This window comes from Nicotiana tabacum, chromosome 6, assembly GCF_000715075.1.
Source record: "Nicotiana tabacum cultivar K326 chromosome 6, ASM71507v2, whole genome shotgun sequence".
Classification (NCBI taxonomy): domain Eukaryota; kingdom Viridiplantae; phylum Streptophyta; class Magnoliopsida; order Solanales; family Solanaceae; genus Nicotiana; species Nicotiana tabacum.
In genome coordinates this window covers 11,604,744-11,676,832 of record NC_134085.1, presented here as the reverse complement: position 1 = coordinate 11,676,832, position 72,089 = coordinate 11,604,744, and the positions used below count along the sequence as shown (strand labels likewise).

General features: G+C 39.1%; 3 protein-coding genes across 3 annotated transcripts; 1 reads left to right on the top strand and 2 right to left on the bottom strand.

The window, feature by feature from the left end:
* Positions 1-20,156: 20,156 nt before the first annotated feature.
* Positions 20,157-23,139, top strand: LOC107798131 (L-ascorbate oxidase homolog). The gene is made up of 2 exons (XM_016621094.2): positions 20,157-21,624; positions 22,480-23,139. Exons 1-2 carry the CDS (start codon positions 20,252-20,254, stop codon positions 22,778-22,780), a joined length of 1,674 nt encoding a protein of 557 aa, XP_016476580.1. The 5' UTR covers positions 20,157-20,251; the 3' UTR covers positions 22,781-23,139.
* A 370-nt stretch (positions 23,140-23,509) lies between these two features.
* On the bottom strand, positions 23,510-26,703 carry LOC107798133 (CRIB domain-containing protein RIC4-like). The gene is made up of 3 exons (XM_016621096.2): positions 26,431-26,703; positions 25,801-25,956; positions 23,510-24,015 (listed from the first exon to the last, which is right to left on the bottom strand). Exons 1-3 carry the CDS (start codon positions 26,558-26,560, stop codon positions 23,849-23,851), a joined length of 453 nt encoding a protein of 150 aa, XP_016476582.1. The 5' UTR covers positions 26,561-26,703; the 3' UTR covers positions 23,510-23,848.
* A 2,868-nt stretch (positions 26,704-29,571) lies between these two features.
* Positions 29,572-32,539, bottom strand: LOC107798132 (pentatricopeptide repeat-containing protein At5g27110-like). Its single transcript, XM_016621095.2, has 2 exons — positions 30,010-32,539; positions 29,572-29,820 (listed from the first exon to the last, which is right to left on the bottom strand). Exon 1 carries the CDS (start codon positions 32,397-32,399, stop codon positions 30,507-30,509), a length of 1,893 nt encoding a protein of 630 aa, XP_016476581.1. The 5' UTR covers positions 32,400-32,539; the 3' UTR covers positions 29,572-29,820; positions 30,010-30,506.
* Between the last annotated feature and the right edge of the window lie 39,550 nt (positions 32,540-72,089).

The following is a 72,089-nucleotide window of genomic DNA, read 5'->3' as shown; positions in this document are numbered from 1 at the left end:
ATGCTGACTACATGGAAAAAGTTCAGTTTAGGGTTTAAAACCCTAATGCTGACTAAATGGAAAAGTTCAGTTTAGGGTTTAAAACACTAATGCTGACTGAATGGAAATAGTTCAGTTTAGGGTTTAAAACCCTAATGCTGACTACATGGAAAAAGTTCAGTTTAGGGTTTAAAACCCTAATGCTGACTACATGGAAAAAGTTCAGTTTAGGGTTTAAAACCCTAATGCTGACTGAATGGAAAAGTTCAGTTTAGGGTTTAAAACCCTAATGCTGACTGAATGGAAAAGTTTAGTTTAGGGTTTAAAACCCTAATGCTGACTGAATGGAAAAAGTTCAGTTTAGGGTTTAAAACCCTAATGCTGACTAAAGGAAAAAGTTCAGTTTACGGTTTAAAACCCTAATGCTGACCAAAGGAAAAGTTCAAGTTAGGGTTTAAAACCCTAATGCTGACTGAATGGAAAAAGTTCAGTTTAGGGTTTAAAACCCTAATGCTGACTGAAGGAAAGAAGTTCAGTTTAGGGTTTAAAACCCTAATGCTGATTAAAGGGAAAGTTCAGTTTAGGGTTTAAAACCCTAATACTGACTGGCTGGAAAGAGTTCAGTTTAGGGTTTAAAACCCTAATGCTGACTAAATGGAAAAAGTTCAGTTTAGGGTTTAAAACCCTAATGCTGACTGAATGGAAAAGTTCAGTTTAGGGTTTAAAACCCTAATGCTGACTAAATGGAAAAAGTTCAGTTTAGGGTTTAAAACCCTAATGCTGACTAAATGGAAAAAGTTCAGTTTAGGGTTTAAAACCCTAATGCTGACTGAATGGAAAAGTTCAGTTTAGGGTTTAAAACCCTAATGCTGACTAAATGGAAAAGTTCAGTTTAGGGTTTAAAACCCTAATGCTGACTAAAGGAAAGAGTTCAGTTTAGGGTTTAAAACCCTAATGCTAACTGAATGGAAAAGTTCAGTTTAGGGTTTAAAACCCTAATGCTGACTAAAGGAAAAAGTTCAGTTTAGGGTTTAAAACCCTAATGCTGACTGAATGGAAAAAGTTCAGTTTAGGGTTTAAAACTCTAATGCTGACTACATAGAAAAAGTTCAGTTTAGGGTTTAAAACCCTAATGCTGACTACATGGAAAAAGTTCAGTTTAGGGTTTAAAACCCTAATGCTGATTAAATGGAAGAAGTTCAGTTTAGGGTTTAAAACCCTAATGCTGACTGAAGGAAAAAGTTCAGTTTAGGGTTTAAAACCCTAGTGCTGACTAAAGGAAAGAGTTCAGTTTAGGGTTTAAAACCCTAATGCTGACTGAAGGAAATAGTTCAGTTTAAGGTTTAAAACCCTAATGCTGACTAAATGGAAAAGTTCAGTTTAGAGTTTAAAACCCTAATGCTGACTAAAGGAAAAGTTCAGTTTAGGGTTTAAAACCCTAATGCTGACTAAAGAAAAAAGTTCAGTTTAAGGTTTAAAACCCTAATGCTGACTACATGGAAAAAGTTCAGTTTAGGGTTTAAAACCCTAATGCTGACTGAATGGAAAAAGTTCAGTTTAGGGTTTAAAACCCTAATGCTGACTAAAGGAAAAAGTTTAGTTTAGGGTTTAAAACCCTAATGCTGACTAAAGGAAAGAGTTCAGTTTTGGGTTTAAAACCCTAATGCTGACTACATGGAAAAAGTTCAGTTTAGGGTTTAAAACCCTAATGCTGACTGAATGGAAAAAGTTCTGTTTAGGGTTTAAAACCCTAATGTCGACTGAAGGGAAAAGTTTAGTTTAGGGTTTAAAACCCTAATGCTGACTGAAGGAGAAAGTTCAGTTTTGGGTTTAAAACCCTAGTGCTGACTAAAGGAAAAAGTTCAGTTTAGGGTTTAAAACCCTAATGCTGACTGAATGGAAAAGTTCAGTTTAGGGTTTAAAACCCTAATGCTGACTACATGGAAAAAGTTCAGTTTAGGGTTTAAAACCCTAATGCTGACTACATGGAAAAAGTTCAGTTTAGGGTTTAAAACCCTGATGCTGACTAAAGGAAAAGTTCAGTTTGGGGTTTAAAACCCTAATGCTGACTGAATGGAAAAAGTTCAATTTAAGGTTTAAAACCCTAATGCTGACTACATGGAAAAAGTTCAGTTTAGGTTTTAATACCTTAATGCTGACTGAATGGAAAATGTTCAGTTTAGGGTTTAAAACCCTAATGCTGACTACATGGAAAAAGTTCAGTTTAGGGTTTAACACCCTAATGCTGACTAAATGGAAAAAGTTCAGTTTAGGGTTTAAAACCCTAATGTAGACTACATGGAAAAAGATCAGTTTAGGGTTTAAAACCCTAATGCTGACTAAATGGAAAAGTTCAGTTTAGGGTTTAAAACCCTAATGCTGACTAAAGGAAAAAGTTTTGTTTAGGGTTTAAAACCCTAATGCTGACTGAATGGAAAAAGTTCAGTTTATGGTTTAAAACTCTAATGCTGACTAAAGGAAAAAGTTCAGTTTAAGGTTTAAAACCCTAATGCTAACTGAATGGAAAAAGTTCAGTTTAGGGTTTAAAACTCTAATGCTGACTACATAGAAAAAGTTCAGTTTAGGGTTTAAAACCCTAATGCTGACTACATGGAAAAAGTTCAGTTTAGGGTTTAAAACCCTAATGCTGATTAAATGGAAGAAGTTCAGTTTAGGGTTTAAAACCCTAATGCTGACTGAAGGAGAAAGTTCAGTTTTGGGTTTAAAACCCTAGTGCTGACTAAAGGAAAGAGTTCAGTTTAGGGTTTAAAACCCTAATGCTGACTGAAGGAAATAGTTCAGTTTAGGGTTTAAAACCCTAATGCTGACTAAATGGAAAAGTTCAGTTTAGAGTTTAAAACCCTAATGCTGACTAAAGGAAAAGTTCAGTTTAGGGTTTAAAACCCTAATGCTGACTAAAGAAAAAAGTTCAGTTTAAGGTTTAAAACCCTAATGCTGACTACATGGAAAAAGTTCAGTTTAGGGTTTAAAACCCTAATGCTGACTGAATGGAAAAAGTTCAGTTTAGGGTTTAAAACCCTAATGCTGACTAAAGGAAAGAGTTCAGTTTAGGGTTTAAAACCCTAATGCTGTCTAAAGGAAAGAGTTCAGTTTAGGGTTTAAAACCCTAATGCTGACTGAAGGAAAGAGTTCAGTTTAGGGTTTAAAACCCTAATGCTGATTAAATGGAAGAAGTTCAGTTTAGGGTTTAAAACCCTAATGCTGACTGGTTGGGGACAAAGTTCGAGGATACTAACTGACCTTTTTTTTTTGAATTTTCTTGTTTTAGTAGAATATAAAAGGGAATCTCGTGGAAACTTACCTTTCGAGTGAATTCTTTATTGCCAAACTGTTTCTTGTACTCACGTACCTTCTTCTTTGGGTGACACCTGCTTCTTGCACGGTTGTCTTGGATTATTCCTGTTTCAACTTCTCAAACAAAGAACAATTGTTAGTTCGGAAATGGCGGTTGGTTCGGTGACCTTGATTGTTCCCATTGCTTTGTTGCGTCCTTATTTCCGTTGAGAAATCCTGTCATTGATTGGATTCAAATGGTGAAACCCTTTTGGACTGCTCAGGCTTGTATTTCCAAATTCTGTGATGATTTGCCTTGTAAGGCTCTCTTTTTTGTGTCCCGTTTTGCTTGGGGATTCTCAACGGGGATTTTATTGGGGATACTCTGTGGGGATTTGTACAAGGCGGTCTTGCCGGGGATTTGTTGCAAAGCGGACTTGCTGGGATTTGTTGGGAAAGCTCGCTGGGGAATTTTACGAAGGGATGGCGCTGTGGGGGGATTTGTACAAAGGGAAGTCCTGTGGGGATTTGTACAAGGGAAGTTCTATGGGGATTTGTACAAGGAAGACTTGCTGGGGAAATTTCTCTCTCTTTTTTTTTATTTAAGAAAAACGCAGTCAAACATCATGATTCATCAGGTTTGGACAAACGTACCAACGAAACGGGGCATTTCCTTTACGAAACGGAATTCCGTGAAACCAAACCTGCCACCTGTCCTTTCCGGTATATCTGGAAACTTAGGGTTAAAAATGAAAGGGATTTGAAGAAAAGCAAAGAAAGGAGAAAGCAACCTTCAGAAAAGAAGTGTCCCTTTCGGGACGAAAAAGACTTATCTGAGGAAAACAATGCTGACTTTAAATGGACATGACATGCTCTTTGGACTGGACGCCTGACCTTCAATGAACTTGCATTTCCTCCCGAACCGTAATGGGTTTGTGTTTCAAACCGGTGGAACTTTGCCGATACTTCCTGGGGTGGAGTCATCTTTTCGGCCAACAGTGCCCTTTGCGGGTTTTCGCTAGTTGACCTCTCTCGTTTCCCTCCTTGCTGTCGCTTGATAGCACTCTTTACGAGTTTTTACTACACAAGCTCTCTCTTTTTGATTTCTCTACTCCCGTCGCCTCACGGTGCCCGAAGGTTTTCACCGACGAGACTCTCTCATTTTATTTCTCTCACTTTACAGTACCGGTCTCCATTCGTGACGCTTTTTGGCTTCCCGTTACCTTTGGTAATTGATCTGAAAGGCTTGTGTTTGGCAAAGAAAAGTAGATGATACTAACTTCTAAACCGCTTGACGTGCCCCGGTTTCAATTTCAGGGTAAATGGGATTTTATTGTTGGTGTGACTGAACCTCAGGGAGAGGCTGCCTACGTATCCTTTCGGAATCAAGTCAAACGTAGTTCAGGCCTCGATCAATGTTTTTTTTTTTTTTGTAACCGGCTCAAAGGCTTGTAGAGAGAGTTGATGGGAATAAAACCTTCAGCATTTCAAATGTGTCAGGACCGCTGGGGTGTCATTCAGACGTAGTATCTCTTGACTGCATCTGCATTTACTGCTGTTTCGGGGTCATTTCCTTCGATATCACCTAGATACAATGCTCCTCTCGGCAATATCTTCCTTATGATGTATGGGCCTTTCCAGTTTGGAGCAAATTTCCCTTTTGCTTCCTGGTGATGTGGCAGAATACGCTTCAAAACCGGCTGACCTACTTCGAAATTCCTGGGTCGGACTTTTCTTGTTGTAAGCACGGGCCATTCTTCGTTGGTACAACTGTCCGTGACACCCTTTTGCTTCCTGGTGAGGTGGCAGAATACGCTTCAAAACCGGCTGACCTACTTCGAAATTCCTGGGTCGGACTTTCTTGTTGTAAGCACGGGCCATTCTTCGTTGGTACAACTGTCCGTGACAAACCACGACCATTCGCTTCTCATTGATCAAAGTCAATTGCTCTAATCGAGTCTTGACCCACTCGCTGTCTTCGATTTCAGCTTCGACAATGGTTCGAAGCGAAGGGATTTCTACTTCCGCTGGTATCACAGCCTCGGTCCCATAAACCAAAAGATAAGGAGTCACTCCTACTGACGTGCGTACCGTAGTGCGATACCCCAATAATGCAAATGGTAACTGCTCATGCCACTATCGGGAACTCTGGATCGTTTCCCTCAAAATCTTCTTGATGTTTTTGTTTGCCGCTTCTACAGCGCCATTGGCCTTTGGCCGATAAGGAGTAGAATTCCTATGCGTTATATTGAATTGCTCGCATACATCTCCCATCAAGTGACTGTTCAAGTTTGCTGCGTTATCTGTAATGATAGTCGCAGGAATACCGAAACGACAGATAAGATTTGAGTGTACAAAATCCACTACAGCTTTTTTAGTGACTGACTTGAGAGTGACAGCCTCTACCCATTTTGTGAAGTAGTCGATGGCAACCAGTATAAATCTGTGTCCATTTGAAGCCTTTGGCTCGATTGGTCCAATGACGTCCATGCCCCATGCAACAAATGGCCAAGGTGCAGACATGGGATGCAATTCCGTAGGAGGTGCATGAATCAAATCACCGTGCACCTGACACTGGTGACACTTCCGAACAAAACTAAAGCAGTCTTTTTCCATGGTTATCCAGTAATAACCTGCTCAAAGGATTTTCTTTGCCAAGACGTACCCGTTCATGTGGGGTCCGCACACTCCTGCGTGTACTTCGTGCATGATCTTTCTTGCCTCCTCGGCGTCAACACATCTTAGTAGATTGAGGTCCGGGGTCCTTTTATACAACAATTCACCGCTCAGAAAGAAACCACTTGCATGCCGCCTAATGGTTCTCTTTTGATCTCCCGTAGCATGCTCGGGGTATTCTTGTGTCTTCAAGAACCTCCTGATATCATGGTACCAAGGCTGCGTATCTGATCCTGCCTCGATTACGTTGCAGTAACCGTGTCTTTCCCTGATTTGGATTTCCAAAGGATCGACGTGGGCGTTGCCCGGGTAGGGTAGCATTGAAGCCAGAGTAGCAAGTGCATCCGCTAGTTCATTGTGACACCTCGGGATACACCTGAACTCTATTGATTTAAAATGCTTTCCGAGGTCCTCCACGTGCTGTCGGTAAGGGATAAGCTTGACATCCCGAGTTTCCCATTCACCTTGGGCTTGCCGGATAATCAGGTCAGAATCTCCCATAATCAGTAAGTCTTCGACATCCTGATCGATCGCCATATGCATGCCCATGATGCAGGCTTCATACTTAGCTGTATTGTTTGTGCAAAAGAAACGCAGTCTAGCTGTGGCTGGATAATGCTGACCAGAGGACGAGATCAAAATTGCCCCAATCCCTACACCTTTGGCGTTTACGGCTCCATCAAAGAACATCTTCCAAACATGAGCGTTCTCCGAGACCATTTCTACAGTGTTTATTTCTTCATCTGGAAAGTAGGTACTCAATGGCTGGTATTCCTCATCGATTGGATTTTCGGCCAAATGATCTGCTAGCGCCTGGGCTTTCATTGCCGTGCGAGTGACATAGACTATGTCGAATTCAGTAAGCAAGATTTGCCACTTGGCCAGTTTTCCAGTAGGCGTCGGTTTCTGAAATATATACTTCAAAGGATCCAGCCTGCTTATTAGGAAAGTAGTGTGGGCTTGGAGGTAATGTCTCAGCTTTTGAGCAACCTACGTCAGAGCGCAACATGTTCTTTCCAGCAGAGTGTACTTGGCCTCGTAGCCGGTGAATTTCTTGCTCAAGTAGTAGATTGCTTGTTCTTTCTTTCCGGTTATGTCATGTTACCCGAGGACACAACCGAAAGAGTTTTCCAAGACTGTCAGATACAAGAACAACGGTCTCCCTGGCTCTGGCGGGACCAAAACTGGGGGGTTTGAAAGATATTCTTTGACTTTGTCAAAAGCTTCCTGACATTCAGCCATCCATTTGATCGCCACATCTTTCCTCAACAGCTTAAATATGGGCTCACACGTGCTTGTCAGCTGGGTAATAAATCGACTGATATAGTTTAATCTGCCCAACAAACTCATCACGTCTTTCTTCGTTCTTGGGGGAGGTAGATCCCTGATAGATTTTATCTTTGTTGGATCTAATTTGATACCTCTCCTTCTCACTATGAAGCCCAAAAGCTTGCCCGATGGAACTCCGAAAGCACATTTGGCTGGGTTCAGCTTCAAGTCATACTTCCTCAGTCTCTCAAAGAACTTTCTCAAGTCTTGGATGTGATTATCCTGCGTCTTGGACTTGACTATCACGTCGTCCACGTACACCTCTATTTCTTGATGCATCATGTCATGAAAAATGGCAGTCATGGCCCTCATGTAAGTAGCCCCAGCATTCTTCAGACCAAATGGCATGACCCGATAATAGTAGGTGCCCCAAGGCGTGGTGAATGCAGTTTTCTCGGCGTCTTCTTCATCCATCAATACCTGATGATATACAGCGTAACAATCTACGAAAGACTGTATCTCGTGTTTGGCGCAATTATCAACGAGGATGTGGATGTTGGGCAGTGGGAAATTATCTTTGAGACTTGCTCTATTCAGATTTCGGTAATCTACACATACCCGAGTTTTCCCGTCTTTTTTCGGTACTGGAACCACATTTGCCAACCATGTTGTATACTGGACTACCCGAATCACTCCCGTTTTCAGTTGTTTGGTGATCTCCTCTTTAATCTTGTCACTGATCTCAGTTTTGAACTTTCGTTGCTTTTGTTGAACTGGAGGACAATCAGGGTGAATTGGCAATTTATGAACCACTAGATCGACACCTAATCCCGGCATGTCATCGTATGACCAAGCAAACACATCTTTAAATTCAAAAAGAAGTTGAATTATCGCGTCTCGCATTTTCTTGTCCGTGTGAATGCTTATTTTGGTCTCCCGGATTTCTTCAGGAGTTCCTAAATTAACCGGTTCGGTGTCATTCAGATTTGGCTTAGGTTTATTCTCAAAATGTTCCAACTCTCGGTTTATTTCCCTAAAATCCTCTTCTTCATCATATTCTGGTTCTGGGTTCATTATTTCACAATTAAATAGCTCATTGTGATCTGGGCGTGAAGTCCGCAAGCATGTCATGTTTAAAGCCACGTTATTATAACTGAAAGAAAAAGATAAAAGAAAAACAACAAAATCAGAACAAAGGAGAAAAATGGGAAAACAATGACGATTTTTTTTCATTTTTTTATTTTCTTGAAATTTTGGAAGACAACAATGTTTACAACTCAGGAATGCAAAACAACAACTGAAGGAAAGAAAAACATCCAAGTTATATCCTGGAGATAACTTGGGATGCAGAAAAGGTGGCAGGACAGGTCTACCCGGACTTCCGCCTAGTCGGGAATGGCGTGGCCTCCCAGTTTCGGAGTTTGGCATTTTGCCCCATATATAGTATTTCGGCGGTGCTGGTGCCTTCTCCTGGTTGAACCATATGAACCTCGTAAAGCATTTCTCTCATTGCCCCACATATCTCCTCGATTTCCTCAGCCGTGAAAACCTCGTCGTCTTCTTCTTCAGTGTATCTTGGTTCGACGAAGGTTTCATATAAATCTGGCAGTGGCCTAGGCAATTTCCAACCCTTATTCTTCCTTTTCTTCGCCCATTCTTCATCTTCTGGAGTGGGTTGAAAACCTATCCCAAAAAGTTTTTTGGCGGAAGGCAGGGTGATGGGTTCCGTTATTCCCTGCAATGTTCATCCGAGCCCTTTTCCTGGCCTGAATCCGTGCCGGATCATCTCTTTAGCCACCATAATTGAGGCGTTAGACAAGAAAGGTTGGGGGCAAGGTCTTCCCTCTTCATGCTGCTCTGCTAACACAATCTCGAAAGCTTGATAGACCGTGTGTTCGCTCCCTTCTCTTGGTTCGAGATATGGGATGGACGGGTCCCGATAAATAGCATGCTCGTCTTCCCCATGGACCACGATCTCTCGGTCTTCGTACTCAAACTTCACCATCTGATGAAGAGTGGAAGGCACAGCTCCTGCCGCATGAATCCAAGGTCTGCCAAGGAGGAAATTGTAGGACGTATCCATGTCAAGCACTTGGAAAGTTACCTCAAACTCTACTGGCCCTATGGTCAAAATCAAATCTATTTCCCCAAGGGTGTCTCTTTTGATGCCGTCAAAAGCCCTCACGCAGACATTATTGGGGTGGATTCTTCCGGTCCCAATTTCCATTCTCTGTAGCGTGGAGAGCGGACAAATGTTAACACCTGAACCCCCATCCAACATTACCCGCTTGACGTAGTAGCCTTCGCATTTGACTGTTAGATGCAGGGCTTTGTTGTGTGCCGCTCCCACTAGGGGTAGATCGTTCTTGCTGAAAGAGACTTGGTTGATGGCAAAGAACCTCTTTGTCATCCGTTCCAATTGTTCAACTGAGGTTTCTACTGGTACGTATGCTTCATTCAAGGTCTTGAGTAAGATCTTTTGATGCTCGGTTGACCTCATTAGCAGAGATAGCATGGACACTTGCTCAGGGCACTTGCGCAGTTGATCTACTAATTCGTAGTCTGGCATTTTCATTTGTTGGAAGAAAAATTCCGCTTCTTCAATGCTTACGGGCTTCTTTGGTGGGAAGCGTCTCCGTGTGGTGTTGTTCAGCTCTTGGGTGTTTGAATACCTTCCAATGAAAGTACTTTCCAGAAGTTCCCCTGTGACTTCTTTACCTTTGTACGTTACCAACGTCCTTTGATAATTCCACGGCACTGTGGACGGGTTGGTCATCGGCTTTTGTGGCACGCGTCCGATAACCACTGGCTCATTCAGCCGAGGTGGTTGAATCGTCCCCCGGACCACATAGGCCCCCTTTGGTACGTACATAGGCTTTGCCCTTTTGACTTCAAAGCTCTGCGTCTTTTCTGCTTGTCCTCGTGGGATGTAAAGAACTCCCTTCTTCACAGGCACCGCCTTCTTCTCCACCTTTTTTTCGGGCTCGCACTTTACAGTATTGGCCTTTTCCCCTTTTTCTGGTTTCTGGGCTGTTTCAGGCTTTTTCCCTGCGTCAACAATGGCGATTATAGCTTTCAAAGCAGGGTCAAATTCTTTGTCTTTGCAAATCATTCCGATCAGCGGCCCATTATTGTGAGCAGGTAATGGATTGTTAGTCATATTTGGGACCTCCTCGTACCTTAGCACTATTTTCCCTTACTCTATTAAATTCTCGACCACTCTTCTCAATGACCAGCAGTCATTTGTATTGTGCCTCTCGGCCCCTGAATGATAGGCGCATCTGACACCGGCTTTGTAAGAAGGTGATGCCGGGTTGTGCCTTGTCTGAGAGACTAGCTGCAGGAAACCCAACTGGACTAGCTTCGGGAACAAAGTAGAGTATGGCTCACCGATTGGCGTGAAAGTTCGCCTTCTAGGTGGTTCCTAAGGACGGAAATTATTTTGCGGAGGTTGTGGGTTATAGTGGTTGCGGTATGGAGGCTGATTTCTTGGAGGTGGAGCTTGGCCTCGGTTGGCTTGTTGTGGCGGATGGACATAAGGCTGGGTGTTCATAACCATGTATGGTTGAGGAGCATATGCCATGTTTTGGTGGGGGTAGTAGTGTTGTGGAGTCCTTTCTGGAAAACGGGGCCTGGGATTACGATATTCCCTTGTTTCTGATGTCGCCATAGCCGTTTCCTCCTTTTTCTTCCCTCTTGCCATTCCTCCAGACCCGCTTTGGACGGCTTGGGAGGTTGCCCTTATGGCTGCTTGACTCAAAATCCTACCCGTTTTTAGCCCATTCTCCACCATCTCTCCAATCTTAATCGCTTCTGCGAACGACTTTCCCATGGCTGACATCATGTTTTGGAAATAGTCAGACTCTTGAGCCTGGAGAAAAGTAGTGACCATTTCCACTTCATCCATGGGAGGCTTCACCCTCGAAGCTTGCTTGCGCCACTTAATAGCATACTCTCTGAAGCTTTCTGAAGGTTTCTTCTTCAAGTTCGACAGAGAATTTCGGTCTGGTGCGATGTTGATGTTATACTGGAATTGTCTCACAAAATCCCTAGCGAGATCATCCCAGACATGCCATCGGGACATGTCCTGGTCCATGTACCATTCCAAGGCTATTCCTACCAAACTTTCCCCGAAATATGTCATTAGCAATTCCTCTTTTTCGCCGGCTCCCCTTAATTGGTTGCAATATTTCTTGAGGTGAGCAATGAGGTCACCGTGCCCATCGTACTTCTCAAACTTTGGGGTCTTGAAACCCACTGGTAGGTGCACGTGAGGGAACATGCATAGGTCGGCGTAAGAGACGCTTTTCTGTCCGCTCAAACCTTGCATGTTCTTCAAACTTTGTTCAAGGCTTCTCTTTCCTTTGGCCATCTCATTTTGTTCAGCAATTTTGGGGTTTTGATCCTGCCCAGGTGCAAGCTCGCACTGAGGCTGTGGAGGGTTAGTGCTGGTGGCGAACCTAGTTGGTTCCATTAAGAAAGATGGGGCTTGGAATGTAAACGAGGACGAGTCAAAAGTCGGCTTGTATGCAGCAGGTTGTGCCGTGATCGGGCAAGGTGGTGCAGTAAAGATATTTGTGTTTATATCCGTCGTTGACACTCGAGGATGAGACTCAGAGGGCGATCCAGTAGAGAAGGCTGAAACGGCTGGGTATCCGAATGGGGTAGCAGGATAACTTATGGGGACATTAGAAGTCCCGCTTGTCCTGGAGAATAACTCAGGGAATCCAGGGACGATGCTTGGTGGCTCTTTTCCATTATTCTAATCATCAAGCATTTCCAGCATGCGAAGCCGCAAGATTCTATTTTCCTCCGCAGTTGCGGATTCGGGCGTGAGGACGGCCGAGATAGAACTTTCCTCGGAAACAGGGATTGTTGGCAACGGAATCTCTGAAGACATTTCTACACTTCCTTTTGACCTTGTGAAGTAAGTGTGAGCACTGCCTCCTGTCTTAACAATAGGTAATTGAACACTCCCTTTCGATCTCGTGAAATACGGGTGCGAGGCCAGACTTTCACCAAACCAACCACCTTTTCCAAAAACCTGGAAGGAACTCAACGACAAACGAACGGATAATTCGAATCAAATAACAGATAGGCAATCTCACATTGGGGCATGACGCACCTATACAGTTAAATGGATCCCTACATGTTTGCGACGAAAGCATGTGTCATTCCAGCATTCTTTTAGGCTTTCCTTTTATTATTTCCCTTTTTTTTCAATTTTTCTCTTTGGTTAAACCGCGACCGGATCCGATGAGGAATGCCTACGTATCACGATGCCAAGTGAATCTGATCATTACGTAGTTCAAAAACACAAATGAGCGTAAAAGAAGCACACCTTTTTATTGTTGAAACGGTCTATTACACACTACATTTTGCAAAAGAAAGAGCAAACTTTGAAAATAAACCTAGACTCAAATAGACTAAAACAAACTGATGGAAAAAACAGGCAGAAGATGCTCGACTTATGAGTACATTATGGTTTTGAACATTGGTGCCCGCGGGGCATCATTCGGCCTCGCCGCGGTCCTAGGTGTGAGATCCCTCTCAAGCTGCTCCAGCTCATGCATGGTCTGCTTGACACAACCCATCACTGCCGAGAGGACGGTAACGCTGGTCATGTTCTCACATCGTAGACATCGTCTGGTGATGGCATGGGCAATGACCTTGATCCTATCTCTGGTTTGCTTCTTCTCTATGAGTAGGCGTTTTATCTGATCGCTACACATCTTGAATACCTGAGAATCCTGTATATGCTGATTCTTCAATCGCCGTACTTCTAACTTCATCTGGGCTAACAAGTCGTACCAGTATCTGCTCTCAATTTGGAAGTCCTTGGCCTGATTAACTGCCTTGATCTCAAGTATAGCCATCTCTCTCTTCATTTTGGCAACAGTTTTCTCGTGGTCGCATTTCAATTGGTTCAAGTATCGGCGATGCTTATCTGCTCTTGTATCCCACTGTGCTCTAAGCTCTGCCATGATGTTTTCGGACTTCTCTAAGCCATCTCGCCATTCCCTGACCTCACTTTTCAACCTTTTTATCAATTGCTCGTCCGATCGACTCCTTGGCTGTTTATCAGTATCCGTCCTCATCTATTTGATCTGGACCCTAAGTATCTCGTTTTCCTGAGTCAACCTGTTCTGCTCTCCCATATCGGTAGCAACTTGCACGTTGTGCTCATATTTCAGGCTTTCCACTTGTTGCTTCAACCGGCTGATTTCGGTACAATAGCCTCTTTCTTTTGCCAACCAATCCCACTGCTTTCGCGACGACTCGGCGAAATTCAGGATGTGGGGTCTTTTAGCCGACCTTTCGAGTTCTCTTCTGTACCATTCCAGGTAGCCTGGTGCTGTCTCACTTTTGGTCTGATCTCGTACATAAGTATCTGCTTTCAAATATTGACATTCATTCCAGATCAGGCGGATTTTTGCTTCCGGAAATTATCCGTTAGGACTTATCTCAATCGCTTGAGCGCTAAGATCCTCCTCGTATGGTATCATCTGGTATCTTCCGAACTGTCTCAATACTCGGCAGGGCGCGTAAGGTTGAATGCTCTTAAGTCCCATCAGCAGGAAATGAGTTTTAGTTGCTGGCATATATATGACCTCATCAATAGGCAGCCACCCAGTGTCCACTATATTTGGCTGGCAGTAAGAGCTTGAAAGAATGAGGTCCATGCCATAACTCCTTTGGGCAGACTGAATCTCTTTGGTTCTTGTGTAAAATTCTTCTATGCAAGTTTTCTCTGAAGAACCATGGCTCAAGAGCTCGGAGCGATGGCAGAGATGTTCAGTCATCCACATTTGTAGCAGCAAGTTACAACCTTCGAAGAAATTCCCCCCGGCTTTGCAAGCTGTGAGAGCTCGAAAAATATCAGATACTACCATAGGCGCGAGAGTGCTATCGTTTTGAGTGAGCAAAGTGCTGACTACCCCGGATATTTTCAGATCAATATTCCCATCTTTCCTTGGAAATACTAGGAGGCCTAAGAATGTTATCATGAAAGCCACCCGTCTGTGCTTGTCCCACTTCTGACGACTACCTTTGCTGCATAGCTTGTTAATCGGATTGTTGAATCCTCCTATATGACCATACCTGTCGTATATAAAGCATGGATTACAAAAACCGGCGGCCAAATCTGAATTGCGGACCGTCCTGGGTATTTTCAGTGAGTCCAGGAATCGATGTACCGTGACAGCTCTTTTGGCAACCAGGTATTTTTGCCTTAAAGGAAGTTCAACATTTCCGATGTACCCAGCCATTTCTTCTAGAGTCGGGGTGAGTTCAAAATCGGAGAAGTGGAAAACATTGTGTGTCGGGTCCCAGTAGGTAACCAAAGCTCTTATGATATCTCCCCGAGGCTGGATTTCCAATAAACCCACGAGACCTTTCAGATATTTCTTGACTTCATCTTGTCCTTCAACACCTAGATCATTCCACCATAGCCGCAACTTGACAGGGATTTTAGTCATTATCGAAAAGTGTTCATTTTGCATTGTGCTCATCCTGCACATTTATTTAAGGTGATTATTAAAAAAAACCTTTATTAGACTCAAAAATTAAAAATTATCTAGATCTTTTTTTTTAAGAGATTTCATTTTTTTTTTTTTGCAAAATGGGAGGTTGGACCCGATGAGAGTTGCCTACGTATCTCACACCGTGTGAGAATCAAACCGGCGTAGTTCGGTCGATCAGGCGTAGAGGTAATAAACTAACCCCTTTTTTTCTGAATAAACTACTTACAAAGAAAAGGAGAAAATATATTTTTTTTTATTTAGATTTTTTTTATATATGTTTTTTATTATTTTGAAAAGAGACGATGACTAAAAAAAATATTTTTCTTTGAATTTTAACTTCTTTTCATTTTTTTGAAATTTTGAAAATCTTTTAAGGAAGTACCTGGACTATTAGTCTGAACTTATAAAAGAGATATTACAAAGGAAACAACACATTGTGAATTTTCCATTTTTTTCTTTTTACTCTTAAATAAATTCTTTTTTTTTTGATTTTGAAAGTGATTAAAAAAATTTTATTATATTTTTTTTATATGTTTTTTTTATAAATCAAACTAGAAGACAAATTTTGTTTTTATTCTTTTGTTTTTTTTTTTTAGAAAAAATTCCGGCGAGGTTTTGACACTACTTGGATATTGGTTTTATTTTTCCAAAATAAGTAATTATCTCCCTACGCTGCTATTTTTCCCTTTTTAGAAACCGGTCAACATGCAGGTCCGAAGCAAATAAATGCGCAAAACAAACGGGATGCAGCAGGATGGTCTTTTTATTTCAGGTTGCCTGTCCTAGACGGACCCAACCCCTGTGTTGAGTCCCCTATGTCAAATGCAACATGATGCAAATAAACGTTCCTACTAGGGATCCGGCATGAGGTTTCGTCATACTAGGTTTATAACCTGGGTATATGTTCTAGACTGTGTACCCGAGCGGACAACTCGAGTCGAGGATGGGGCTATGTACCAGGGACCCGCGAGATCGTCCGGCTTTGTAACTTGTCCGACCTCTTTCTTATTTCAGGTATGGACACTAACAGAATAGGGAGTCTCGACCAGCGAGCTTCTCCCCGGAGGTAAGAAGAGAAAGGTTTCGGCACAGTTTATATACAGCTCAGATAATATCAAAGCAGTAAAAAACAAACATTTAGCACGTTATGTCAAAACATGTAATAAATATCAGATAATAAAGCCAAATATAACAATATTCTAAGTTCGAATTCTTGAACCCTGAACTGGAGGTTCTGGGTTAAAAAAAAAATTCCCCAGCAGAGTCGCCAGAGATTTCACACCTCCTTTTTGCGCGCCCGCCCCGAAGGGTTAAATGCGCGAGGGAGTTTTACCAATTTAAGTGACAATATTCGAAATGGGATTATTTATTTAATTCAGAGTCGCCACTTGGGAAAGGTTTGGCTTTTGGTGTCCCAAGTCACCGGTTTATCTTGAATCCCAAATCGAGGTAATTTTCGACTTTTTCAAATGAAGTCTACGAACCAGAAATTCTAAGTAAGGAATTCTGTTGACCCGAGGGAAGGTGTTAGGCACCCTCGAATCCCGTGGTTCTAGCACGGTCGCTTAAATTGTTATAATGGCTAAATATCTGATTTAAATACATGTTATGACTTACGTGCTTTTATTAAGTTTAAACCGCTTTTATGATTATCATTTATTTTTTATAGAATTGCAACGTCGTGAAAATGCATCTCGAACCACGTCACAATCAATGCACCCCTGGTCGTCGACACATTTTGACTCCGTTGAGATTTGGATTTGGGTCACATCAATGTTCACCCGAATTTAAGAATGTAATTTAATTAAACCGTGCCTAAAGAGTCTAACGTGTTATTGTCTTTGGAGAAGGCGGGGAAATTCACTAGACAGCCCATCCCAAATTCTAAATATTTATTATGATTAATTATTGAGGGCCCCGCAATGTATATCTTTATTTGAACGAGGCTCATCTCATTATTTTAAAAGGGATATCCTAAAGTGGCTACATTTCTATTATGTTTGTCTCTAAAAATAGAAAGGAAAAAGGTACGTGCTAATTCAATTGCATGCTTTTAGCCAAATCCGGATTTCCTGTTAATCATCTGATTAGTTGTTTACAAGATGAAGAATGCCATACCTCGTGGAACCTACTTTTAATTTGATAAAAATTACGTACAAGCTGGTGAAACGCTACACTTACATCCAAACATTTCTTGAATTGAATTTAACTAAACTTATTTAGGCTAGATTAAGGGAATTAAACTACTAGGCATTGTTACTAATGGGGATTCGAACGTGATCCTATATACTGCTTAACGGGACCCGATAAAAGAACTAAAATAAAACAGAACAGCATTGTGTAAAGTTGAAGTATTCTATCCTATGCATATCATTATAGCTAAAAAGGAATCTGGTCAATCACTATGTCAATTATCCGTGCATTCTGTGTACTGTACAATTACATACCTCGTACCAACAAACAACTATAAACTAAAACACAAGAGACTAAAACTCAGTTAAGTATCAATTAACTATCCTTTCATGCTATTGAATTACAAACTAATCAATTATACGAGCCCATCAATATACCATGAGTATTACATCACATACTTAAACTTCTTCAACATCTTTCATTTCATGCTTTCAAACTGTTTCAGTTACACCAATATGGGATTCGAAATGTGTACCTGGAATGTTGAAAATGCAGAGGAGAAGAAGAAAGAGATAGGAAAGTCAGCAGCAACAGGAAACAAAGTAACATCAGCAGACAAAGTAGAAGCGGCAAACAAAACAACACAGCAGAACAGGCTTGAGTGCAAGAATGCAACTATAGCCGATAGAAAAGGTAGCCAAATGACAGCAGCCCACAATGGAGTAGAATCAGAACTCCAGGAAGACCAGAACCAGCAATAAACCAATGAAAACACTCAACCAGTAGACTCGATTGGAACTTCAGAGAATCAGAATTGTTTGAAAAGGTTGAAAACAAATGAAGCCCAAACCACAATAGGAAGAAACAGTTCCTGATTGTTCTGACTGTTTTTCTTTCTTGTTCCCCCTTTTCTGTATCTATGCTCTCTAAAATCAGTCTGTATATGCCTATTCTGTGGTCTCTCTCTAAATCTCTCTTCTCTTTAAAATTCAGTCTCAATTTTCAGTCCCAAAAAATCTGTCTGTGTTTTTCTTTTCAAAATTCAGTCCCCTCACTAATGGAAGTTCTTCTCCCTTTTATATCCTAACATCAGGCTATTCACAGCCTGTTTAAACAACTCAGAACCTATTCCTTTTCAGTTATTTTTCCACTCAAACATTTAAAATTAGGAACCCCCCATCATATTCCCTGACAGTCCCCCTTATCCTCTTATTAAACTAAAAGTAGACATGGGCAGCAGGAATATAACCTGACAGCATATCTGTCAAACTATTTTAAACTTTAAAAAGGCCTTAATGCACATGTTGTGCACAAATGCACATGGCCCCATTTCAGACTGCAACTAAACAAAACAAATCCTCAAATTTCTGATTCAAATACATCAATTATAAGTAGCTAAACTCAATTCCTAATTGATTCAGACAATGCTTAACAGAAACATATCAAATTGTTATTATTCAAACAGCTGAAGCTATTCGACGATACGTATCGAATCGACTATACTAATTATAACATGTACAATCGAAAACCATTATCAGACATCTAACAGTATCAAACACATGATTCAAATTGTACTGATTAAGCCAAAACTGTACTGGGGAATCAATTAATCAGTCAAATTTAAAGTTCAATTGATTGCACAGCTCATACACATATACACATTATCAGTGAATAGAAGAAAAACTCGATCAAACACAGAGGTTCAGGTAAGGCGGACAGGACACAGTCGACAAACAATTCAAAAATAAAATCAACTAAACATTTTGGGGCAATAAACAAACGTTTAACTACAGCAAAACTCATGAACTGATAAAAAGGAAAACACAAATACCTGAAATCTTGAAAAATCAGCAAACCCTGGTTCGGATTTGAATCGATCTTTCTTGGGGCTGAATGGACTTTAATCGAAGTGTTCTCTACTGAGAACACTTCGATTAAGGTCCATTAGACCCTAATCAATTAGTTCAAACGGCCATAGACCAGGCATCAGGACTTCTAGGGTTCCTAAGGGTAGATTTGGGATCTAAGTTTCCCTGGTTAGATTCGGACCAAACCAAGCATGGTTTGGTCACGAGGGAGGTCCGGGGACTATCTGGTGTGAAACTGGGGTAGATCGGGGTAAGTCAAGGTCCGACTCGAACCTTCAAATGAAGATTCAAGAAGGTGGGAGGGGATTCGAGACCAAAGGACAACAGATCTATGTTCGGGGTGGTGAGGCGGTCCTAGGGTGTTAAGGTGGGGGTCACCGGCGTCCATTCCGCCGGGATTAATGGTGAGGGGAAAGGGGGCGGCTAGGGTTCTAAAGGGTCTGTGGTGAGGACGATGAAAGGTAGGGGGTGTTTGGATGGGGCGTGGGGTATGGTTATAGGCTTATATAGTTAGTGGGTGAATAGATCCTGGCCGTCGGATGAGGCGAGGTGAAGGGCCAGGATCTTTCAGCTAGTGGGAAACCGTGTCATTTCAAGTGCAAGGGGTTGGGTTGGTCCGGGGTTGAACGGGTCGGGTTTGTTCGTGGGTATGGGGAGTGTGATCTTGGCCGTTGATCATTCTGAGATCAACGGCCCAGATCAGACCAGATCAAAACTACGTCGTTTGGACGCTCCTGAGGTCAGCTGGTCTGGACCTGGGCAAGCACACGTTTTGGGCTCGATTTGGGCCTCAGATTTTAAATGGGAACAGGCCCAAACTTGATTTCAAGCCAATTTTGCACTCTTTTTCTTTTATTTTTTATTTTAAAACAAAACCTAATTAAACAAAATTAAACTCCATTAATTAAACACTTAATACAATTATTTACACACACATCAAAAAATATATAAAAAATAGGTAAAATCACCAAGGCGACAAATAGGACAAAACATGCATATTTCGTGATTTTTCTTTTGATAACCGGACTATGGTTCAACTACACATGACACACACATTTTTTGTATTTTGTTTGATAAAAATAGAAATGAACAGAATCACAAATAATTAACGAAATGCCACGTAAAAATCCAAAAATTGTACAGCAAGACCAATTGCTATTATTTTTGTTTCTTTTGGAGTGAATGTCGCGAAAACAAAAATCACGTGCTCACAGGGGTTAAAAGAAAAGACGACAAAGGAAAACCGCAAGAAGGAAGCAATAGCAAAGACCATGAGCAAACGACGCTTGCGGACAATTCATGAAATTTTCACGCCTAATTTTTGTCTGGCCATCAATCACCAATCCAAAACAACCTCTACATACCACAACTTACATAAATAAAAGGGCAGTCCCTCTCAACATAATGCACAATCATTTCTTTGATTGTCCTTTTTGTCAATAGAAAACTCTTCTATTGTTTCTATTAAAACCAAACAAAGAAAAAAAAAGAAAAAAACGAAAATAGAATATGGAAAAGTTGAGATTTGTTCTTGTGTTGCTAGCATTGTGTCTTTCAACATCACTAGTAAAAGGAGGAGATCCTTTTTTGTTTTTTGAATGGAAAGTCACTTATGGCACTATCTCTCCCCTTGGTGTACCCCAACAAGTTATTTTGGTCAATGGCCAATTTCCAGGACCTATAATTAATGGTACCTCCAACAATAATATTGTTGTCAATGTGTTCAATCAGTTGGACGAGCCGTTCCTCTTTACATGGAACGGCGTCCAACAGAGGAAGAATTCGTGGCAAGAAGGTACCCTTGGCACCAATTGTCCCATTCCTCCCGGGAGCAATTTTACGTACCAATTCCAGGTCAAGGATCAAATTGGAAGCTTTTACTATTACCCCACCACAGCTTTGCATCGTGCAGCGGGTGGGTATGGTGGGATAAGTGTACATAGTCGCGCATTGATTCCCGTCCCCTTTGACGTTAACCCTGCAGACGAATTCTTTGTCCTTGTAAGTGATTGGTACACCAAAAGTCATTCCCAAATGAGGAAGCTTTTGGACAGTGGGCGCGCCCTGGGAAGGCCCAACGGAGTCATTATCAATGGCAAAAGTGGCAAAGGTGATAACAAGGACGAGCCAATGTTCACTATGACCCCTGGAAAGACGTATAGATACAGGTTCTGTAACGTTGGCATGAAGGATGCTATCAACGTTAGAATCCAAGGACATGTCATGAAATTAGTTGAGATCGAAGGATCTCACACCGTACAAAACATGTACGATTCACTTGACGTTCACCTCGGACAATGTATGTCTGTTCTGGTAACTGCTGATAAAGACCCTAAGGATTACTTCCTCGTGGCCTCCACACGATTCACAAAGGAACCACATACTGCTACCGCCACTATCCGTTATGCCAATGGCAAAGGCGCCCCGGCCTCATTAGAATTGCCAAAGGCTCCAATTGGTTGGGCTTGGTCACTTAACCAGTTCCGCTCATTCCGTTGGAATTTGACAGCAAGTGCAGCTAGGCCGAATCCACAAGGATCCTACCACTACGGCCAGATCAACATCACGCGTACCATAAAACTAGTGAACGCGGCGGGCTCAGTGGACGGGAAACTTCGATATGCAATCAACGGTGTTTCACATGTGAATCCTGAGACTCCAATTAAGTTGGCTGAGTACTATGGTGTTGCTAATAAGGTTTTCAAGTATGATCTTATTAAGGATGATTATGAAGCTCCAACTGCTAAAACAGAAGAGAAGATTACACTTGCACCAAATGTAGTAAATGGAACTTACCGCAACTTTGTGGAGATCATCTTTGAGAACCATGAGAAGAGTGTTCAATCTTTTCACTTGGCTGGATACTCTTTCTTTGCTGTTGCGTAAGTATCTTTTGTCCAAACCTCTACTCTCTATTTTAATTTAGAATATTTTAATCCTACTCAAGAATGCTATATTGGCCCCTCTACACTACTAACTTTACTAGAGGCAAATTCAAATTTGATTTAAATAGGTTCAAGCTAAGGTTTTGAATTCTTTGGAAATATGAGATTAGAACATAGCAATTCAATTTTTATAGTTTTCACGAATATATTTATGGCTAAATAAAAAAAAAATTATGGGTTCAAATTAATAGAGACGGATCTAAGATCGGAACATTATAGGCTCGAGCCCAATATTCAACTAGAGCCCACAGAATTCTGATTTGTACTCATTTAGTGAACTTTTTAACTTATATAGAGCGTTTCAGTCAAAGTTATTGAGTTCGAATGAACCTATAACTTATGACTACATCTGCCTCTCATCCCTAAAGCTGTACATTCGTTACTATTAGTTAGTGATGGATGCAGTTTACAGTATTTTGACGCGTATGTATGTGTGTGTGTGTTCCCGTGTGTGTGAATATACACTAAAATTTTAACAAATATTAGACCTGAATTGATAATTTTAATACTGTCAAACATCTCCATAACATCCTCGTTTGTTCCGATATTTTTTGGCTGCTATAATGAGGTGTTGTTATAAAGGACATATGTTATAACATAACATAAAAACCGGTTCCCAAAAAAATTGGCTTTTATAGTGAATGTTTGTTATATAGAGATGCTGTTATAGAGAGGTCTGACTGTAGTACAATAATTTTAGTATAAAAACGTTAAATTAACGTTGAATCCATCACGTTTAAATCCTCGATCTGTCTTTGGATTTTAATGAAATGACATGGTGTATATATGTAGGATTGAACCAGGGAAATGGACACCAGAGAAGAGGAAGAACTACAACTTGCTTGATGCAGTGTCAAGGAATACCATCCAAGTTTACCCTAATTCATGGGCAGCAATCATGACAACTATTGACAATGCTGGCCTTTGGAACTTAAGGTCAAACTCTCTTGAAAGGCAATACTTAGGACAACAGCTTTACTTCAGTGTCCTCTCTCCAAAAAGAGATTTGAAAGATGAATACAATATGCCTGACAATGATATCTTGTGCGGCATAATTAAGGACATGCCTCTACCAAAACCTTATTCCGTATAAACATTGATATACTTATGTATGATTTCAGAATAACTCTTTTTGCTCCTAACTCATGTAGGCCTTAATATTCTGAGTTAGAGAGAAGATAGCACAAACCAAAGAAAAAAAGGGAAAAAAAATTGACAAGAAATCCATGTTTGTATAAGGGGATTGAAGAGTTTTGGGTGACAAAAATCTCAAATTCTTGGTCTGCTATTCCCCAACACATTGGCCAGCCTTTTGTGCATGCAGAATGAAATTCCTTCTATTTGCATTTTTTTTTTTAAATAGTGTAGTCAAGAAATAATTTTGTTATTTGTTTCTGAATGCATTGAGCAAATCATCACTTATCAATAAGAGGACAATGAATGTTTATTTTCCATCCTCCTTGGTACCTTTTAGATTTGTTATTTCTCTTCATTGCACTGTTTCATTTTCTTACTATTTACTTTCAAAGAATGATACTCCCTTCGTTTCAATTTATGCGACACTTTTCGTTTATTGAGATTCAAACTTTTTAATTTGACCATGAATTTGAACATAAAAATCTTTATTTCAAGATAAAATTAACATATTAAGAAACTATGTAAAAAATACTATAAGTCATAATAATTAATAATAAGAGTACTCAAAGAAGGGTACTCCCTCCGGCCCAATTTATGTCACTTTTCGTTTATCGAGATTCAAACTTTTAAATTTTCACCGTAAATTTAAGCATAGAATTTGAGATAAAATTAACATATTAAGAAATTAAGAAAAAAATAATATAAGCTACAATAATTAATAATTCAAAATACTCAAAAGGTACATGAGAGAACCGCGGTCATATACGGATTCGTTCGACTCTCGAAATCGAAATACCTTCACATAAATTGGCACGGAGAGAGCGCATATCTGATCAATACCTTTACATTTGGATTTTTTTCCACACCTCACAAACAAGTAGGCAATTAAGAAGCCATCACTGTACAAAAAACAAACTTTTGGCAATAATCCCAAAGCCTTAATACACATATATGTTGGCACTAAAGACACTTAACATTTCCTTCTTGCAAATTTGAAAAATCAGAATATATAATAATGTTTTAATTAAGAAGAGAGAGTAAGGAAATTAGGGATTTTGAGATGTTCCCAACTCCTAGGAAGGACAGAAGTAGAGGCACCATCTATTCCTATGTGAGTCACATGCTTCACATCTGTTGGAACTCCTATTTCCATCCCAATGATCTCCTCATCCTCCATTTCATCCTTATCCACTGCAAATATTACATAACCTTATTATAGTTAGTTAAGTATTCAATTACAGAAATAATTTTGTGATGCATATTACCCTTATATTAAATTAAGGGTGTCAAGTGGGCGGGTTGGGCTAATTTTAGGCAGATCAAAATTGGTTAAGTCAATATATAACTAAGCGTGTCCTTTGACGGATTGGGCTGATTTGAGCGAGTCAAAATGAGTTGAGTCAATAAATGAGCGTGTCATTTGACGGGTTGGACTGATTTTGGGCGAGTCAAAATGGACTAAGTCAATAAATGGGCGGGCCAAAGTAACTTAGACTGAGATAGGTTGGGTCAAATTAGGCTAAATTTTAGATCATAGTCCAATCAGCCCAACTCTTAACAAACTTTAAATAATGTGTGTTGTTTTCTTATACATTGTTTAATTATCAAAAAATATTTTTTTCTTTTGTTATGGTCATATATAAAATATCAAACAAATAAAATTATTTTTAATATATTTTAGCAAGGTTACTCATGGATTAATTTGGGCTAAAAATCAGTCCAACTTTAGATGGAGAGAAATTCAAAAATAGCCAGATTTACAACTGGTCGTTCAAAAATAGCCAAGTTTCAAAAGTAATCGAAATTTAGCCACTTTTCATGTAAAGATAAATCTGAGCGAAATACTGTTCAAAACCCGGAAAATACGCCAGTATATTATACTGGAGTTCCAGCATAAATATGCTTGAACTCCAGCATATTATACTGGAGTTCCAGGATAAGTATGCTGGAACTCCATCATAATTTCCAGCATAAGTATACTAGAACTCCAGCATAATATACTGGAGTTCCAGCAAGTATAATTGTCCAGTATAATATACTGGAGTTTGGAGAACCGGTGCTCCAGTCTCCAGTATGTTATACTGGAGTCAGCAAAGTATACTGGTCCAGCATAATATGTTGGAGTTCATACACAGGTGCACCGAACTCCAGTATATTATGCTGGACCGGTCTCTGTTGCAGCAAAATAGTGGCTATTTTTCATTGACTTCGTAAACGCTGGCTATTTTTGAATGACCAGTCCGAAAACTGGCTATACCGTGCTATGTTTACCTTTAGATGGACTGAAATAGATTGGGTCAAGATGGGCTGAGTTCAATAAAGTGATTTTACACAAGTAGCCGGTCATATTCATTGTTTACTCTTTTTAGCCATATACATAGATTATACACGACTATACACATATTATACATATATTATACCGTCGCCGACTATTTTCAATTTAAGCAATTGAGGGGGCGACTAATCGAGTTAATTCTTCTTCAATAAATGAGCAGCTCTATTATCAGCCCAACCTTGAGCAGGTTACGTCAAATGAATTTGGGCTCAAATTGCCACCCTTACATTAAATAAAATTTAGTGATCAATTGTATGAGACAGAAATGGTTAATATATCAGAACTCCTCTAGCTGTGTGTGGTCTTGACCTTAGAGAAAGAAATATATCCCAATCTATTCAAAAGTTTAAGATTTTTACTTCTTTCACACTTACTCTATATATATAGAGAGAGAGGGGAATAGTTGATCATTTTTATCTTGAGTAACAAACTAATTCAACGCAACAGAATGAAACCCGGAAACTTGCTTAGTTATAAATTTATGTACCTTCCTTGCTTTTCATTGAACTACAAGAAAACCTTTTTTTAGTTCATTTCAAGCATTTAATTCCCTAGTAAGTGATTACAACCAAAATTTGTTCAAATAACAGCTGAGTTGAGAATAAGAGATTCAACATATATGGTAAACCGTGGAGACTCACCAAATAAGTGGGACAAGTTCTTGAAATTCTTGAAAAGCCTCTGAAACTTGGGAAGTGCCATAAGGCTTAAATTAGGACTCTTCAAACTTGAAATTCTGTCATCATCCTCTCCTTCTTCTTGTTCCTCCTCCTCCTCTTTTCCTTCTTCTTGACTCCCTGCATTATGGAAAATATTAACACCAACATAGCCATTCTACACAAAGGATTTACCTTTTATATATGCTGACAGTATAAATAATATTTACATTATCATGGTATTTTAATTTGTTACAGCGAGTAAAAGGACAGCCTGGCGCACTAAACTCTCGCTATGCGCGGGGTCCAGGGAAGGGCCGGACCACAAGGGTCTATAGTACGCAGCCTTACCCTGCATTTCTGCAAGAGGCTGTTTCTACGGCTCAAATCTGTGAAGTCATATGGTAGCAACTTTTATTACCAGTGACGCCAAGGCGAGTAACTTGTCTTATTTTTCATGTTAATATTCACACTTTTTATGGACATCCACATGTATGTAAAAATTATGTTACATTGTCAGTATAGAAATTATAACTCCTACAAATAATTGTAAAATGAGGTGTGTGTAGTGTAAGGGAGAGGGAAGAATTAAGAGAAAGAAAGAGCAAAAGAGACTTGTGGGAGTTAAGTTGGTTTCATGAGGGCTTGATCTTTTATGATGAAGTTGACCAATTGCAACACTTGATTCAGAGATGCAACCCATAGAAAATGGAAGAAGTACAAATTTTTCCATTCTATCCCTCATTCTGATCAAACAAACTAACAACACACAAAAATGTAGATATTCTTGTTCCTTTGTGGTGAAAGGACGGAGAAGAAAATGGTAGTTGGAATTATAAGGTTGGGAGAGTTGGGAAGGGTTTGTTATAGTAGTTGCTGTCTTTTGCCTTTATTGTTAAGTTATATTACTCATAATAATAATAATAATACCACGTTTATAGTCAATAGCAAATCTTAAGCTGAACATGAATGTTCAAACCATACATAACGCACATTAGCACATATATACTATTCCCTATCAGGTGACACTTTTCGCTCTTCGAAATTCAAACCTCTTAAATTTGACTGCATATTAGACATACAAATATACAATCCTTATGTTTTTCAAAATTAGAAAATTTACATATTTCGAAACTATGTAAAAAGTATCATAAGTCATAATAATCACTCCCTCCGTTTCAAAAAGATTGTTTTAATTTGACTTGGCACAAACTTTAATAAAAAATGGAAGACTTTTGAGTTATATGATCCTAAATAAGTCATAGCATTTGTATGACCGTAAAACTTTTAAAACTTGTGGTCTGAAATCTGTCATAACATTTATGTGACTATAAATGCTTCTTACGAAAGAAATAATAAAATGTGTCAATCTTTTCGAAACAGACTAATAAGGAAATAGTAGTGTCATTCTTTTTGAAATAGAGGAATAAATAATTTAAAATATTCAAAAGGTATATAAAAAAGTTGCGATCAAAGATTAACTCATTTGACTCTCAAAATTTGAACACCGTTGTATAAATTGGGACGGAGGAAGTAGTAAAGAAGAAATCTCAACTGTACATTCAGATATGTGTGTTTGTTTTGTCAGACCTTCATATGTTGGGTCGTAGTGCATTGTGGGGTCTTCTTTTTAATTTGCTTGTCACACTAGAGGAGAAGTCACAATTGTTTTAGTTGGAAGATACCAAACACTAGTCCCCAATGCACTACGTACCAAAATTCTTTTCCTTTTCCTTCTTTTCATTTCTAGTGAAACATGATCGAGTATTTACTTCAATTGGACTCCAACTCTATTAAGTGTATAACAAGCAAAAATGGAACTTTTTTAATGTAGATGATTTTGGATCCATAATTTCTTAGATTCAATTACTACTGTATTGACTAAGCTGCATCCTTTTGGACGTTGTATAGTTTAGCAAAACATTTAATGTAAATTGTAATCATGATTTCTCGATCATTTGCTCCACCTAATATTATTTTGATTAACCACATCATTACCCTCCTAAGAATATTATGTCATGGAAATATTTATCATACTGCTTGGTACTTGTAGCTAATCCATTTGGTTTTATCTCTAGTTAAAAAACTCCAACTAGTACAAAGTAAAAACTTATGATGTTTACACTACAATAAATATTTGATTGTAGTGAGTTTTGGCTTTTAGCTAAAGAGGTATGTGCATATTTCTGTGGGCTGAAACCAAACAAATAGCTTCAACGGGACATTTCTGATTGCCAATAATCTGATTTTGGTTCAGCTTTTTGAGAAGTTCGTTTTGAAAATATAGTTTTGGAGCAAATATATATCGGATTGCCAAACATATATCTTTTTTGCTTCTTTAATTTTTTGGTTGTTATAGTAAGTGTTGTTATAGATGACATATCTTATAACATAACATAAAAATGGTTCCACGACTGTTATATAGAGATAAGGTCTGACCAAAGATCTTTAGAATTTTTTAGAACGTTAATTGCTACTGTATTTTTTTTTTTTTTTTTTTTTTGCTTTTCACTGTCACAACTCATAAATGAGACGTTTAAGTACTTAGAATTCTTTAATAAATGAACTTAATATTCTTCAGATCACCCACGAACAAATTCAACCTAAATAAAATTAAAGGAGCAAAAAAGATATACCTGAATAAAAATGAATGACGCAGAATAATTGGAGAATAAAATTTTGGTAAAAGGGACGCGTTTATTGTCCAAATGTGGAAAAAGAATGTAACGTTTATAGCTGTGTACCTACTTTTTGGGTTAGGATAACTTCTCCGAATAAGCATTTCAAACTTTAATGAGATGACCTACTACTAGCAAATTTAAAGCAAAGTGAATTGAATGGAATGTACCCTACATTGATTTGCCCTAAACTACAAGTCATCCAAAGTTGATCACCAATCAAGAATCAAGTAAAGACGAAAAATATGGCCTACCTAATTGAATCATTTAGCAATAGGGTTTGGAAGAGTTTCAATGATAACACTTGAAGTGAGGTACCCTAATTAATGATTTTTTTAAAAACCGGAAAAGGGTGGAGATTGAGAATTAGGATGGAAGGTTAGCGGTAGCCGTTAGTGTCTCTTCGTCTTACAAGTAGTACTAGTACTATTTGTGTATTTTTCTTATTCCTGCTCTTTATTATTACATGTTTTGTCACTTGCCCCTATTGCATTGTTGTTGCCACTATTTGTTACTTTATTTTACTGTTCCTTGAGCCAAGGGTCTATCGGAAATAGTCTCTATCTTCACGAGATAGGAGTGAGGTCTGCATACACATCACCCTTCCTAAATCCCACTTGTAAGATTACACTGGGTTTTTGTTGTTGTTTAATAACCGGGAAATCCTCAAGGGCTAACTCACACACAGTTCGGAACTCAATGAATAATGTTTCCCTTTCTCCCCGCTATCATTCTCCACTTAAATATCATAGCCGCGTTCGAGATCCATGACTTGTGCCAAACCCATGCATGATATGCATCATGCGCTACACTCTTACCACTGGACAAACGTCCTGGGGTAAAACAACCTTAATCAGTGAAATTGCGGCAGCATAACTTTTCGAGTAGTCTTCAGGCAACTGTTTTAAGGTTTCTTAAAGAGTCTACCACATCATTAGTTCAATATTCAGGAACCTATGATAAACAAAGTGTTGAAGTCTTGTACAAGTAAAGCCACAACTCTTGGACTCAGTTTACACGGGATGTGAATGTAGACATCAAATAAAATGCAAGGCAGAAATATATTAACATCTTCATACAGCAGAATAGGATATTTCTAAAGAGAAATTAGAAGTTGAAGGGTAGATTTTACAGAAATGACTTACTGCACATAACTGTGAATTCCAAACGCTTGAGCATCAGTGTAAATCGTCACAAGCATTCTCTCTTGACACTATAAACAGGTAGTGAAAGGACAAACTAGAAGTTACAGTTCCTGAAGAGCTATACATTTATGTACTTGGAGCATGGAATTTCCAATGAGCTGGAGAAAGCTGAGAGTTATTACCTGGAAAAAAGCGGACTTATAAATATGATTCCTGAATATCATTGGTGAACAGGTGAAGTCTAATATAAATCAACAAATGCACCGGTTAACCAGTAAAAGATCCCACAACTATCAGGGATATAAAAACACAACAGCTTAAATAGAAAGCATAAGGTACAAAGATTTTCATTCTATTTCATATGCAATTACCTCTGGTTAGATTTTGCAATGCCAATTGAAGTCAGGTTAGACAATTTGAGGCAAACAGTCAGTAGTCATTCACAAAGTCACCTGACCAAATTATTGTTCTTGGCCTCTCAAAAAGACAAATGATGACATGATCAACCATATATTAAACCAAGAAATATCCAAAAAGATTTGAGTTGATGTTCCTTAACTATCACCAGCTTAACTTGTAATCTCTGTATGTGTCGGGAGCAATCCATCAGCCTTCGAACTGTAAAGTCAGCATCAAACATATTGCACCAGAATTCAGGTTCTAAACTGGGTAAAGGCTCACCAAATGTGATATCTAGTGATTAAAGGTGTACACAAATGTGTCTGCTCCTCTCCTTTTCTTCGGCTTCCTGCATTCCCAAATTTATGTCATTCTCAAAGGTGGGTGTCCTTCAGTTGCACGGCAGCTTGTTTGAATCAATCTGATTTTTCCCTTATAATCATGTGGAATTCTGGATTTCATTTGTCAACTAAGTCCATGATTGACCTGGGAGTTTCATAACTTTCATTTCCTTCATCAGGACCCTTATTTTCGATGCTTCATCCCAATTGTCATTGTCTGAACAAGTATTTGATAACAGAATGTAAGGACTGTCTTCACGTGGCTGAAGTTCTAGCAATTTCTCAGTAACACGTCTTGCCATCTTTACGTTTTTGTGAACCAAGCAAGAAGATAATAGTACCTTCCAAACTTGGGTCATGTTAGAGATTCTATTCTCATGAATGAAATCATAAGCCTCCTCTAAACAACCTGCTCGGCCAAAAAGATCAACCATACAAGTGAAATGTTCGACACCAGGCTTGATACCGTAAACTTGGTTCATCAACCTAAAATACTTGCACCCGTCTTTCACCAAACCTGCATGACTACATGCAGTTAAAACGCTAACGAAACTTACTTCATTTGGTGCAATCCTCTGATTCAGCATAAGCTCAAAAAGCTGAACAGCCTCTGCTCCTTTTCCATGTATAGCATAACTGTTTATCATAGTCGTCCACACCACGATATTCTGAGTTTGCGTTTGCTCAAAAGACAACCAAGCAGAATTTAACTTTCCGCATTTGGCATACATGTCAATAATTGCTGAAATCAAAAATATGTCCCATATGTGTCCAAGTTTTTGGACATAGCAATGAATCTGCTGCCCAAGTTCCAAAAACTCACTATTCGCACAAGCACTAAGAATGCTTGACAGCGTAAACACATCCACTTCCAATTGATCACGCACCATGGAGCTAAAAAATTCCAAAGCATCTTTCAGCATTCCATTGTGAATATAACCTGATACAATTGTACTCCATGGAACAGAATGTGAATGTTGTACTTCGGCAACAACTTGGCGTAACTCCTGGAAAATTCTAGAAGCCTTCTCCATTTGACCACATTTGCAATACATATCAATTAGTGAGGCCCTTACAAGCGTGTCTTCATATATTGACAACCTCCTCACTTTACCATGGAGTTGCCTCCCTAATTCGAGATTTCTAAGTGAAGACATTAATGCGAATGATATAGAAAACGTAACTTCGTTAAATGAAGGCCTACATGAGGTCATTTGACATAGGAGCTCAAGGGCATCCTTTTCAAATCCACGTCGCATAAGCCCATCAATGATTGTATTCCAACTCGAAACATCCTTTTCAGGCATCTTTTTAAAAAGCTTTACACTCTTCTCCATATCTCCTATACTCAAATATCCTGCCAGCATTATATTCCAAGATACCGCGTTTTTATCACCCAGCAGTTCAAAGAACCGTTTCGCATAATCCAAGGCCTCACATTTGACATAAAGATCAAGTACAGCATTCTCCAAAGCAACATCCAAATACACTGCAGCAGTAAGCATCCACCCATGTATAGATTTGCCCAATCTAAGCCCGTGACTAACACTAGAACAACACTTCAAGACACTAGATAAAGTGAACTCATTAGGACTAACATTGCCCTCTTTTTGCATCTTAATAAACAACCATAATGCATTTCTGTAACACCCATATTGAGTAAAACCCGAAATGAGTATCGTCCACGTTCGAACATCCCTTTGAGGAATTTCATCAAACAGTTTCTGTGCAGAAGCTAAATGGTAACTTTTTGTGTAAAGATTTAATAAATAGTTACTACTAGAGGAGTTTTGGGCCGAACCATCTTTGATTTTCGTGGCATGAATTACTTCAACGTTGATTTGGGATAATGGAACTGAAGGCGAGGAAGAATAATGGGAATAATATTGAAGATGATGAAGTTTTATGAGAACTGGATTTGCAGTGTTACTTAAAACTGAAAGTACAGAAACAGCGGGAGAACATTTTAGAAGTGAATCAGTGCTAAGGAATGTAAAGTCTACATATTTCTTCCATATCATTGCAATTGCAAAAATTTCCAAGGTTTCGTTTGTGATAATTTTTTAGTTATAAATTCTTTGAAAAATGCATGTCAAACTAATACGAATATTTGGTAAAAGTAATTATGAACTAGTATTATGATAACTTTGAGGTTGTCGGTTGAGAGTTGAGAAAGAAATTATGCATGAATTTGCAAGGATTATTTCTTGTTGGATGTATATTTGAAAATTACGTACTACTGTATATTAGTTAAAACATATGACATACTCAATATAGTTAAAATATATATACGTCTACTTTCTAAACAAAGTTAGTTACCATTACGAAGATTAGTTATATCATTTAATTTTTTGAGTCCATGCATAACTACTACGCCTATTTCTTATTCCAAATGTTGTTATGCTATCGCAAGACTTTATATGAAGATTAATCTCCTTAGCAAAGCAACGAAATGGTTCCTAAGGAAAAGAAAAGAAAAAGGTAAACTGAACTCTCCCCTTCCATGTCTAGTGTATTACTCATCCGTCTCAATTTGTATGACACTCTTTTCTTTTTAAAGTTATTTTCAACATTAATAACATCTTTATATATTCGGAAAATTGTTTAAAATGCCCCTAAACTATTGTAAAAAGTTTAAAAATAGCCTTCATCCATTTATTGGGCTAAAAATACCCCTACATCCACCCTTTTTGTTCACTTATGCCCTTTGACCGTTAGGTCAATGCTGAATTAAAAATAATAATTATTTAAATTTCACGTGGCAACTTCTTATTGGCCAAAATTAAAACATCTAACCCATTAGAAAGACTCACCCGTATCTACCAGTTTTTCATACTAACTCGCTTCAAATACTAACCCGACTCGAACAAAAAATTCAACTAAAAAAAAGATGCCCCACTTCAATCAAACTCTATGGAACAGAAGCTCCATGGAAATTGCAGCGAACATATAGACATAAATTTACTAAGTGATTTTCTTTTTCTTATTATGGATTCAAATTCAATTTATATGATAGACATAAATTTACTACATGATTTTCTTTTTCTTGTTATGGCATCCAATTCAATTTATATGATAGACACAAATTGCATTATATTTAAGATGAGTTTAATTTAATTTCACATAACGGAAAGATCTTAAAGTGATTGTTTGAAAGATATCATAAACCGTTGGACGACCACTAGTTTTCCATCCCACATTATTGTCAAAAAAATCATTGGCTCATTCATGCTAGGTTTTTCTTGTTTGTTTAATTTGGTCATGAACCTTTATTCGGTGATAATGCTATACATGAAATTAATCAAGAAAATGAAGACATGTAAATCCATGGGTTAGATGGAAGTGGTACGTCTTTTTTATTTAAACTTTTTATTCGGGTCATATTCGGGGCGAGTTAGTCCGAAAAATAGGTAGATATGAGTGGGTCTTTCTAATAGGTTAGATGTTTTAATTTCGACCAATAAGAAGTTGTCACGTGAAATTTAAATAATTATTTTTTAAATTCAGCATTGACCTAACGGTCAAATGGCATAAGTGAACCAAAAAGGTGAATGGAGGGGTATTTATAGATCAATAGGTGGATGGAGAGTATTTTAAACCTTTATCAATAGTTCAGGGGCATTTTTGACCCTTCCCCGTTCTATATTTAGTAATAACTAGTCCTATGATATGCGTGTATACTATCTCGATGAGTAAGAAAAGACAGAATACATAATTTACCCCTTGACCTTGTGGCCAAATCCATCTGACACGCGTTTTAAATACGAGCAACCCTTTACACACTCAACCTTTTCAAAGTATCTCTAAGACACACCTGCTCGGTGTTTGACCTCTTTGTTCCCAGCAAGTGTATATCACACACCATTAATATCGTGACACGTGCCATTAACTCTAAAAAAATCACATTTAAAAACTTTCCGTCTTTTTGAAAAAGAAAAACAAAACAGAAAAGCTTCATCATCTTCTTAATTTACCCAAGACACCATTTTAGCCAAAATTCATCTCTCAAAATAGCTCTAAACAGCAAAACCCCCAAAATTTCTTCTTTCTCAAATAATTTAAAATATGAAAGCCAACAATCTAGCGTGGCCATCAGCTTTGGTATGAATTAAAAACTAGATTTTGTGGACCTGATTAACCAACAATGGGCAATATTTATTTGTAGGTGCTTTCTTTCTCTAAACTTTTCGAACCGGTTTTCTCTAATATAAAATTATTTTAATTTGGAGTTGAAAATTTTCAATTTCAATCACCTGCTCATCATTTGAAGTCTCTTCATTTAACTCCTTAACCCCTTTACTTTCGAAGCTGTGATTTTGAACTTTTTCACATTAACAGTGCTTGAAAATTAGAACATTGGGGATCATGATGAAGAATTTGAAATGGGTTTCATTGAACTAGTGGCAAAGTAGTGGCTTTTTTCCTTTGTGGTTTATGGGTTTTATTTTTGAATTGACAAAAAAAAAAATTATGGTGTAGCACAGATTGAGGTAGGTGATATTGGGTGACGATAATGTAGGATGACGGCGGAGCAACGATGAAGGAATGGTGAAGATGGAGGCCAACAAATTTGTTTTTGAAAAATAAATTTAAGATTGATTAAAAAATATGATGAAAAAAGAAGATACATAAAAAAATTAGAAAATTAAAAGAATTGAACACGTGGCGATATAGCTCCATACACAAAAAAGTTAATACTCGCTCGCTTCTATTGGGTGTAAATCACACAATGGCAAGTGAGCAAAAGTGGTGTGTTTTGGCATACTTTTGAAAGATTGCGTATATAAAAGGTTATCTCTATTGAAGGAGTGTGATTTGACCTCAAGTTTCGGGGGTAAACTATGTATTCTGCCTAAAATAATTTATAAAAGATCGTATAGGTATTATATTAAAATATTGTTTCTAAGTTATATAATCAAAGTTTATATTCTTGAAAACGATAAATGTTGATCATATATACCTAACTCAATAAAAGAAGAAATTGCGCATAGAAGTTCTCAATCATCAATCAATAAAAATCTGTTCCAATTTTATAATATCATCACTCATTATCATTCTTCCTTCTCAATTTCAGCATATAACCCTTAAAGAATAAGAGATTTACGATTTTAACTTTAAAATTCTAATTTAAGAAGCCCAACAAAAAATAAATTAAGTTGAGGGATGCATAACCAACCAGGAAACTAAAATCTTAGTGTCCATGGAAAAAAAAAATTAGAATATCAATCGATATTAAATATAAGATTCCTACTTATTCTGTTGTTCTTTTTTCCTTTTAAACCTACGACAATTTTGACTTCTCCTTAATAGGGATTTTTCTTTTTGTAAAAATAACATTTATTTGTAAAAGAAGAAGAAGAACATTGCAGAAAAAAGTAGAGAGAGAGAATTCTTATTGATTTGGAATGAATTACAATGGAATAGGACCCATTTATTTATAGGGAAAGAGTGGCTTAGCCACCAAGTAAAATCCCTAAGATCTCTCTAAAATATAGACATTCACCTTAAATAGAATTCTATTTATAACACTCCCCATTGAATGTCGATTCAACAGATAATGTGTCTTGTTAAAACCTTAACTAAAATAAAACTCAATGGAAAAAAATTCTAGAGAAGGAAAAAGAGTACACATATCTAACAATATGCCTTGTGGTTGCCTCATTAAAAACCTTGCAAGGAAAACCCAGTGGGACAAAACCTTGTAAGGGAAAAAGAGTGCAACGCGCATTAACTCCCCCTGATGAGAGCATCAATTCATATATTTAAGCATTTGCATTCCAATCCTGTGCACCATGTTTAAAAGATCTTTGGTAGAGATTTGATAAACAAATCGGCCAATTAACTTGAACAAATTTGTTTTACTTTGAAATCATCATCCCTAATAGATGTATTATCTTCATATGATCTTGTTGGAATCGTCAGTTCAATATCTTCACATAGAGGTGAAAACTCTTGCTATCATATCATCATGCTTATAGTTTTAGCAAGATACATTTGTGCACAAATTGCACTAAGGAAGTGGTACCTCAAGATCAAGAATTGTAGATGCTTCAAGCAACTTAAATCCTTCATGGATTGTCATATAAGTTAAGTCATATAAGACATATAATAGACTTTAGATGCATATCAAGTTTTCATGTCATGCTAGACATATAAGATATCGAAAACTGATTGCACATACCATTGACTTTATACTTTCAAGTATTTGAACAACATAGACAAAATTATATGTTTTTCATATAAAAACAATTCTATTCGAATTGTGTCTCTTCCATTTGGTCAATATTTTTTTTCTGTAGGCAACAGACTTAAGATCCTCGTCTATATTTAGCGCTATCATAGATGTCGTCGACAAATATTTTATATCGGTTCTAATATTTTTTCATAAATGTTGATATCCAATTTTTTCCTGTATCTTTTTTTATATGCAAAATACTTTCAAAATAGCATATATATGCATATATAAGTATGTCCCAATGCTTGATTAATTTTCTTAATTTTAAAGATTTTTTAACCAATTTATTTCTCTGTTTTATTCATTAAAAAAACCAATAATAATTCCCGAAGTTATCAATCTTGGTGATTCATTTATTGGATTCTCATATTTATACTAAAATATAGTCAATATAATTTTTTCATATTTTTACAAATTTATTTAGTATTTTAAAAGCTAAATTGCAAATAATTATAATATTAGCCTCTTTTAGATTTAATTGCGTTTGTATTTATAAAACATTAAGTCCAGTATTTTTAAATTGATAATTATGTATTACAAATCATTTTAGTACCTTCAATTTTGTAACGACCCGACCGGTCGTTTTGAACTTTTGCATTTTGATCGCCAGTTCCCAGGCATGACTTGCCCCGTGTAACGTATTATGACTGATGTAGATCATTAGTTTTGGTTTTCAGGAAAAATCAGAATGAATTTGAAGGAACAGTCTCAGTTGAAAGCTTTGAATTTGAAAGGTTTGACTAAGAGTTGACTTATTTGTATATGAGCTCGGATCGGAAATTTTATGATTTGGATAGCTTCGTTGGTTGATTTATGACTTAGGAGCGCGATCGAAATGCATTTTGGAAGTCAGTGGAAGGATTTGGCTTGAATTGGCAAAGTTAATATTTTGGCGAATTCCGGTTGATAGGTGAGATTTTGATCCGAGGGTCGGAATGGAATTCTGAGAGTTGATGTAGCTTCGGTATGTCATTTGTGATGTGTGTGCAAAATTTCAGGTCATTTGGACGTCGTTTGGTCGACTTTTTGATCGAATTCGGATTTCGGATGTTTTGGAATTCTTAAGCTTGAATCCGAGGGTGATTTGATGTTTTGATGTTGTTTTGAGCGTTCCGAAAGTTGGAACAAGTTTGAATTATGTTATGGGGTGTGTTGGCATGTTTGGTCGGGGTCCCATGAGGCTCGGATATGTTTTGGAATATTTTGCCGTTTTGAGCATAAGCATGTAATGATCCAAAGGTCCATTTTTAGTTCTAGAGATCGAAATTTGATTTCGAGACTTCCAAAATTTTGATAATGAATTATAGGACTGATCTAGAAAGTTTGGTCTAATTTCATCAAGTCGCGATTGGGTTTTTGACACGAAACATGAGTTAATTGTTTAACGAGCGAAATGGGTATTGAACTGAGCAAATGAGCTCCGAATTGAGTTTCGACTGAAGGGCTATGTTCGTATTAGGAACAAGAATCTTCGAATTCAGAGTTCGTATGATGGAGTTAGAGCCTTTTTAGTGAAAAGAAAAGCTGCTACAATTTTCTGGGCAGTTTCTGCATTTTTCCCACGTGTGAACAGTAACCGCACCTGCGTGAACAGTATCTGTATACAATACCATGAATAGTATACGTGTACAGTACATATGAACAGTACCCCCGTGTACAGTCCCCATGAACAGTATCGTGAACAGTAACCACAGAAATTATGGACAGAATGTTGAGTTCTTTACCAAATTGGAGCTCGGGGAGAGGCGGTTTTCACGGGATTTTCAGAGAAAACAATGGGGTAAGTGTTCTTAACTTAATTTTGGTTAGATTACCTTAATCTATTATAGTTTTGGCATTTAATTGGTGATTTTAGTTGGGAAAATCTTGAAAACCCTCTTGGTTTAATTTGAAGATTTGAGGGTCGAGTTGATGTCGGATTTTAGTAAAATTGGTATGGTTGGACTCGTGGTTGGATGAGGTTTCATATTCCGTAATTTTTGTCGGGTTCCGAGACATGGGCCCCACGGGCGAATTTTGAGTGCAATTTCGGATTTTTAATGAAAAATATAGAATTTCATATGGAATTAATTCCTATAATTTTTATTAACTGAATCGAATTATTGTGGCTAGATTCGAGGCATTCGGAGGTCGATTTGAGAGACAAAGGCATCGCGAGCTAGAGGATTAGACGGTTCGAGGTAAGTAATGATTGTGAATGATGTCCTGAGGGTTTGAAATCCCGGATTTGCACATCGTAGTGCTATATTAAGGTGAGACACGCGTTGGATAATGAGTGCGGGGTCTTTTACTACCGAGGATTGTGACTTGGTCCATCCCGATTGATGCTTTTACCGCATATTTGATTGAAACTTATTTGTTATTATCATGATTTGGGCGGATTTCCATACTTGGGCTTTGTGCCAATTATTTGAATTCTTTGGGAATTTTTATCACTATTTCCTCACTGTTTTGACTTATATTTAAACTCAGTCCTGTTGATAATTATTGTTTTACAAACTCAGCCGCTTTTATGCAGATTTGAAAACTCAAATGATATTTCTAAATGGTATTTTGGGTTGAGAACTACTATTTTACAAATGCCCCAGGGGCTTATGATGATTTCCAGACTGAGTGAGGTCGAGGGTCATATGTGAGGATATGCTGAGTGATATGAGGCTGAGGGCCTGAGATACTATTTATGCCATGAGGTGGCTTGAGTGATGTGAGGCCGAGGGCCTGAGATACTATTTATGCCACGAGGTGGCTTGAGTGATGTGAGGCCGAGTGATATGAGGTCGAGGGCCTGAGATACTTTATATGCCACGCGGTGGCTTGAGTGATGTGAGGATATGCTGAGTGATGATGCCACGAGGTGGCTTGATATAGCGCTTGGGCCGTAAGGGGCCCCTCCGGAGTCTTCACACCCACAGTGAGCGCGAGTACCCATTGTTCTGAGTGATTGATACTATGCCCGAGGGGCTGATATGAGTGATTGTGAGGTAGTCTGAGGGGCTGATATTATTCTGAGAGTGAGCCCGAGGGGCTGTTACTGATCTGATATTGAGCCCGATGGGCTGTTACTGTTCTGATATTGAGCCCAAGGGGCTGTTACTGTTCTGATATTGTGCCCGAGGGGCTAGCACTATTCTGATATTGAGCCCGAGGGGCTGGTTCTGTTGATATTATGCCCGAGGGACAGTTTGTTGTATATGTTTTGCGCGAGGGGCTGTTTACATTTCTATCATTTTTGTTACTCACTTGTTAACTACTTGCTTTACTTGTTGGGAAAAAAGGGATTTTCAATTGATTTCTCACTGCTTTACTGTTTAAAGTGATTTTACTGCTTCAGTATGGAATACCTTGTATTTTTTCATGATTTCTTACCTTTAGCCTTTATTTATTATTATTACTCACTGAGTCGGAGTACTCACATTACTCCCTGCACCTTGTGTGCAAATTTAGGTATGTTTTGGCTGATCAGAGGCAGTGTCATTAGGGTTTAGCAAGGTAGCTACCGGCGTTCGCAACACTGCTTTTCTCTCTCTTCATTTCATTAGTCTGTATTTGTACACTCCAGGTTTTCAGTTGTATTTATACCCTAGTAGATGCTCGTGACTTGTGACACCCCGATTAGGGCTGTGTCGGGTTGTGCTTCCGTTAATTATATTATTAAATCATATTTAAACTGTTTATTAATGTTTAACTATTTTTGAAAAGGCGATATGGGTTTGTTGGCTGGCCTTGTCTTCACGAGAGGCGCCATCATGACCGGAGCGGGGTTTGGATCGTGACAAGTTGGTATCATAGCCTAGGTTACATAAGTCTCACGAGTCATGAGCAGGTTTAGTAGAGTCTCATGGATCGGTACGGAGACGTCTGTATTTATCCTCGAGAAGCTGCAGAACCTTTAGGAAAACTTCACATTCTTGAATTCTTATCGTGTGTCCTTTTGATTCAGCTTGAAATGTAACTCTTTGAATTCCTTCCACGCGTTCATATGCGTGCATGAGCGCTCAGTATCAGATGTGCCTTGATGGCTTGTATCTCCCCGATCGAGGGGCGAGATGTGAGCTCTATGAGTTTGATGTTGGGTCAGTCTGGAGGACTTGAGGCCGAATATTTGCCTATGGCTTGAGCACCGAGGTGCTGATTATGTGAGCAAGTATTTTTGAACTTATATGTTCGGTAGTATCCCTATTAGTGGGAGTGATGGCTGGATAACTATGTGATGAGTATGTTAGTACTGCGAGATGTATCCATCTTGATTTAAGGTATAGCCCCGAGTTATGGGTGTGCAAAGAGTCTTTTTATGTGTCCTAGTTGGGAGTGAAGTAAATTTCATGTTGCGGTATGAGTTCATACTCAGGAAGACTAAGTGACTGCGTAATGGTTATAACGGTGGAAGGTATACATAAATGTTAGTTTAAGGCGAAGAAGGTGGGTTATCTCATACGAAGTGTTCTGAGGTTGTACGATCCTTATGTGTCTGTTAGATTTGCGAGTGAAGGATATGTGTTGCAACTTAAATTGGGTCGCTTAGCGAGTGGGTGTAACTGTTGCGAAAGTGGAATGCGAGATTTGCAGAAGTGTTAAAATTCTAGATGATCTATGTTTTCACAAGCTTATAAAAGATTTGAGTTTAATCTCATTATGGTATCATGGCATCAATAAAGTATAATCGTTATGAGTTATTGAGCGTGTGTTGATCTATGGCTTCGAGCCAAGTGGGGGAGTCCGCTATTGAATAGTTGATTGCACGGTTATGTGCTCTAATGGTTCCAGTTTGAGGCATATTTGTAAATTAGTTGTGGCTCGAGTAAAGGAAATTTCAATAAAGGCTATGTTATGCTTTATGGGTGTACGAGAATCGGGGAATGACTTGAGTTGTGGTTGGTAATGAATGCTCGGTGCATAGAGCAGGAAATTGTTTGGTTATATTGGAATGAGGTCACATTCTGCAGTGTCGGAGTGCTAATGAAGCACAGGTAGTTCGGTTCGTTTAATCAATCTAACTACGGTTTGAGTAGTGTGGATGACTCTAGAGAATGGTCCTATTGTGTTCAAAACTCTACATGCAATAATTGGAGGCTTCTAAGTTGTACTTATGGATAGAAACTGAGTTTTTAGTGGAAGATGGCAAGACTTGTGGTATTTTCTATATTAATTATGGGATTCTATATATCAGTATCGGAAAGGTTAAGGTAATGACTTTGGGGAACACTTAAAGAGTATTCAGCGGCTTAGGAGCCTTAGACGGTGTAGCTTTATGCTTGGGTTTCGTGTGATAACCCTAGGTTGAGGAAATTGTGGTGCTACAGCAAGAAGGAATATCAAGTTGAAGATGAATCAAGAAGGAATTTAGATAGATGGGGTATCTTGATAGTAGACCAAATCGGTATGGTAAGGATATGATTAATTCCTTGTGTGTGTTCGAGGTAATGAGTTCCTACAGCTATTTTGCAACAATGCTCTTGGGTTTTGATGGCTTGCTTAGCTTGGTCTAGTTAGAAGGATTCAGTCCTGGCAGTTGAATTTGTGCAAATGGAATTGAGAGAGTTCTTATTGATTTCTACCGTGGTTGGAGAGGTGCAATTTCTCCGAGTGTGAGAATCATAGGATATGTAATGATTTTCTTCTAGATGGGATCAATGGAAGTTCTTGGGCTAGATGAGTTACAGTTCAGTTCTGAAAGGAAGTTCATAAAACTCTTAGGCAGCCGGTAGCCTAAGATGATTAAGGAAATGGTACTGCTAATTGGAAATGATTTGATGAGAGTCTATGTTTTAGTAAAAGGGCAATGTTATTAAGTTGATAGCACTTCGGTAGTATTGCGGCACCTTTTTTTTAGATCGACTGGTGATATTCGGGTTTGCTTGGTGGCACAGGGAAATTTTAGAGTATCTATAGTGGAATGATTGGGTATTAGAGGTGTGGCATATATTCGGACTACGAAATTGGGATAGGATATGGTGATTCATGTGTCGTATGGACGTGGAGATGAAAGTTCTCATATTCAGGCTATGTTGTGATTGTAGATCGTGTGTATCAGCACTGTTTAGTGACTACCGAGATTTGGAGGCCCGAGTGGATCTTTCTTTGCTTGGTATGTTAGATTTTGGATGTGATGTTGGGGATTTAGACTGATCGTCTCAATGTTGGGTTATTCTGGACTATTGCGCTATGGGCTAGGTTGGAAATGGCAAAGGTTGAGTGGCGATGTGCATCAGATTATGTTCTAGTGGAGTGGTTTATATTTCATAGACCCAGCGGACGGCTGGGAAGGATTGCTTTTCTTAATTGGGCCTTCGTGATGGATGTCAGTGTAGAGGTTTCTACCATTGATTCAGTTCCGGTGTTGAGGGACTTTCCGGAAGCATTTCTTGTGGCCGAGCATATTGTCGGGCAAGGTTGTGGATTTCGGTATTTATGTGATGCCGGGCACCGTATCGTATGGCTCCGGCAGGAGTTATGGTAGTTGAAGGAGAAGTTTTAGGCTTCCTTGGTAAGGAGTTCATTGGCAGGACAATGTGGATGCGTGTTCTAGCTCGAGTCAGCTTGGTTGGCCCCGAATTGTATTGTTGAGGGATAGGTTGATTCGACCGTAATTGAGCTTATTAGTGATCAGGGGAGATCTATGAGCTGCCTTTCTGTGTTGCGAGACATTATGATTTATTGATTATGGGCACATATAGTACGGTTCTAATGGGGTTCATAGTGGAAGTCGAGCGAGAAGAGTAATCGGGTGTTGCTTGGTGAATGGTGTATCAGTTACGTCCTATCGGGTTTGCGTGGTATATGTTACTTGTTTCACCATTGGTGTAATGATTTGCTTTGGTTCCAGACATCAAATTGTGTGTGGTTGTCAATTTCGAGCATAGTGACTTGAGGTGTCCCATGTGGAGTAGTGTTTGGATAGGATCGTGCATTGTAGCATAGCTCTGTGGAGATATGACCTTGCGGGTTAGATTTGTGTGTCCTATTCTATGATGTGAGACGGGTTCTCAGCCCTACGTTGTGGTGGTACTGGTGAGCTTGAGGTACAACTCTTTCATTTGAGTCATTTTCATGATTTGAGTATGTTCGAACCATTGCTTATTGGTGCGCGTATTATGCTAGATGTGGCTTAGGCCTCTATTGGTGTGACATGTCACCAGGGTAGTGTGTTGGGTCAGAGGAGATCGTTGGGATCATTAATGAAAATAAACGGATTCGATTTCAACATGTTTGATGGGTAAACATCGAGGTTCGGTTCAAAAACAATTGCTATGGTAATTGCCAGAGGAGAAATGGCTTCATGAATGGTTGATCTGAGAAATGGTTATGGTTTATTGCGTGTTTCATTTATCGCTGGCAGTATATGAAAGTGTTGGAATGAGACTTTAGCTGATAAGAAGTTTTCTATCGGTATTTGGTTGTTATGGGCAGCTGATGTGAATAGAAGTTATTGCTGCGAGTGTTAGAGTTATATGGTATATCATGGGATTGCTCCCGAGGTTGCAGGAATGGGTTACTACAGCTAGTTCGGGTCTATTCAAAGTATAGGTGTGAGGTTTTGATCGTATTGATGGTTTCAGAAGTGAAAATGTGGTTCTATGGTTTATGGGCTACATTGGATTGTGTAATTTTAGTTAAACGGTGTTATCGGACCTATATGAGATAGGGTGACGTGGGATCACCCCCGGCTATATGCATGGTCGTTTTGAACTTTTGCACTTTGATCGCTAGTTTCCGGGCATGACTTTCCCCGTGTAACGTATTATGACTGATGTAGATCATTGGTTTTGGTTTTCAGGAAAAATCAGAATGAATTTGAAGGAACAGTCTCAGTTGAAAGCTTTGAATTTGAGAGGTTTGACTAAGAGTTGACTTATTTGTATATGAGCTCGGATCGGAAATTTTATGATTTGGATAGCTTCGTTGGATGATTTATGACTTAGAAGCACGATCGGAATGCATTTTGGAAGTCCGTGGAAGGATTTGGCTTGAATTGGCAAAGTTAATATTTTGGCGAATTCCGGTTGATAGGTGAGATTTTTATCTGAGGGTCGGAATGGAATTTTGAGAGTTGTTGTAGCTTCGTTATGTCATTTGTGATGTGTGTGCAAAATTTTAGGTCATTTGGACGTCGTTTGGTCGACTTTTTGATTGAATTCAGATTTGGGAAGTTTTGGAATTCTTAGGCTTGAATCCGAGGGTGATTTGATGTTTTGATGTTGTTTTGAGCATTCCGAAAGTTGGAACAAGTTTGAATTATGTTATGGGGTGTGTTGGCATGTTTGGTCGGGGTCCCATGAGGCTTGGATATGTTTTGGAAGATTTTGTCGTTTTGAGCATAAGCATGTAATGATCCAAAGGTCCATTTTTAGTTCTAGAGATCGAAATTTGATTTCGAGACTTCCAGAATTTTGATAATGAGTTATAGGACTGATCTGGAAAGTTTGGTCTAATTTCATCAAGTCGCGATTGGGTTTTTGACACGAAACATGAGTTAATTGTTTAACGAGCGAAATGGGTATTGAACTGAGCAAATGAGCTCCGAATTGAGTTTTGACGGAAGGGCTATGTTCGTATAATTATTTGTGACTCATAGGAACAAGAATCATCAAATTCAGAGTTCGTATGATGGAGTAAGAGAAAAGCTGCTGCAATTTTCTAGGCAATTTCTGTATTTTTCGCACGTGTGAACAGTAACCGCACCTGCGTGAACACTATCCGTACACAGTACCATGTACAGTAAACATGAATAGTATCCATGTACAGTACATATGAACAGTACCCCCGTATACAATCCCCATGAACAGTACCGTGAACAGTAACCACAGAAATTCTGGACAGAATGTTGTTTTTTTACCAAATTGGAGCTCGGGGAGAGACGATTTTCGCGAGATTTTCAGATAAAACAATGGGGTAAGTGTTCTTAACTTAATTTTAGTTAGATTACCCGAATCTATTATAGTTTTGGCATTTAATTGGTGATTTTAGTTGGGAAAATCTTGAAAATCCTCTTGGTTTAATTTGAAGATTTGAGAGTTGAGTTGATGTCAGATTTTAGTAAAATTGGTATGGTTTGACTTATGGTTGGATGAGGTTTCATATTCCGTAATTTTTGTCGGGTTCCGAGACGTGGGCCTCACGGGCGAATTTCAAGTGCAATTTCAGATTTTTAATGGAAAATGTAGAATTTCATATGGAATTAATTCCTATAATTTTTCTTAACTGAATCGAATTATTGTGGCTAGATTCGAGGCATTCGGAGGTCGATTTGAGAGACAAAGGCATCGCGAGCTAGAGGATTAGCCGATTCGAGGTGAATAATAATTGTAAATGATGTCCTAAGGGTTTTAAACCCCAGATTTGCACATCGTAGTGCTATATTGAGGTGAGACACGCGCTGGATGATGAGCGCGGAGTCTTTTACTATCGAGGATTGTGACTTGGTCCATCCCGATTGATGCTTTTACCGCATATTTGATTGAAACTTATTTGTTATCATCATGATTTGAGCTGATTGCCATACTTGGGCTTCGTGCCATTTATTTGACTCCTTTGGGAATTTTTATCACTATTTCCTCACTGTTTTGACTTATATTTAAACTCAGTCCTGTTGATAATTATTGTTTTACAAACTCAGCCGCTTTTATGCAGATTTGAAAACTCAAATGATATTTCTAAATGGTATTTTGGGTTGAGAACTACTGTTTTACAAATGCCCGAGGGGCTTATGATGATTTCCGGACTGAGTGAGGCCGAGGGCCATATGTGAGGATATGCTGAGTGATATGAGGCCGAGGGCCTGAGATACAATTTATGCCACGAGGTGGCTTGAGTGATGTGAGGTCGAGTGATATGAGGCCGAGGGCCTGAGATACTATTTATGCCACGAGGTGGCTTGAGTGATGTGAGGCCGAGTGATATGAGGCCGAGGGCCTGAGATACTATTTATGCCACGAGGTGGCTTGAGTGATGTGATGCCGAGTGATAAGAGGCCGAGGGCCTGAGATACTATTTATGCCACGAGGTGGCTTGAGTGATGTGAGGCCGAGTGATATGAGGTCGAGGGCCTGAGATACAGTATATGCCACGCGGTGGCTTGAGTGATATGAGGATATGCTGAGTAATGATGCCACGAGGTGGCTTGATATAGCGCTTGGGCCGTAAGGGGCCCCTCCGGAGTCTGCACACCCACAGTGAGCGTGGGTACCCATTGTTCTGAGTGATTGATACTATGCCCGATGGGCTGATATGAGTGATTGTGAGGTAGCCCGAGGGGTTGATACTATTCTTAGAGTGAGCCCGAGTGGCTGTTACTGTTCTGATATTGAGCCCGAAGGGCTATTACTGTTCTGATATTGAGCCCGAGGGGCTGTTACTGTTCTGATATTGAGCCCGGGGCTGGCACTGTTCTGATATTGAGCCCGAGGGGCTGGCACTGTTCTGATATTGAGCCCGAGGGGCTAGTTCTGTTGATATAATGCCCGAGGGGCGGTTTGTTGTACATGTTTTGCCCGAGGGGCTGTTTACATTTCTATCATTTTTGTTACTCACTTGTAAACTACTTGCTTTACTTGTTGAAAAAAAAGGGATTTTCACTTGATTTCTCACTGCTTTACTGTTTAAAGTGATTTTACTGCTTCAGTATGGAATACCTTGTGTTTTTGCGTGATTTCTTGCCTTCAGTCTTTATTTATTATTATTACTCACTGAGTCGGAGTACTCACATTACTCCCTGCACCTTGTGTGCAGATTCAGGTATGTTTTGGCTGATCGGAGGCAGAGTCATCAAGGTTTAGCAAGGTAGCTGTCGGCGTTCGCAGCACTGCTTTTCTCTCTCCTCATTTCATTAGTCTGTATTTGTACACTCCATGCTTTCAGTTGTATTTATACCCTAATAGTTGCTCGTGACTTGTGACACCCCGGTTAGAGCTGTGTCGGGTTGTGCTTCCGTTAATTATATCATTAAATCATATTTAAACTGTTTATTAATGTTTAACTATTTTTGAAAAGGCGATATGGGTTTGTTGGCTGGCCTTGTCTTCACGAGAGGATCCATCATGACCGGAGCGGGGTTTGGGCCGTGACAAATTTATTTCCAGGAATTAATTTACTATTTTTTATAAAATTAAAAGGGAAAAGTGGCTATTGCAATTATAGCCCACATTAAGCTTCAATTATAACCCAAAGCAGGCCCCCGATTTCTCAACCCAATTTCAATTTCAACCCGATCCCCGACCCAATCTAAATAACCCAACCCGAATCCCCTACCTAACCCTTTCAATCCTGGCCGTTGATCATTTAGATCAACGACCAATATCGGCCCTTTCCATTTTTTAACCTCAAACGACCCCTTACCCCACCTCATTTCACACCAAACGCTGCCCTTGAATCCCTTTCCCTCTCAACTCTCTCTGCAATCCCTCATGAACCCTAGCCGCCGCCACCTAACAACCCTAATACCTCCTAAATCTATGTTTTCCAAGGTCATCGGAGACCTGTATCAACCCCCCATGGCTTCTATGTGTTCGATTCTTATGGTCTCAAGGCTAGATCTTGAAAGAGCTTGGTCCAGACCTTGTTCGATTTTACTTCATGACTATTCTCCGGTCAGCCATGGCTATTCGAGTCAAACTCTTGACTCTCCTGCTTAGATCAATGGTTGTCAAAGCCTTCTCATTACTTGGGGTTCTTCTGAAACCCTAACCTCTAAGGTTCTTTCGATTTCTTTAGATTTGTTTCAGATCTATGTTTGCTCTGAACTGCTAAGCATTTTTCTCGAAGTTTCTTTTAAAACTCTGCCTTCAAAACCTCTTATCTTTTCCGATTAGGGTTCTTGTTAGTTTATCTCAAAACTTTTCTCTGATTTTTGACATGTTCTGTTGTGTTTCCCGATATCTTTCTTCTACTTGAGTTTGCATGTTAAAAGCCCTAATTTCTTATGACTGTTTATTAGACAAATGTTTGTTTGCCTGAGTTTCTGTCCGATTTGTTTGTTTATCCTCTTTTTAAAAAAACTCTTCTATTGTTGAAAATCCTATGGTTTTGGGTCTGAGGCTGTTCGTTTAAGTGCATAACTCGATTTTGAAGTTCTTTATCTCAAAATCTCTTATTTCTCTATGTGATTCTTCTGACTCTGGTTTTCTATCATCTCTAAAAATCGATTATGCTCGAAACCCTAATTTTCAAGAGGGGTTTTCTTCACCTACTACTGTGAGATCTTCACATGCTTTGGTATTCTATGTTTTCTTTACTACTTGACCTACTGGGCTATCATGTTTTGAATATTGCTATCCACTGAATTTTGTGCTACTATTGTATGATATTTCCTTCCGCCAACAGGCTTGGCCTCGCATGCATAGTGTTTATGCACATATTTATATGCTAAGTTTCGTTCTTTGTTTGATCTTCAACTTGTGATTGAATTCAAACTTTTACTTTGTGAAATTCTGATTTCACTCGCCTGTTAGGGTTAATTATTTTCTTTTCCTGTTTTGCTTGTTGAATCTTTCCAAAATTAGTGTATCTTTGTACCTAGACTCGATGGCCTACTTAATGTTTTACTACTTCTTTTATGGCAACTGTCAGCCTGCTTATAAATTGATTTCTTTCCTTATTTTTGAACCTATCACTGCCCGTTAAGCAAAGTGATCCCTTAATTAAAGGCAATCACTTGTATAATTAATTCTGAATCATGATTGTTTCCATGTTTGTAGCTTATTACCCTCTCTTACTCGTTTTCAAAAAGCTATAAATACCACGTACTTCTTTTCTTTCAAAAAACACGAACACAAGGCATAAACACTTGAGTTAAAACACACACTCCACCAAATCTTTCTTTTCTCTGTTACTACTATATTGCTGCCTTAACTAGCCGGCTGAAAGCCAAGGCTAGGTTGTGGGGAAACTTGCTTATTTTCTGCATTTGTATTTCTTAATGGTATGTTCTAATTAAGTTTTCTGCACCAACAATAATATGCTTATTTACTGTTTCTTGCATTCTTGTCTGCCTACTGTTTGTATTTAGCCCAGTACCATTGTTTAGCATGCTGTAATTTCCTTTCTTCTGTTCTGAATCAATGTATCATGACCTCTGAATTCTAAACCCCTACCCCAATGTGTTTAATACTTGTGGTTGGTTTGGGGTATGACAACATTGAAAATTATTGTGCATGACCTAAACTTGATCCTCTTAGGATCATAACCTCCATGTTTCTCTTATACGTTGTGTGTTTTAGTTGATTTATAGGCATGTCAGCACTTCCTATTGTTGTGCATGCCCAAAGTTAATCCATGCCTAAGTGTATAGGCTCCTTGCAATGGATTCCCAATCCCCTGCCCCTTTGTGTGAAGTTATTGACTCCCTGAAATGTTAATGGTTGTCTCCCATCACCCTTTCCCTCTCATTTATTTCCTCAACTTTTAGAACTATGTTTCTGCACTTTCACTCTCTTCTTAGACATAAGTTTTGCCCCCCTCATGTGAGCCTTGCCTTGGAACCCATGAGCTCCTTCTGAACTTGGACATATGAGGGCTGGCATTTCCACACTACACACATCTCCATTCTGGTTATGTAACTTGGGCGAGAGCACTGCCCGGGGTCCTATTGAGGCCCTTAGGGAGCTCTAACACACTCAAGACTGAGAAAGGCTTTGGATCAATGGCATTTTGAGGTGGTTTACTCCATAACTCAGAGAGAAAGTCAAGAATTAAGCTTTTTCTGGTTGTAACTTTTCTTTGTACTCTTCTAATGTGATTCAGTATTCCTGGATTGTAATAATTTGTAATGAGAATTTGGGGCTGGCTAGTGAAAAGAGTTGGATAATTATGCATGCTCAAGGGTAGAAAACATGCCTATAAGACTGCTTTTTCTACATGTTCAATTCGCATTTAGAAAACATGCCTATAGGACTGCTTTTAATTCTGCATATTCATATCACATTTAGAAACCATGTCTATAGGACCTACTTGTTCAACTTTACATCTAGATAACCTGCCTATAGGAATTATCTAAAATTCTGCATGTTTGTCACCGTTTAGATATCATGTTTTTTTAGGGCCCAATTGACTATAACCCAGTCGTCTATTAAAATCAGCATAATGAATAGAAATCATGCTTATAGGAATTCCCAAGTGAAAACCCGCCTGTTTCCATTGTCTACTATATATTATGCCTATAGGGGTTTGACATTATTCAGATACTATGTACGCAAAGGTTTAAAATCGTCAATTATGTCTACAAGGGTCTAAAATTAGTAATCCTAGATACCACGTTAGTAAAAATTAGCGATAGTGGATACTGTCATCTGCAGAAACTGAAACTAGTCTAATTTAAAATTTGTCCATTCTGAATCTTTTTTTAATAATCTGATTCCCTTATTTTAACGAGGTTTAGCAAGCATGCCTATAGGATTTCAAACAATTCGCTTTGAGTTATCATTGTTTCACCACCTTTTGAATTAAATAGATATCATGCCTATAGGACCCCGTCTAAATACTTAGGCAAGATCTCCAACCATGAATGCAACACTGTGAAGCTTCCGATCCGTATAACTCTTCTATCTGGACTGGGCTGTATAAAGTCTATCCTGAATCACCTTAACCTTCTCCAAGACATCCTGATCCAAGTTTGTGCTCAATAATCTAGCCTCGCCTGGCTTAAACCAACCCACTGGGAACAGACGTCTTCTACTGTATAGAGCCTCATACGGTGCCATCTGAATGTTGTACTGATAACAGTTGTTGTAGGCAAACTCCACAAGGGGCAAGAACTGATCCCAAGAAACTCCAAACTCCATCACACAGGCATGTAGCATATCCTCCAGAATCTGAATAGTGCGCTCGGATTGTCCGTCCGTCTGAGGGTGAAATGTTATGCTCAACTCCACCTAAGTACCCAACTCATGTTGTACGACCCTCCAGAAACGTGATGTAAACTACGTGTCCTGGTCAGAGATGATAGATACCGGCATGCCATGAAGTCTAACAATCTCGCAGATATAAACTTGAGCCAACTGCTCGAAAGAATAAGTAGTCATCACAGGAAGGAAATGAACTGACTTGGTCAGCCTATCCACAGTCACCCAAATTGCATCAAGCTTCCGCTGAGTCCGTGGGAGTCTAACAACGAAATCCATTGTGATCCGCTCCCATTTCCACTCCGGAATCTCTAACTTCTGAAGCAAACTACCCAGCTGGTGATGCTCATACTTCACCTGCTGGCAATTTAGACACCGGGCTACATATTCCACTATGTCCTTTTTCATTCTACGCCACCAGTAATGCTGCCTCAAGTCCTGATACATCTTCGTAGTACCCGGATGAATGGAGTACCGCGAGCTATGAGCCTCCTAAAGAATCAACTCACGTAATCTATCTACATTGGGCACACATAAACTGTCTTGCATCCTAAATGCACCATCATCCCCAATAGTGACCTCCCTAGCATCACTGTGTTGAACTGTGCCTGTTTCGGACTTCTTATCTGAGTTATGTAATAAACAAATCTGCTTCAATAATCAAACTCCCCTCGTGTTTAGCATTTTAATCAGACCTAAAAAGTATGTGCAAGTCATGCTAGTTATGTGATTTTGTTCAAGGAGGTATATTTGAGCCTTTACCTGTTTATATGTTTCCCCAACATGCAGTATGTGTTTTTGTATGTCGCCTTAGATTTTTATTCTTTGAAACCAATCAGCCTAATATCCCACCTTTTAGGACTAGTAGTTCTAAGTTCCTCCGGGATTGATAGGAATGGGATGGGTAATAGCATGCAAGAGTAATCGAGACCAATCCGCACTTTAATATCTTAACGGGGTGGGAAGGGTAGATATGGATATGATGACCGGTGTGCTAATGCCACATGTAACCCTTCTTTTGAGGAGTGATTACCGGGTATTGCATTGACGTGGTCCATATTAAATATAAACCTAGGATCCCCTTTCCTTTTATTTGCAAACTCTTTTTTAACTCTTCTTTTAATTGTTCTTTTTTTTATGTGTTTAATTCCCCTAATATTTGAGCCCGTACTTGTATATTTGCTAAATTCACAATAACTGTCTGGTCGGGAACTATACTAGTGGATCCTGAGGGGTGCCTAACACCTTCCCCTTGGGATAACTTCAAGCTCTTACCCTATCTCTGGTTATTCAAATGACTTAGAATTGAACCCCATTGGTGTCCTAATGCACCTTAAATCATTAGGTGGCAACTCTTCAAAAAAGCAAAACCCAGTTCTTGAAAGGAACGAGTTATCCCATATCAAATGTCATAAACCCGATTTTGCGAGAAAAATGGGGCGTGACAGCATGGCGACTCTGCTGGGAATTTTTAGGCTTTTACCATTTCAGACTATCATTGTGAATTTATGCTCCTTTATGTGCAATTACTTGCTTAATTTCTTTATGCATTCAATTCTCTTTTCAATTGCAAAACTGACTTCTCTTTTTTGTTTCCTCCTTTTATTACTGCTTCAAATTATGGAACTGCTATATTTACTGCTTTCTTAACGTGCAAATACGTGCCAACATGCTTTTAATTATTTCATAATCATGCTCAACATCATATCTCACTCGTGCCCAAACAAATACCATAGCAACGCTTATAATGAGTGGTTGCATTCTTCCTATATTATTACCCCCTAAATCCGGAAAAGGCATATTTGCGGTAAAACAAGTCGATCAACGGTGTAGTCGATGGTTCCGTGTCTTTCCCCCTTGAGTTGTCCGCTCAAGGGTACCAGTGTAAAACCTTATAGAAACTTTACTCTGTTTAAACTGTGCATGCATCATGGTCAAACCTAGCCAATCCAGTTATGTTGTTCGCATAATGACTCTTTAAGATAAGCCTTGTCCAAAGTCCACTGGGTTTCCCTAAACCCAAACGGACATCACCACGTTCTGTGTATTTATTCGGAGAACTAAATGCTTTATGCCGATTGTTGGTATTAAATAGTCGAGTCTGGTGGGGGTAAGGGCCTAACCTTATTTGTCTTGAAGAAATATGAGGCACGAAGTCCCTTGATTCGGCATAGTCACCAACATCCACCCAAAATTACTAAGCTGGTGGGAGGACCTTCACTCTAGTGATCAAACTCTTGTCCGGAAATATCTGGGCAATCTACCTTCTCTTCTGGAGATTCAACCTAATAACAAGATCATCGAAGCTGCCGCACTGTTTTGGGATTGTGAAAGGGCTATATTCCGCTTTAGGGACATTGAAATGACACCCTTGCTAGAGGAGATAGGAGGATTGGCCGGTCTAGTGTGGGAAACTCCAGGTCTGTTGGTGCATGAGAACCGCAAAGGCAGGGGTTTCCTCAAAATGATGGGTTTATAGAAGAATACAGAATTGACATGTCTAAAGGAATCCTACATTCTTTTTGACTATTTGTATGAAAGGTACGGTCATAGAAAATCCTACCGTACCTACCCTGACGAGTTTGCCATCACATCTTTGGGGCACATCCATCGAAGGGTCTTCATCTTCATGTTTTGTTTCCTGGGGATGATCGTGTTTCCGATGAAGAAAGCAAGAATCCACACCAGGTTGGCTATGGTAACTAAGACCCTAATAGAAGGGATTGGTGGGCAGCCATTCAGCATCGTACCCATGATTCTTGCAGACATATATCAAGCATTGTAGATGTGTCAACGAGGAGCAAAACACTTCGAAGGCTGCAATTTGCTACTTCAGCTCTGGCTCATGGAGCATCTCCAAAGGGGTGAATACCGACAAGAGATCCAGCGAAGAGACTGGGATGATCATATCACTTTCCATCATTTGAAGCGAATGAATTACTTGCCCAATATGTTTGCTCAGCCAAAAGATGCCAAAGGATGGGTAGAGTTATTTGACAATCTAACTGAGGACCAGGTACAGTGGATGTTCGAGTGGTTTCCGATCGAAGAATTCATCGCTCGATCCAGAGATGCACCTTTACTGATATTAATCGGCCTGATAGGAACATACCCTTATGTCCCTCTCCAGGTTTTGAGGCAAGTTGGTAGGAAGCAGGTTATACCCAGGGTTAACAAGATGAGTCATTTCCGGGCTGACTTCCAGAATGAGGATAGTCCTTATAAGTTCCAAGCTCAGCATATGTGGCACTGCAAGATCGTCATGTGGAGAGATACCATCGAGCCAGACAGATACCATGCTGGCTGCGCTCCCTACTATTCAGGCTGGTTGGAAGATAATCACGATGGTCTGGGCCAGCCAGGGTTTGCCAGGGGCCACAAGACCATAGATAAAAGGGTCGAGGCACAGGTCAAATACAACCAACTGCGCAAGAGGATCCGGGTGTGAGAAAGCGAGCACCATGAAATACAAGAAGCCTACCAGAAACTGATTGAGGAATGAAAGGATATGGCTGTCAGTGCTAACAAGCGACTGGGATACCTGGAGCAAGCCATAGTTGAATTAGAAAGAAAGTTTCTCAAAAGGGTCGAAGACTGCCAAAATGCTGAAGGAAATGAAGACGGACATCTAGCCAGAGCCTACCTATTGTTGGGACTTTGCAAGTTAGGAAAGCTGTTCAATAGAACCAAGGATACCGAATCTAGGGAAGGTCCTTCAGGGACCAAGTAGATAGGAGTTTATCTTTTCGCTTTATACAATGTAATAAGGCCAATGGACATTAGTGATATTTATTTCCTGTTTGTTTAGTGTCGATTTGGGATTCGTCTTATTTTCTATCAATAAAATGAGGCATTTAGCATTCTGAGTTCTCCAAATTAATTTGTCGCTAGGCCTACCTCGGGCACAAAGAGGTCCCCAAATTAGGACACGATTTACATTCCCGTATTATGTGTTTAAATATTGTAATACTTCCTATAATCTTCACTAACTTGGTTACCTTTAGTTTTATTCTTTGTTTTTGTTTTTATTATTCCCCTCCCCAAAGATTAGTTCGTGCACTCTGGCAACATCATCCTATTCCACGAGATCCAGGGACCCTCCACCCACTTCTCCTCTTAGTCCTGTCAAAAGCAAGAACAAAGGGAAGATGGAAGATTTGAATAATGTCAAAAAAGAGAACTCAACTGAACAGGTAGAGGTCACTCATGGTCACGGTACTCAGGAAAATGCATCCCAACTCGAACAAAAGCTGCTGAAATTCCAGGAAGAACTTGATCAGGTTCAGAATCTGGCAAATCTATCATTTTCCCTTACCACTCCAGATATCAATTTCCCAAATGCTCAGAACCCTACACCTCCACAAAATATCCCAAAGCTACAAAACCATCCCGCTCCTCACCATCACTGCAACACCTGCCATACCTCAAACAACACCCCGCTGCTTATCCCAGAACTCCAAAACTCTACAAATGACCACTTCCACACCCACCATAACAGCCCCATCTATGTGGAGACTATGCCACACTCCACCCAACCCATCTCAAGCACACCCGAGTCTGATGACAAGGATTTGCTCATCAGGAACCTGGCTGAAGAACTCAAGAAATTGACTAGCAGAATTCAAGGCATTGAAGGAAGTAAGGGAATTGAAGGACTGAACTATGAAGATCTTTGCATACATCCCGATGTCGAACTACTCGAGGGGTACAAACCTCCGAAGTTCGAAATGTTTGATGGTACAGGGGATCCAAGGGTCCATTTGAGAACTTACTGTGACAAGCTGGTTGGAGTAGGGAAAGATGAAAGAATCTGCATAAAGCTATTCATGAGGAGTTTGAAGGGAGATGCTTTGTCTTGGTACATTAGCCAAGATCCTAAAAAGTGGTAAAATTGGGTAGGCATGGCGTCCGACTTTGTGGACAGGTTCAGGTTCAACACAGAGAATGCACCAGACGTGTTCTATATTCAGAATCTAAAGAAGAAGCCCACAGAAACATTCTGCGAGTATGCTACTCGCTGGAGGTCCGAAGCTGCTAAGGTCAGACCTGCCTTAAAAGAGGAACAAATGAACAAATTTTTCATCCGATATCAGGACCCGCAGTATTATGAACGACTAATGATGATCGAGAGCCACAAATTTTCTGACATTATCAAGCTGGGTGAAAGGATCGAAGAGGGCATCAAAAGTGGTATGGTTACAAATTTCGAGGCCTTGCAAGCTACAAATAAGGCCTTACAGTCTGGTAGTGTGTCCAAGAAAAGGGACGTAGGGACCGTAATGGTTGCACAAAGAACCAAATCTCCCATCAAATACCAAACCTACCCAATGCCTCCACTCACATATCAGCCTACCCCGAACTACTAAGCACCCTCACCCTCTTACCAAAATCTGCTACCCGTTTATCAATCACCTTCACCTCCTACATATCAGCTTACTTCACCTAGATATTCCCAACCCCCACATGTTTACCAAGCCTACAATGCTCAACCATCCCACTATCAATCCTATCCTGCACGCCAAAACTTCCCTAGACCTCGACCAAATTTTGACCGCAGACCTCCGAAACAATATACAGCCATTGTTGAACCTATTGATCAGTTGTATGAAAGACTCAAAGCTACTGGTTATGTCACCCTCATCCCTGCTGCAACTCTTGAGAACCCTTCTCAGTGGGTTAACCCAAACAAATCTTGTGCATACCACTCCGACATGAAGGGACACACCATCGACTAATGTCGTTCTTTGAAGGACAAGATCCAGACTTTAATTGATAACAAAATTATTGTGGCAAAGGAACCCACTCCGAATGTCCGCAATAACCTGCTGCCATACCACAAGGGTGGAGGCGTTTGATTAAAATAGAGGATGATTGGGATCCCGAGGGATTGATCGGTTTGATCACAGAAGGTGATGACCCAAAGAAGCCAATAGTTACTCTTAATCTGATCGTGGTCCAGATTCAGCTCTCTGGGGACGCCGAGGTAAATATGTCTGTGCCACTTGAGTTTGAAACAACGTCATCTACAAAGACACCAGCACCAATTGAGGTCGAATTCGTGTCTCCAACAAATGCACCCACACTATTTGAAGTTGCGGTTTTACCACCCAAGGCACATGCTCCGTTCGGAGTAAAGATATCCACGTCGATTCCAGTGGCGATGTCAACCGTGATGCCATGCCATACAAAGGCTATACGATGGAACTATACAGCGGACGCAAGGAGGAAAGGCAAGGGTAGGTTCGAAGAAACTATTACCGCACAAGGTATGACAAGAACTGGTAGAGTTTATACCCCTGAACATCTGGCTGAGTCAAGCAAGCAGGCCTCCAACTGGCCACCCATTATTGAGATAGGTACAAACAATCTTTGGAGAAATATACAGGCCAAGGAATACTCGGTCATCAACCAGTTGAACAAAACACTAGCGCAAATCTCCATACTTGCTTTGCTACAAAATTCTGAGGCACACAAGAATGCCCTGCTAAGGGTGCTGAGTGAAGCATACTTGTCAAGCAACATCACTGGCGGGGAAATGGCTAACATGGTAGGAAAGGTATTGGAAAGTCATAAAATTACATTTCATGAGGATGAGGTGCCACCTGAAGGGTTGGATCACAACAAGGCATTGCACATCACCGTGCAATACAAGGACTATTTTATCACCGGAATCATGATCGATGGAGGTTCTAGTCTCAACATTTGTCCACTAGTAACACTCAAGAAGTTGGGAAAAGGACTGCACAAGATAAAGGACGGAGCCATCAACGTGAAAGCCTTCAACGGTTCCCAAAGGTCCACCATTCGGGAGATTAGTCTGTGTCTGCAAATGGGGCAACTTGGTTCGATGTTGATTTCCAAGTGATAGACATACATGCATCTTATAATCTATTGTTGGGATGGTCGTGGATTCATGCTGTTGGGGCCGTAGCATCAACACTGCATCAGGCAGTAAACTTTGAATAGAATCACCAGGAGGTGATCATTCATGGCAATGGTAGCAACCCTATATACAGTCGCCAGACCATCCCGTCAATCGAAGGAAGAAGGAAGCTGGGTGGAGAGACTTACCGTCACATTGAACAGGTAAATGATATTGACAAAAATAAATAGTGGGATAACAAGATCGAGAGTATACTGAATTGGAGTGGGTACGAACCTGGAAAGGGGCTCGGCAAGAACCTCCAAGGAATCACTAAGCCCATAAAACTCAAGAAACATGGCACCACTTTTGGTTTGGGATACGAGTACACCTAGGAAGAATTCAACAACTGGTCACCACCATAGCGTGGTCCCTACTATCTTCTAGAGCAGCCAATACCACATTTGGAGCAGACTTTCCAACCGGCCGATATTATCTATGGGTCTGATGAGGAAAAAGCCCTAGCAACGGTTAAGAACTTGTTCCTAGAAGACAATGATATGGACTGTTGTGTTATTCTCGAGGAGGAGGGGGAGGAAGGCCCTTCCATACAGGCTATAAGCAGAGGAGCACGCCTCAATAACTGGACCATCAGGACAACCAAAACCCGACGAGCCTCGGGTATTACTATTACTTATCTTGATGAGCCAATGACTGTGACATGCAATGAGACAACACAACAAACGAACATAGATTTAGAGGAAGATGACATACCGGAGGAGATTGTTAAAGAAGTTGAGAATTTTGAAAACAGTCCTAAGTCCAACCTAGACGAGACAAAAATTATTAACTTGGGAGATGCAGAAAACGTTAAAGAAGCACGAATCAACGTCCACTTATCACTATCAGAAAAGAAGGAATACACAGATTTCTAAGAGAATATGAGTAAATATTCGCTTGGTCGTATGATGATATGATTGGCCTGAGTACATCTATTGTGGCTCATAAACTGCCAACCTATTCAGCATGTCCGTCGGTAAAGCAAAAGCTCAGAAAGTTCAAGCCTGATATGAGTCTGAAAATGAAGGAAGAAGTCACTAAGCAGGTCAAAGCTAAGGTTCTCAGGGTAGTAGAATACCCGATGTTGTTAGCCAACATCGTGCCTGTACCAAAGAAGGATGGGAAGGTCAGAGTTTGTGTCGACTACCGGGATCTCAATCGGGCTAGTCCAAAAGATGACTTCCCTTTGACAAACATACACATCCTGATCGACAATTGCGCCAAGCATGAGTTGCAATCATTTGTAGATTGTTTGGCTGGTTATCATCAGATCTAGATGGATGAAGAAGATGCTGAGAAAATGACTTTTATTACACCGTGGGGAATGTATTGTTACAAGATGATGCCGTTTGGGTTGAAGAATGTAGGGTCCACCTACATGAGGGCCATGACCACCATTTTTCACGATATGATACACAAGGAGATTCAGGTATATGTATATGATGTCATCATCAAGTCCAAGAGAGCCACTGATCACATAAAAGATTTGAGGAAGTTCTTTAATAAACTACGAAGGTACAATCTGAAACTGAACCCTGCAAAATGCGCATTTGGGGTTCCTGCTGGGAAATTGCTTGGGTTTATTGTGAGTCACCGAGGAATAGAACTGGATCCATCAAAAATCAAAGATATTCAAGAATTTCCACCACCAAAGAGCAAGAAGGATGTGATGAGTTTCTTAGGAAGGCTTAATTACATCAGCCGGTTCATAGCACAGTTTACAGTTATCTGTGAGCCGATCTTTAAGATGTTGAAGAAGGACGCCGCTACCGAATAGACCAATGACTGTCAGAAGGCCTTCGACAGAATCAAGGAGTACTTGTCAACACCACCAGTCTTGGTCCCGCATGAGCCAGGTAGACCCTTATTACTCTACCTTGCAATATTAGATGGAGATTTCGGTTGCGTTCTAGGGTAGCATGATGAAGCGAGGAGGAAGGAGCAGGCTATCTATTACCTCAGTAAGAACTTCACCCCGTACGAGGCTCGGTATTCTCTGTTAGAGCGCACTTGTTGTGCTTTGGCTTGGGTACCTCAGAAGCTGAGGCATTACTTCTGTGCCTATACCACATATCTCATATCAAGGATGGATCCTTTGAAGTACATCTTTCAGAAGCCCATGCCCACTGGCAAGCTAGCCAAGTGGCAAATCCTGTTGAGTGAATTTGACATTGTCTAAGTAACTAAGAAGGCAATCAAAGGACAGGCACTAGTAGATCACCTTGCTGAAAACCCCGTGGATGGAGAATACAAACCCCTGAAAACGTACTTTCATGACGAGGAGGTATCATTCATAGGAGAAAACATTGCAGAATCCTATGATGGTTGGAGAATGTTTTTCGACGGAGTAGCAAACTTCAAGGGAGTTGGCATAGGAGCAGTCCTAGTATCGGGAACCGGTCAACATTATCTGGTGTCTGCCAAACTCAGGTTCTCGTGCACCAACAACATGGCCGAATATGAAGCTTGCATCATAGGGCTCAAGATGGCCATTGACATGACCATTCAAGAGTTGTTAGTGATCGGAGATTCAGACCTACTCATACATCAGGTCCGAGAAGAATGGGCAACCAAGAACTCCAAGATACTCCCATATCTGCATCATGTACAGGAATTGAGGAAGAGGCTCACAAAAACAGAGTTCCAACATGTTCCTAGAGTCCAGAATGAGTTCACTGATGCATTGGCTACCCCATCATCTATGACACAATATTCAGACAAAAACTTCATTGATCCCATTCCAGTGAAAATCCATGATCAGCCGGCTTATTGTGCCCATGTTGAAGAAAAAACAGACGGAAAGCCTTGGTTTTATGATATCAAGGAATATTTGGCAAAAGAGAGTACCCAAAGCTTGCAAATCCTACTCAAAAATGCACTCTTCGGAGGTTGTCCAATAATTTCTTTCACAGCGGAGGAATCCTGTATAGGAGGACTCCTGATTTGGGATTACTAAGGTGTGTAGACGCAAAAGAAGAATCCAGGTTACTAGAGGAAATTCACGCCGGGACCTGCGGTCCACATATGAACAACTTTGTCTTAGCAAAAAAGATACTCCGAGTTGGTTATTTTGGATGACTATGGAAACGGACTGCATCCAGTATGTCCAGAAATGCCACCGCTGTCAAATACATGCAGACATGATAAAGGTACTGCCAAACGAGCTTAATGCAACAAGTTCACCATGGTCGTACGCCGCTTGGCGAATGTATATTATTGGACCAATCGAGCCTGCCGCTTCCAACAGGCATAAATTTATCCTGGTAGCAATTGACTATTTCACCAAATGGGTCAAAGCAGCATCTTACAGAGCAGTGACTAAGAAAGTTGTGGCAGACTTTGTCCGCGACCGCATTGTCTGTCGATTTGGGATTCCAGAGTCAATCATTACTGATAATGGCTCCAACCTCAATAGTGACTTGATGAAATATATGTGTGGAACTTTCAAGATCAAACACAATAATTCTACAGCCTACAGGCCTCAGAGGAATGGAGCTGTAGAAGCCGCCAACAAGAATATCAAGAAGATATTGAGGAAAATGGTAGAGAAGCATAAACAATGGCACGAGAAGTTATCATTTGCTTTATTGGGGTATCGCACCACAGTCCGTATATCAACCGGGGCAACCCCTATATGCTGGTTTATGGTACAAAAGCTATCATTCCCACTAAAGTAGAAATTCCCTCCTTAAGGATCATATAGGAAGCTGAGCTCGATGACGCAAAATGGGTGAAAGTCGTTATGAGCAACTAGCCCTTCAGAAAGAGAATGAATGCAGTTTTCCATGGTCAACTCTATCAGAACAGAATGTCTAGAGCCTTCAACAAAAGAGTCAAGCTGAGATAGTTCACACCAGGGCAACTTGTTGCGACCAAAACACTCACGCAAGTGCACGCGATCGACAAGTAATATAGTAGTAAGTAGAGTATCGTTCCCACGAGGAATTGTGATCAACTTATCGACTGATGTAGACTCAAACAATTATCAATTCAAGCTAAATTATCACAAAATATATAAAGAACCAATTTACAACTTACTTAATAATTGCACAATAATTCAACACAAAATTACTACACCAATTACACAATATTTTGATAACAATTTTGGTAAAGATATTCCAGGGTCATGGACTTGCTAGAGATCATGCTACTATTTTAGCTTAAGATTGATTTATTGAATTATCCGGGTTATTGATTATAGGGTTAATAATATTCATAAGAATCTTTCGAGTTCTTATGCATCTATTCAAGTTAAACTAATACATATATGTCTATGGTATTAATATTAGCAAGAATGCATTTACAACTCCTATTTTTCAACCAAACAAGGCAATTAAGTATATGTCTATCTTAATTGCAAATCTTTCACCCGATGCCCAGGATCCGGATCTTGCTCTATTTGATTCTATATGCAATCAAGAATTTCCTTTTTCAAGTTTAACTCAAGATCCGTAAATAATATTTCACTGTTAGCTACGCAGTAAAATAATTAGAAGCAGAATCAAATAAACAACCCATAACGATAGATTCAAGATCTTCAATCTAAGCTTCAAACAACAAGATCATCTAACATCCATGACCCAAGAATACTAGAGTTTTTAGCTACTCATATTCACATAAAAATCAACAATAAAAGTCTTAAACATAATATAAACAAACAAATAGAAGAAAGTTTAGAAGAACTCTTTGAATCCTTGCTCCAAGATATTGTTCTTCTTCTCCTTTCTTAGCTCCAAGATGAAGCTCCTCCTTCTTCTATGGCTTTTTCTCCCTCCAAATCTGATCTCCTATCTCAATAATGGAGCTTTACTTTATGTAAGTTGAGTGGATCCTCTCAGATTTCCCATTTTGCCCCCCAAATAATTGATTTCCCGGACTGGACTAGCGCGCCCGCGCATCTGGGCGCGCTAGTTTGCCCAGTATTCTGCCTTGGACGCGCACAACTAGCGCGGCCGCGCATCTGGGCGCGCTACTGACCGCGCTAGTGGGAACTCAATAAAATTCAAAACATGAAAGTTGTAGCCCTTTTAAATAGCTTTCCATCAATATATTATGGAGCCCAAACGGAGTTCTGAGCAAAGAGTTATGGCCATTTTACTCAACTTGATTCCAACTTGATTTATTTAACTTTTACTCAGACTTCAAAGCCTCAAATTACTCAAATTCATCTCAAATTAATTTTTAAGTTGGAAACTCTTCCTGCAAGGCATAAATCATGAATTTAGTATAATTCATAGTCATTTAAGCTCAAATATTTGTAAAATGCAATAATTAAAGTGTTGTTACTACGACTAAAACACGAGTTTTTAGCCTATGATCAACACTCCACACTTAAATCATTGCTCGTCCTCGAGCAATTAACATACACTTAAGATAAGGACGATCTTTTTATCAAACAATTTCTTGTAATAACACATGTTGATACTTAGGTACCAATTCATAATAATTCAACCTCAAGACATGACTCACAAGTGCGCATTTTCATAACTTGCTTACTTGCTCTAACACAAAGGTCAAAAATTCTCCTTGCCTTTAAAAATCAAGTGCCCTCCCACAAATAATATAGACTAGTTCCTCTCAAAATAATAATCAAGAATATTCAGGAACTCAAAATAGGAAGAATTAACTCACTCTCAGAATAGAAATTCATGTGCAACAGATGACATACCATATGCTTGCCCCTAGTGTAATACTCTACTAATTGAACTTATTCAGTCAAGGATCTAGTAGGACTTTTATTGGTTGTAATGTAGGCTAGAAAAAAAGGGTGTGAAAAATATAGAATGTAGTAACTACACCTCTTTAAACACTTCCATACATACAACATATTTCAAAATTTCAGCATCATTCCTATGTTAAACCATCTCCAACCTTTTTGAGATTTTACATACTAACAACAAATTCCATTCTCTTCAAGCACCTTAGGTTAGGGAATGTTACTACTGAAAATTCATCCCCTATATATATACATATATACATATATGAATTATTCTTCACTCTTTTTTTTTGATTTATTTTTCAAATAAACCAACCAATCTCTTCTCAACTTCTTCAACATTAAAACAACATTAAGTGCTCATGAGAGATAGAGTTGCAAACAACTAATATATTACATAAATTGGTAAGGTTTATAACGTGGGTGCCAAAGAAATAGGATTAACGGCTCAAAAGGTTTGACTAAGATATATACAATTAGGTGGAAATAATTATCAAACTGGTTCAACAAAGAAATGCATATATCATCTCCTAAACTGAATAATGCTACTATTTCGCTTTGCAAAACACTTGGGGGCAAGTTCTAGACATCAACTATTATACACAGAATATTCCAGCAATCCTTACTCATATATTGGCACACAATTCACTCAAGCTTGGATCTTTCTCGACTCTCTAGTCAAAGCAGTTAAGCATAGTCATAATTATACAATTTAAGGCACTTACTTTAGAATCAAGAATTGAGATTTGAACATCACAAATAAGGCATATATCACTTTTTAAGCATGTGCATTTGAGAAGAATTAACTCTTTAATTTAGGAACTTTTTATTCAATTGACATAAAGGAGAAAAAAATTACTATACCCGGTTCAAATACACCCTTGGAAAAGAACCATGGCATAAAGAAAAACCAAGGGGAATTATTTAAATTAAACCAAAACTAGCGTACATTAAACTGAAAAATAAAATAAATAAAAATATATTATTATTATTATTATTTTCGAATTAATTCTAATTTTTTTTTTTACTTTTTCCGACTAAATCAAGAAAATCTAGTAGAAATATTTCGAAATTAGGACTACTATCTATCAATACTGTAATTTAACAAAACAAACTAAAAGCAACTTTAACACACTAAATAAATAAAAAAAATAATAATTAAACTCAATCAAACAAAGAGCAATTTGACAAAGTAAATGCATTATAATAGGGGCAAACCACCCCACACTTAAAAACTTGCATTGTCCCTAATGCAAAATAAAAACAAAATAGATCAGAAAAAATACTCCCTGAGGCCATTGGCCTAAGCATCTTCTTCTTCAAATGTGCGCAGATATTCCTCGTCTTCTGAGGGAACATTGTCCCCATCCCCATCCTTGTCAGCTACTAGATGCAACCTCAGGTAGTCCAATGTTTGATCTTTTGCTTGGGCTCCTAGACATTTTATCTGCACAACATGATATATTAGCTAAAAAAATCATTTTAAGAGCAGGTGGAGTAAATACCCCACACTTATGTTAATATCATGTTGACACTTAGTATGTATAACAGGGATTCAGACTACCCTGTTCTTCAATTAGAATGATATAATGTTTATCGGTCTACCTAATATTAGAGATACTTACTACAATTGTACATAAAAATAAAAATTACAAACTAAGTTGAAAATATAAATAATAAACATAAAAAGAAATTAGTCTATTTTACAAAATTCAAAATTATTATACAAAATATACTACACAGACGTATATACAAATCCTACATAGACAATATACAATGTGAATCACTTTTTGCTTCCACCTTGAACTTATGAATTGTACCCCTAACAAGGCATCAAGTCTGTCGCTATGCTTCTTTGGTGGGGCTACAAAGATAACCAGGCCAAGTAATAAATTTTTCACTCGACACTTCTCGGCCTTTGTATGAGGAATGTAATTTTTGCTTTTTGGCACAATAAATTCAAGAATATAGACACTTTCATCCTCACTCTTTGACTTCCCCATAGGGTCAGGTGGCTCGATTACTATCTTACTATCTAAACACAATGTGGAAAAATGATTGGAATGAGGTCTAATGCGCCATAACTCATGAATTTTACTACTATTTACATCCCCATTTATACAAACACTCAATTCTTCTAAAGTAATGTTATCTACTCCCTCACATGACTCTAGAGCACTCTTCTTAACATGGACATCCTCAAGAAAAATATGATCTAATAATTGGTATTCTTGTTTTAGCTCCTCTATTTGGTCTAGAAAAATTTTTTCAGCTTCATACAACTCATCATTAAATTGTTGGGCGTTACACGCATCAACCTTTGCACTCAAATCTGAATCCAAGTTATGCACAACCAAGCCAAAATTATCACTTTTTTGTGCAAGCTCATCTCTCTCCTTAGACTAATCTTTCATCACCGTTGTTAGTAAACAACGTCGTTTCGCAGAATCCACTAATCAAGAATATCCGTCCCAATACCAACCCTTACTCCCATATTCAAATTCAGATGTCCAAGAGGTGAGGTCATGACTTAGCCAAAAAATATGGGCCATAAAAATCTTTGATTAACTAAGCGTCTTCATCATTAACCTTACCTCTGTATATTTCATCCTCAGATGTCATCCTGAGAGAACTAGAAACATACTAAGAGAAAAATCAAATAGTTATAAAAATAACATATTTACAAAAAGAAAAGAAAATAAACTTGTAAAGATAATAATAAAAGTCTAACCCAGAAGAATAGTTAATGTCTAATTCCCCGGCAACGGCGCCAAAAACTTGTTGCGACCAAAACACTCACGCAAGTGCACGCGATCGACAAGTAATATAGTAGTAAGTAGAGTATCGTTCCCACGAGGAATTGTGATCAACTTATCGACTGATGTAGACTCAAACAATTATCAATTCAAGCTAAATTATCACAAAATATATAAAGAACCAATTTACAACTTACTTAATAATTGCACAATAATTCAACACAAAATTACTACACCAATTACACAATATTTTGATAACAATTTTGGTAAAGATATTCCAGGGTCATGGACTTGCTAGAGATCATGCTACTATTTTAGCTTAAGATTGATTTATTGAATTATCCGGGTTATTGATTATAGGGTTAATAATATTCATAAGAATCTTTCGAGTTCTTATGCATTTATTCAAGTTAAACTAATACCTATATGTCTATGGTATTAATATTAGCAAGAATGCATTTACAACTCCTATTTTTCAACCAAACAAGGCAATTAAGTATATGTCTATCTTAATTGCAAATCTTTCACCCGATGCCCAGGATCCGGATCTTGCTCTATTTGATTCTATATGCAATCAAGAATTTCCTTTTTCAAGTTTAACTCAAGATCCGTAAATAATATTTCACTGTTAGCTACGCAGTAAAATAATTAGAAGCAGAATCAAATAAACAACCCATAACGATAGATTCAAGATCTTCAATCTAAGCTTCAAACAACAAGATCATCTAACATCCATGACCCAAGAATACTAGAGTTTTTAGCTACTCATATTCACATAAAAATCAACAATAAAAGTCTTAAACATAATATAAACAAACAAATAGAAGAAAGTTTAGAAGAACTCTTTGAATCCTTGCTCCAAGATATTGTTCTTATTCTCCTTTCTTAGCTCCAAGATGAAGCTCCTCCTTCTTCTATGGCTTTTTCTCCCTCCAAATCTGATCTCCTATCTCAATAATGGAGCTTTACTTTATGTAAGTTGAGTGTATCCTCTCAGATTTCCCATTTTGCCCCCAAATAATTGATTTCCCGGACTGGACTAGCGCGCCCGCGCATCTGGGCGCGCTAGTTTGCCCAGTATTCTGTCTTGGACGCGCACAACTAGCGCGGCCGTGCATCTAGGCGCGCTACTGACCGCGCTAGTGGGAACTCGATAAAATTCAAAACATGAAAGTTGTAGCCCTTTTAAATAGCTTTCCATTAATATATTATGGAGCCCAAACGGAGTTCTGAGCAAAAGGTTATGGCCATTTTACTAAACTTGATTCTAACTTGATTTATTTAGCTTTTACTCAGACTTCAAAGCCTCAAATTACTCAAATTCATCCCGAATTAATTTTTAAGTTGGAAACTCTTCCTGCAAGGCATAAATCATGAATTTAGTATAATTCATAATCATTTAAGCTCAAATATTTGTAAAATGCAATAATTAAAGTATTGTTACTACGACTAAAACACGAGTTTTTAGCCTATGATCACAGCTGGTGTTAAAGAAAATTTTTCCGCATCAAGATGAAGCCGAAGGGAAATTCTCTCCCAACTGGCAGGGTACATACATGGTTCATGGGGTTCTGACAGGAGGAGCCCTCATACTTGCAGAAATAGACGGAGAAGTGTGGCCAAAATCTATCAACTCAGATGCAGTCAAGCGTTACTATGTGTAATCTTTATGCTTCCCTTATATGATGTAAATTGAACTACGTCTGGCCTAATTCCCATTTTAGAGGGTATACGTAGGCCTATGGGTTTGGTCACAATTCAATAAAAATTTCATCTCCCCCAGCAATTGGAAACTGGGGCAGAATTTTGAGGAGGACCCTCAAAATTCCGAAGTAATTTTAGTCGATCATCGCAAGTAACAGTCAGAAGCGTCAACCCATTAAACTGGGGAAGAATTTTGAGGAGGACCCTCAAAATTCCGTAGCAAGAGAGGTTGCAATATCTTGAACCACGTCGCAGTCGTCGGTTCATCTAAAAAACTATCTTAATTATATACCTATGTTATATTTTTACAAATCATGCATGTTTATTACTGATATTGCCTTGTTTAACAATGCTACACTAATGATACATATAGTATCACCAGATCGAAGCAGAGCAAGTCAAGCAGAGCCAGTGGGGATACGAACTAACCTTCCCCCTTTACTAAATCCATGATTTTTCTTTAGATGTAGGCACTTGGATTACGAAAGCATCATACATACAATACACTCACGAGACAAACATCATTCAGGAGTACAACTCTCAGAACTGTCGCACTTATTCACATTTGCCATCCATGCATACCGGTGACGTTCCGTGTGTCACCACGTTCCCAGCAGTCACAATATCACAATCCACTATCAGCTAAGAAATCTCTGTTACCGTTTGCTACTTTATTTCTTGCCTAAGGCTACCATTCTGCCTTTCGAGACTAAACGATGTCTCCATCTGCATTTCTGCATTGCATAAGGCTACCATTCTGCCTTCCGAGACTAAACGTTGTCTCCATCTGCATTTCTACATTGCATAAGGCTACCATTCTACCTTCTAAGACTAAACGTTGTCTCCATCTACATTTCTGCATTGCATAAGGCTACCATTCTGCCTTTTGAGGTTAAATGCAACCTCCATCTGCATCTACATGGCTGAAAGATCGCCATCTTATCTATATTTGAATGGCTAAAAGATCGCCACCTCATCTACTTTGCATGGCTGAAATATCGCTGCCTTATCTACATTTGCATGGCTGAAATATCGCCGCCTTATCTACATTTGCATGGCTGAAAGATCGCCACCTCATCTATATTTGCATGGCTAAAAGATCGCCAAATACTGCATCTCATAGGCTAAAAGACCGCCAAAACATCCGAAGGCATCATTGTTCGGAGGCACCATTTTCATAGCCCGAGAACGCCATGTCATGGCCTGAAGACCCCTTTTAATCTTTTGCATATCATTATTCAAAGGCGTCATGGTTCGGAGGCATCATCCTCATAGCCCGAGAGCATCATTTCATGCCTGCGAATCCTTTATTATACACTTCATGGCCCAGGACATCATGATCTAAGGACATCATTCTAACCGTCCGAAGACAATCCTCATGGTCCGACGGGAGATTGCATCATGTTTAAATTTATGCACAATATATGCTTGTATTGCTTTTTTGCAGGTAAACCGGCAAGCAACGACCATCTTGGCAGGAGCAATCCCACTCTAGTTCCCGCAACCATGTCCAATCTTAACCATTCCTCCGTCCTGAATATTGCGTCCGTTCTCGAAAGTCTCCATCGGCATACACCGCCAATGAATCCCGAACTACATATGGCCTGATTCCAGTAAGACCAGGGATATGTAATCAACTCAAAAGCCAGAGTGTGACCTAATTTCTCAAACCATTTTGCTTGGTCAAAATTGGCCATCATATCTTTACCCGACAACTCTTTCATACTTCTTGGGTAAAGAGGGGCAGCTGTTGATATCCAATTTTTTTCATGTATATTTTTTATATGCAAAATACTTTCAAAATAGCATATATATGCATATAAAAGTATGTCCCAATGTTTTATTAATTTTCTTAATTTTAAAGTTTTTTTAACCAATTTATTTCTTTGTTTTATTCATAAAAAACCCAATAATAATTCCCAAAGTTATCAATCTTGGTGATTCATTTATTGGATTCTCATATTTATACTAAAATATAGTCAAGATAATTTGTTCATATTTTCACAAATTTATTTAGTATTTTTAAAGCTAAATTGCATATAATTGCAATATTAGTCTCTTTTAGATTTAATTGTGTTTATATTTATAAAAATTAAGTCCAGTATTTTTAAATTGATAATTATGTATTATAAATCATTTTAGTACCTTCAATTTATTTCCAGGAATTAATTTACTATTTATTATAAAATTAAAAAGGAAACGTGGCTATTGCAATTATAGCCCAAATTGAGTTTCAATTATAACCCAAAACAGGCCCCCAATTTCAATTTCAACCTCGCCCCCGACCCAATCTAAATAACCCAACCCGGATCCCCTACCTAACCCTTTCAATCCTGGCCATTGATCATTTAAATCAACGACCAATATCGGCCCTTTCCATTTTTAACCTCCAACGACCCTTTACCCCACCTCATTTCACACCAAATTCCGCCCTTGAATCCCTTTCCCTCTCAACTCTCTCTGCAATCCCTCATGAATCCTAGCCGTCGCCACCTAACCCAACCCTAATACCTCCCAAATCTATGGCTTCCAAGGTCATCGGAGACCTGTATCAACCCCCCAAAGGCAATCACTTGTATAATTAATTCTGAATCATGATTGTTTCCATGTTTGTAGCTTATTACCCTCTCTTACTCGTTTTCAAAAAGCTATAAATACCATGTACTTCTTTTCTTTCAAAAAACACGAACACAAGGAATAAACACTTGAGTTAAAACACACACTCCACCAAATCTCTCTTTTCTATGTTACTACTATATTGCTGCCTTAACTAGCCGGCTGAAAGCCAAGGCTAGGTTGTGGGGAAACTTGCTTATTTTCTGCATTTGTATTTCTTACTGGTATGTTCTAATTAGGTTTTCTGCACCAACAACAATATGCTTATTTACTGTTTCTTGTATTCTTGTCTGCCTACTGTTTGTATTTAGCCCAGTACTATTGTTTAGAATGCTGTAATTTCCTTTCTCCTGTTCTGAATCAATGTATCATGACCTGTGAATTATAAACCCCTACCCCAATATGCTTAATACTTGTGGTTGGTTTGGAGCATGACAGCATTGGAAATTGTTGTGCATGACCCAAACTTGATCCTCTTAGGATCATAACCTCCATGTTTCTCTTATATGTTGTGTGCTCTGGTTGATTTACAGGCATGTCAGCACTTCCTATTGCTGTACATGCCCAAAGTTAACCCATGCCTAAGTGTATAAGCTCCTTGCAAAGGATTCCCAATCCCCTGCCCCCTTTGTGTGAAGTTATTGACTCCCTGAAATGTTAATGGTTGTCTCCCATCACCCTTTCCCTCTCCTTTATTCCCTCAGCTTTTAGAACTATGTTTCTACACTTTCACTCTCTTCTTAGACTTAAGTTTTGCCCCCTCATGTGAGCCTTGCCTTGGGACCCATGAGCTCCCTCTGAACTTGGACACATGAGGGATGACATTTACACACTGCACCCATCTCCATTCTGGTTATGTAACTTGGGCAAGAGCACTGCCCGGAGTCCTATTGAGGCCCTTAGGGAGCTCTGATACACTCAAGTTTGAGAA

Coding starts and splice junctions, on each gene's coding strand:
- LOC107798131 (XM_016621094.2), top strand. CDS start 20,252: ATGGAAAAGTTGAGATTTGTTCTTGTGTTGCTAGCATTGTGTCTTTCA. Junction 21,625..22,479: donor TACTCTTTCTTTGCTGTTGC/GTAAGTATCTTT, acceptor GTATATATGTAG/GATTGAACCAGGGAAATGGA.
- LOC107798133 (XM_016621096.2), bottom strand. CDS start 26,560: ATGAGGGATAGAATGGAAAAATTTGTACTTCTTCCATTTTCTATGGGT. Junction 25,957..26,430: donor AACCAACTTAACTCCCACAA/GTCTCTTTTGCT, acceptor TCCATAATGCAG/GGAGTCAAGAAGAAGGAAAA. Junction 24,016..25,800: donor GAACTTGTCCCACTTATTTG/GTGAGTCTCCAC, acceptor TAATATTTGCAG/TGGATAAGGATGAAATGGAG.
- LOC107798132 (XM_016621095.2), bottom strand. CDS start 32,399: ATGATATGGAAGAAATATGTAGACTTTACATTCCTTAGCACTGATTCA.